At 36.9% G+C, this 72,089-nt stretch overlaps 3 protein-coding genes, 3 long non-coding RNA genes and 1 pseudogene across 7 annotated transcripts; 6 read left to right on the plus strand and 1 right to left on the minus strand.

Annotated features, from left to right (window-relative positions):
* Positions 1-18,393: 18,393 nt before the first annotated feature.
* Positions 18,394-20,522, plus strand: LOC110897937 (zinc finger CCCH domain-containing protein 56). 2 transcript variants are annotated; one of them, XM_022144669.2, is made up of 2 exons: positions 18,394-19,795; positions 20,109-20,522. In XM_022144669.2, the coding sequence occupies exons 1-2, from the start codon at positions 18,937-18,939 to the stop codon at positions 20,348-20,350; spliced, it is 1,101 nt and encodes a 366-aa protein (XP_022000361.1). In that variant the 5' UTR covers positions 18,394-18,936; the 3' UTR covers positions 20,351-20,522. The 2 variants fall into 2 exon arrangements, with proteins under 2 accessions (XP_022000361.1, XP_022000360.1); XM_022144668.2 differs by having other exon boundaries at positions 18,396-19,795; positions 20,073-20,522.
* Positions 20,523-22,001: 1,479 nt separating this feature from the next.
* On the plus strand, positions 22,002-22,925 carry LOC110897935 (RING-H2 finger protein ATL29-like). The gene has a single exon (XM_022144666.2). It carries the CDS (start codon positions 22,002-22,004, stop codon positions 22,923-22,925), a length of 924 nt encoding a protein of 307 aa, XP_022000358.1.
* A 22-nt stretch (positions 22,926-22,947) lies between these two features.
* On the minus strand, positions 22,948-25,782 carry LOC110897936 (28 kDa ribonucleoprotein, chloroplastic). Its single transcript, XM_022144667.2, has 4 exons — positions 25,375-25,782; positions 25,169-25,270; positions 23,619-23,897; positions 22,948-23,193 (listed from the first exon to the last, which is right to left on the minus strand). Exons 1-4 carry the CDS (start codon positions 25,762-25,764, stop codon positions 23,086-23,088), a joined length of 879 nt encoding a protein of 292 aa, XP_022000359.1. The 5' UTR covers positions 25,765-25,782; the 3' UTR covers positions 22,948-23,085.
* Positions 25,783-31,816: 6,034 nt separating this feature from the next.
* On the plus strand, positions 31,817-32,398 carry LOC110897934. The gene is made up of 2 exons (XR_002569094.2): positions 31,817-31,967; positions 32,115-32,398. It is a non-coding gene; the product is annotated as an uncharacterized LOC110897934 (long non-coding RNA).
* A 364-nt stretch (positions 32,399-32,762) lies between these two features.
* On the plus strand, positions 32,763-35,312 carry LOC110897933 (annotated as a pseudogene).
* A 21-nt stretch (positions 35,313-35,333) lies between these two features.
* On the plus strand, positions 35,334-36,924 carry LOC118479352. The gene is made up of 4 exons (XR_004877109.1): positions 35,334-35,548; positions 35,656-35,762; positions 36,032-36,104; positions 36,309-36,924. It is a non-coding gene; the product is annotated as an uncharacterized LOC118479352 (long non-coding RNA).
* Positions 36,925-48,841: 11,917 nt separating this feature from the next.
* LOC110897932 lies at positions 48,842-49,593 on the plus strand. Its single transcript, XR_002569093.2, has 2 exons — positions 48,842-49,008; positions 49,098-49,593. It is a non-coding gene; the product is annotated as an uncharacterized LOC110897932 (long non-coding RNA).
* Positions 49,594-72,089: the final 22,496 nt, after the last annotated feature.

A 72,089-nucleotide genomic window follows, 5' to 3' on the forward strand; every position in this document is an offset into this window, starting at 1 on the left:
GTTCTCATAAAATAACTGTAGTAATAATATCAGTGATGTAACCGTGACACAAATAAATTTTATAAAGTCGGGTACGTGAATCTATACAAGATCTATTTAGTTAAATACTTGAAAAATAAATCTCGAATATATACGAAGTAAAGTATTAATCTTAACATATTTTGAATATAAAATAAACATACTTTGATAGTATGAGATGAAGTAAGCTACAGAGAGCAAAATCATAAATTAATGTTATGTACCATATCTCATATATATATCCGCTATATTATTATAACTAAAGTTTTCAATTACAGAAAGTAATTTATGTATAATATATATATATATATATATATATATATATATATATATCTTGGTAACCCATAAATACAATGTCATGGGTCACATATGCACATATACTTCTAAATAATGTCTCTCAATCTTAAATATATATTATAATGGATTCTTATAAAGGAAAATGTACGAATGTGATAATTGAAATAAATATATAGATGGTTAATTGAGGAGAAATTATTAAGGTAATATAAATAGGGCGCCTGGTATATTTTAACCCATTAAAAATGAAATTGTTCTTATGAGTCCAGAAAATTTATATTTTGAGTAATTTATTTCCCTAAAATTTTAATTCCAAAATATTATATTTGATATACTACTTTTATAAAAGGATAAAATAAAGTCATGGAAATAATCTTGATGATTGGTATCATCGGATGTATAGTTATTATTTTATATATGTGTGTATATATTCCGTAAGTTTAATATTAACTAGAGATTTAAAATTTTATACACATATATGCATATATCCAATGGAATTTCTTGATGGTATACCCAATATAATATCTTCTGTAAGATAAACATAAGAGAGAATATCATTGGTGATTCATATGAAAACATGAAGTCATTATAAACCATGAAACCTACTATATTTTAAAATGCCATCTGTCTCAATAAAATATTCCTTGTGATGGAATCTAATAAAGTTAACTGTAAGTATACTCATTACATTGAACCAAATCATAGAGTCGATGGAGACAACGATATTTTGTCAAAACTCCATTTTTCCAAGCAAAAGAAAGCCACAACCATAATAATATATATGCTTAAATGAAAGAATTAGGATATTGATATTCACTGGTAACAACCAGGATAGTATTGAGACTTGAATCTAAGAAAAATGCCTTAGTATAAAGCTTTGAGATAAGCCAATTACTTGCGTAGATAAAGTGTGATGGTTATTGGTATCCCGTGAGGATGATGACTAGAACAGTGCCTATATGATAAATAAGCAATAACACTTGGCCACTATTATTTCTTGTTTATTAATACTACTCAGTTCTAGAGTATGATCCATCATGAGAATACTAATTTCCTAGTTTCTTGACATAAGTCATAATAAATGATGTCCTTTTAAAATCATGATTTGAGAAAAAATCTATTTAAGGGAAATACAATGATAATTACCTCTCCGGCAAGACTGGTAGATTCTCCAGCTTGTCCGGGTAAGATGGGGTACCTCTCCGGCAAGACCGGGTGAGATGAGGTATATGTTATGTTAATGGAATTCCCTAAATAGTACCAAGACTGGATGTCTAACTTATTTTTGGAAATATCAATCTGTTAAATACATTGACCTGATGAATGGTGTGTATATTATAGTATGTGAAATATATGAGTATATAGATATGTATATCTATGAGGAAATCCAAATACCATATTGATTGACAATTAGGGATAAATCACGAACAAGTGTGTCAATGATAATTTTAGACTTATTTACTAGGAATCTCTCGTATACGTCTCTAATTCCGACATCAATTTCGTTTGATCATCCTTCTTGAAATTCGTGCGACAAGATGAACGACGGGAACTCTTTAAGTTGGGACACCATCAAAGTATAAGAATTTCCTTTGCAATTATTAACGCACTAGGAAACCTGTAACTAAAAGCTGTGTTAAAATACAAAACATATTTCAGTCAAGGATAAGAATCTCATAGAAAATAGTTCTGGTCAATGTAAAGTAAAATTCAAAACAAAGACCAAAATATACCTTGAAACTAAACTAACCAAAAATATTCATCTATATTTCAGGGAATCTCGAGGACGAGATTTAAAACAAGGTGGGGAGGATGTAACATTCCCAAAATTTTTATTTATATATAAAATGTATAAAAACTTACGTTATTAAAAGGATGCATCGTGGGTAAGTTGACCAAGGAAAATATGAGGTATTTTGGGCAAGCGTAGGAACCATTTAATAATCATACATTATATTTGAACCTACTTTGTTTCTAATGAAACTTGGTTCAAAATGTAGATAAAATTATTTTCGTTCTAATGGCATATTTATTATTTTATAAAACGTCATATTTTAGAAGTTATAAGCACCAAATAAGTGAAGCAGTTAAATTAATTATAATATATAAATTAATAATATAATAATAATAATAAAAATCAACTCACATGGACAATATATAATTAAATATAATAATAATAATAATAATAATAATAATAATAATCACAACAACTTACGTATGACAATAATATAATAAAAGAATTCAAAATTTCATTTAAGTGAATAAAGAATAGAGTATACATGTAAATTAGAAGGAATCTAATTGAAAGCTTACGTGGACAATAAACCGTGCACTCCAAGTCCCATTTTCAAGTATAAATATGGGCTGAAGATGTTCATTCCTTTCAAAAGCTCGCCAAACTTCTTCACTCTCTATTCTTTTAATTCTATTTTTATTATTTAAAAATAATAATAAAGCCCTGCCCCGTTTTAAGTGTTTTAACCCCTGATCACTGATACCCTGTCCGACTGACGTAGGGCCCCGTAACGTATGTCAAGGCTCTGCCTAAATTCGTTGGGGTTCTGTCTCGTGACGTAGGGATAAAGTGGAATTGGATTACTATACTTAATGTGAGTGCATTATATATTTTATTAAATAATCCAGGAGTTGTACCCAAAATATAACAACCCTCCTAAAACATTCCTGACACCCTACACTTTCTAAAATACATCCCATATGTGAAAACCGAGCCCGAATTATAATATAGTATTAAAAATAAATGAAAAACAAGAAATAGTAAGTTGAGGCGGGCCGCGTAGACCCACCCCAATTCTTACGCGGGCGGTATGAGGGTTGAAACCTGATCTCGTTCATTTCTTTAGTTCAGGCGGGCCGCGTAAGGCCACACCGTTAGTTTACACGGGCCGCGAGTGTCCCAATTGGTGGCGCAGCCTGGTGATGACACGTGTCATCATCGTGGCGAGGCTAGATTATGACCAGGACAAGCTACGCGTTGACCCAGCATTGACGCGGGCCGCGTAAGCCTTGCCAGTTCTTTACGCGGGCCGCGTGGGAACCAATTTCAGCACCTATATAAAGAACGCATCGGATTTCATTTGAATTCGTTCATTCTTCATTTCTCAATCACAATTTCTGAATAGTAGAAATAATACTCGGGTATTATACCCCCCTAATTAGCGAAGCTCTGCCTCGTTGTAAGTATCATAACCCCTGGATACGTATTAGATACTCTGCCCGATTGATCTAGGGTTCCGTAACGGCTGTCGTGGTTCTGCCCGACGTAGTCGTTGGAATACCGTCTCGGGGAAGGTATTACTAATGTTAAAATGGGTTATTATACTAACACGTGTGCATTGTTTATTTAATTAGATTATAACCAGGAAGTCACAAAGGAAAGCCTTATAATAGCAATGTGAGTAATCCTCTTTTTGTTAAATGTTTTTACAAAACCTCACTTAATTAAATATATACAAAGCAGTTATTGAGTATTTGTAAGAATACAATTATAGTGGGTATGTTGGGGTTTTGTATACAAAATTGGTTACTGGCGTGGTAACATCCCATAAGTTGAGTATGACCGTACCACTGATGTTAATTGTGATGTCTTGAAAACAAATGTAATTGCGGATGCGCCCTCAATACTGTGAAATGATTGTTATTTTAAAACTTGATTAAACTGGGATTCACTCACCAGTATTTCCTGCTGATAAAATGTTTTAAACACGTGATTCAGGTAACTTACTGTGAAGCCAATAAAAGCCAGCTGGAGAGCACTGAAGGCTTGGAAAAGTGGCAATAAAGTTACCTAAAATAAAATAGATGTTTTTACTAAACAAAATAGGATTTATTCCTATGAAAATGTGTGTACTGAAAACTTGGGCTTTACCCATGTGTTTAATGTTATAAAATATGGTGGTTTACTCTGATTACATATTTCCTAACTACGGTCCTGATGAAAATTTCCGCTGCCAAATTAAACAATACCCGATACCACCGAAACTGGATCACGGCCGCCTGTTCCCGGGGATTAGGGATCGGGGGTTGTGACAATTTTGATGGCCTCTTTCATGATTTCAGCTTCTCTTTCTGCATCTTCTGCATCAATCTGCTTTTGGCTTTTTCTTTGATTCAAGGCAATGATGGAAGTGTCAGATGATGTGAACAATGTTTTTAAAGAGAGGGCCTGTTGTTTTGGCTCATCAGCTTTCTTAATCTTGTATGTTGGTTTCTTTGGAGCTGTAGGATCTGTCTCTCTTCGTTTTTCAAGCTTCTCATACACCATGTCAGTGTACTACCTAGACCACTTTGATATGGTCTTTGCTAACCCATACTTAGCTGCAACCAACTCTTGCTTCTTTCTTTTGTATTCCAAGGTAAGACCTGCAATTGTCTTTTTGTACTTATTCCAATCTGGTGCAGATCTTTTCAAACCTGGATCATTTCTTACCCTTTCAATTCTGTTTGCTTCAGCTTTGAGTGCAATGAGTGGCCATTTTTTAAGTTGATCAACCTTGGCAGGATAGAACTTGTCTCTCATGATTAGCTCTAAGAGGTCTTTTCTCATTTCCTTTTGTAGGTCAGCATTTGGTGGTAAGTTAGACATCTCTTTGCTTAAGTCTCTTGCATAATCTTCCAATTTCTTGACTTTGCTAAGCAAAAGCTGCATTCGACTTGAGATGCTACTATCATTCTCCCCCTGACCTTCATACTTGGCATGTAATTCAGCTTGCTTTGCTTTGAGCTTTAAATACTCATCCAAGTTCTTTGGAGCTCTAAAACCACAGAGAGAAGATTTTTTTTTTTTTTGCAGGATCATCCACTGTATAGAATTGCCTCATTTCATTTTTAACTGCATGCAATTCCAGAGGATAGTCTGCTGCTAATGGAACAACTCTTGAAGGATCATGTCCTTCAAGTGTTTTTGGGTCAGTGATTGGATTTGCTAATGATGGAGGAATGAATGGTTGAGGTTTGATTTGATTGAAGGGTGCAGATGATATAGGAATAGGTGCAGGAATGTCATCATCATTCACCTGGAACTTTCTTTTTCTTGTATAAACCTTTTTAGGAGAAGGAATTTTTGTTTGGGATTTTGGAATAGAAATGGTTATAGCTTGGGAAGGAATATTGGAAGTGGTGGATGGCTGACTAACAGCTGTTGAGACAACTGGTGTCTCAACCACTGTTGTCATAACAACTGTTGAAGTGTCAACTGTTGTCTTCTGCTTTTTGGCAGGTGGTTTTTGTGGTGAAGGTGTAGTTTTGGGTGTAGCAGTGGTTGGTTTTTCTAAACCATCAGTGGTTGGCTTTTTAGGTGTTTGTTTTTGTGGTTGTGGTTTTGAGATTTTGGCAAGTGGTGGTTTGTTGTGTTTAAAGGATTTCTTCCTGGTGGAAGTGCCAACATTCTGAGTTTTCATTTCCCATTCTTTTAATTCATTTTGTTCCTTTTTCCATTGCCTTTCCTTAGTTTCATTATGATTTTGAATTGTCTTTCTGTTTTTTTTTCCACTTCATCTGCTAGAATATTAAGGGTTTCATCAACTCCCTTTTTCTTTTCTTTGACAGGTGTTTCAGCAGTGGTTTCAGAAGACTTCTTTTCAGATTCTGCCTTTTGATTTGGCTTTTGCCTAGGAGTAGGTCTACCAAATTTCTTCATGTCATGTTTCTCCCCCTTTTTGGCATCATCTTAATCATCATCATCTTTGTAGATGGATGCAGGGGCAGTGCCATTAATTTTAACCAAGGCCTCTTTAATGGCTTTTATGTCAGCCTGAGTGTCCTTGTATCTTGCATCAACCATATTTCTGAGTATTGCCAGTTGATGGTTGTGCTGAGTTTCTGCCAATTCCCTTTGAGTTGTAATAATTGGTTGAACTGCATTCCAAAGCTCTTGAGAATACTGTTGTGGTGTAGGTTGACTTTTGGAAACTTCTACCAACTGTTTAATCATATCTTGCATGTTGTTAACAATGGTTTCAATTGTATCAAGTCTCTCCGTCAATTCCTGATATCTTAAACCATCACCCAAGTTAATGCGATCATCTGATTTCCCACCAGCAATGGTTGTATGAGCTGTTGGACCAGGAGAAGTCTCCAATGGTTCATCAACTGATGCCCCTTTTTCTTGGTACTGGGGACTTTTTTCTTCAGATGTGGTTACCTTATTAAGCTCACCAGTGGTTAACTGGAACACACCAGTGGATACTTGGTTCCCAAAGAAGAAATTGTCTTCAAGGGAGTCTGACTTATGAAACTACTGTCCAGGTGTAAATCAGTGGATTCAACACCTGTAGTAGCTGCTCCACTTGAACTATCAACAGGAATTTCATGAAACTCCTATGATGTAACCTCCTCAACTGTTTGTGGGATAACCAATTGAGGTATTTCAGACACAACCACTGTTGAGGTTGTACTCTCAGTAATGAGTTGGTGAGAGGGGTTGTTTTGTGTCTGAAGCTCAATGGCATCAAACAGAGGTATTATTGATGGTGGTAATTGTGATGAGGGGATAGGAGTTGAAAGAGAATTTGCCCAGGGAGAAAGGCTATTAAACATATCCTCAAGTGAGGTATATGCTTCATTTCGTGGTGTCCCTGTGGTTACAACCTGTTCCTTTTGTGAGGAAGCAGGAGGAGTTAAGGCTTTGGGTGGAGATCTTACCAACTGTTGTGAGGAAGTAGCAACAGTGGTTGTTGGTGACTTTTGTGTTGTCACTGGATTAACTTCTGGGATCTCATCTTCCAGAAGGTCCTTTTTAGAGGGTTTGGTGGGCTTTTTGGATATTTTCTTTTTGGTCTTTTTAGGAAGTGTTGGTGGGGGTTGCACAGCAGTGGTTGTGCTACTGTGGTCACCAAGAGCAGTGGGCTCAACAGCAGAAACCTGAGAAGCAGATGTGGACTCATCCAAAGTTTGCTCGGGCTCCTCTGTTTGTGTTTTTGAAAGTTTTGGCTCTGACAACCTTGTGAAAGTTTTAGCAGATAGACTATTTATTTGACAAGAAGCACCTTGGACAAGCACTTGTGCACTGTCTTTTGGTACTTTCTGCTGTAAATAGTAGCTTAAAAACCTTGGAAACAATAAAAATGGTTTCTTCTTTTCTTTTATATTATTTACATTTTTAACAAAATCATTGAAAATTTCTTGGGAGTAATTGAAATCAACTTCTGCCATTATAGCATATCCCAAGTATTGAATTTTCAATGGAATTTCATTGAAAGCTGTTGTTTTGTTTGAAACACACATGAGGAGGGTATGGAATAAAAATTTCATGGGAGGTGGGAAATCTCCCTTTTGCAAAGTGGCTTTTGTCATTTGTCCCACATACCATCTTTCGATCAAATCCGTTTGATACTCATCTTTAGGAAAAGAATTTTTACCTGTAAGATCGTTCATCTCAAAAACCTCAGATATGGATTGTGGTGTGATTGAAACAATAATTTCTCCTACTTTTGAAGTAATAGCCCAAGGTTTTTTTGTCTTGAACTTCAGATTTTGCATTTTTCCAAAAATCTCGTCGGGTTTCTTGATAGATTGGTGCGTTGCAGGTCAACAAAGTTTTGTACTTTGAAGATGAGAGAGCATCGATGATTGAATGAAAATCTCTATTTTTACTTGTTTTCTCAAGTGTGCAAAGATAGTTATGGGGGTTTTTGAGAGCAAGTGCCATGGTGATTTGAAGTAATTTTGCGAATGGAAGAAGATGAATGAATGAGATGGAAACCGCTTTTGAAGGAATTTTGAATTCGATACGGCAGGGAAACCTCTGATTGGGGTTTTAATCAGGGTTTTATAAAAGTGAAAAATGAATGCTGACGTGGCAGAGGTTACAAAGATCGGACGGCTAAGAACTGTCCACGTGACAACCTCTGATGAAAATGGATGACAGTTGTTTAGGAAACCACTGATGAACGATATCAGTGGTTTACAGTAGTGAAAATGAAAACAGTGGATGATTTTAACTATCAGTGGATAGCCATCAGTGAGTAAAACACTGATGTTTGATCAACAGTGATTAACAAGGGAAATGAAGAAATAGAGGTTGTCTTTCAGCAGTGGATAATTTTCAACAATCAGATGTTTGAACCAAACAGTGGTTATGACAGACTTTTAAGGATTAGTGAAAATTTTCATTTTAACTATTTTTAAGGATGAATTTTTGATTTTCTGAAAACATTTTAATGCTTTATTTATAGAAAAATAGGATTTTGCCTGTTATTCCATGTTTAGCATGCCAATTCTAAAGATCAAGCTTTCAAAGGTAGATGTGTCAAATGCTTTTGTTAGCACATCTGCCAGCTGATCCTTAGTTGGAACATGATGCAGAGAAATCAAACCTTTTCATAGCAATCCCTCACAAAGTGATGTCTGATGTCAATATGCTTGGTGGTTGAATGTGAAACTGGATTTTTTATGATATTTTCTGTTGCTTGACTACCCAACATGAGAGGTGTCTTTAAAGCAGTTATACCAAAATCCAGCAGTTGATTTTGAAGCCATAACAGTTGGGCTGTGCAGCTTGCAGCAGCAATATATTTTGCCTCAGCAGTGGATGTTGAAACAGCTGCTTGCTTTTTGCTTTGCCAAGATACCAAGAAATCACCTAGAAATTGGCACCCTCCTGATGTGGACTTCCTTGTTGCATTGCATCCAGCAAAGTCACTATCTGAAAATCCTGAAAGCTTAACATTCCCATTAGCAGGGTACCAGATACCAAGTGTGGGAGCACTTTTTATGTATCTGAGTATCCTTTTCACAACTATGAGGTTAGACTTCCTAGGGACTGATTGGGATCTTGCACAAACACATGTTGCAAACATAATGTCTGGCCTAGATGCAGTTAGGTACAATAAGGACCCAAACATGCTTCTATACAAGGTTTGATCAACCAAATCATCATTTTCATCAGTCATGACTAGCTTGGTGGTTGCCATAGGTGTACTACATGGTTTACAATCATTCATCTCAAATTTGTGTAAGAGTTCTTTAGCATATTTGCTTTGATGAATGAAAGTACCATTTTGCAGTTGTTTTACTTGGAGACCAAGAAAGCACTGTAGTTCACCCATTGCACTAATCTCAAACTCAGCTGTCATGAGTTTTCTGAATGCTTCACACATTTTGTTACATGTGCTTCCAAAAATGATGTCATCCACATAAATCTGGACAATCATCAGATCTTTCCCTCTCCATTTTAAAAACAATGTTTTGTCAATTTTTCCTCTTGTGAAGCCAATAGAGAGTAGAAAGGTGGAAAGAGTTTCATACCAGGCTCTAGGTGCTTATTTCAGGCCATACAAAGCTTTGTTTAGCTTGTAGACATGATCTGGATTAAATGGATCCTCAAAACCAGGAGGTTGACAAACATATACCTCTTCATGAATCTTACCATAGAGGAATGCACATTTGATATCCATTTGAAACACCTTTATGTTGTGGTTGACAGCAAAGGCCAAGAACAGTCTAATAGCTTCCAATCTTGCTACAGGGGCAAAAGTTTCATCATAATCAATGCCCTCTTCCTGTTTGAAACCTTGAACCACAAGCCTAGCTTTATTCTTGACAACAATGCCCCTTTCATCAGTTTATTTTTGAAGACCCACTTTGTGCCAATAGGACTCACACCCTCTAGCAGTGGTACAAGTTCCCACACTTGTTGTCTTTTAAACTGTTGGAGCTCTTCTTGCATAGCTTCTACCCAACTGTTGTCTTTCAGTGCCTCTTGGTACTTGACAGGTTACTGAAGTGATAGAAAGCCAGCAAAAAGACAGATGTTTTGGGATTGACTTCTAGTGAGAACCCTTTCACTGATGTTGCCAATAATTTGGTCTAGTGGATGAGACTTCAGGAAGATTAAATCTCCCTTGTATGGAACAATGGCATTAAAGGGTGAAGGCTGCAGATGTGAATCATCTAAGCTAACATCTGTTGGTGACTTTGATGATCCAACTTCTGTTTGAAATGGAAGTGGAGGAATAGGAGGAATGGGTGTGGCACAGTGTTGATTTTTATCCACTGTTGGTAGATCTTTATCAACAGTGGTTGAAGATATGGTGGCATAGGTTGAAGGGCTACTTTGGTCAATAACTGTTGATGTAGTAGTGTTTGAGCTTTGACAGGTGTTTTGAACATCTGCTGCTCTGGTTGAGGATGTGAATTTCTGTTGTGGAATTACAACTTCATATCCATTGTCTGGGGGTGGAGATTGTGGTGTAGCTGCATGGTTAGTCTTGACAGACACATCTTCAAAAGTGAATTTATCTCTAAATCAAATAATTCAGCAGGGTTTGCTAGGATTTTCAGAGATGAAAGTTCATTGAACTTAACATTCAAAGTCTCTTCCACACACCTAGTCCTTGTGTTAAACACTTTGTAGGCCTTGGCAGTGGTTGAGTATCCCATGTGATAATCACAATCTACTTTAGCTGCAAATTTTGAAATTGAGTCTTTTAAGCTTAAAATGAAGCATGGGCAACCAAAGACTTTGAAGTATGAGATCAGTGGTTTGATTTTATACAGAATTTCATAGGCAGTCTTTTGATGCCTGGGGTTGATCAAAGCTCTGTTCTGGACATAGCAGACAGTGTTTACAGCCTCTGCCCAGAAAGTTAATGGCAAACCTAAATCTGCAAGCATGGTTCTGGCTGCTTCTATCAAGGTTCTATTTTTCCTTTCAACAACCCCATTTTGTTCTGGTGTCCTTGGGATGTTGTATTGCCTTACAATCCCTTTTGACACACAAAACTCATTCAACTCCCTATTTCTGAATTCTCTGCCATTGTCACTCCTAAAGACTTTTACTGGCAAGTCAAATTGCTTTTCAACCTGTTTGACAAAGTCTTGCAAAATGCCTGCAGTCTCATCTTTAGAATGTAAGAAATAAGTCCATGTAAACCTAGAAAAATCATCTACAATTACCAAACAGTATCTTTTCTTTTTAAGGCTCATGATTTTTACTGGGCCAAATAAATCCATGTGCAGCATTTGCAAACACTTGGTTGTTTTGGACTCTTCAATGGACTTAAATGAGCTTTTATGTTGTTTGCCTTTTAAACAGGAAACACAATGCTCAGGATGGGTGAACAATTTTTGTGGAAGACCTCTTACAAGGCCTTGTTTTGACAAAGCAGTGATTGTCTTGAGATTTGTGTGCCCCAATCTTCTGTGCCATAATTCTATCTCTTTGTTAGAGGCAGCTGAGAACAGACAAGCATCAGTCATAGGGCTCTCTTTTGACAAATCAACTACATAAACATTGCCACTTCTTTGAGCAATAAGTTGAGTTTTTCCAGTTTTTATTATTTCTTCAATCTTTTTGACCATTTCTGGTCCAACAATCTTGCAACTCTCCTTAGTAAAGAATGACCCATAACCTTTGTCACTCATTTGTGAGACAATAAGGAGGTTGAATTTTAGATTGTCAATAAGATTGACAATTTCAAACTTGACTTTTCCAGACTGAACTGTTCCAGACCCCAACACCTTTCCCTTACTATTATTACCAAAGGATATATCATCCCCTCCATGAGTTTTGAATTCCTTGAGTATGGCTCTACATCCAGTCATGTGCCTGGAGCCTCCACTATCTACATACCAAAGACTATCTAAGCATGCAGAAGCTCCCTGCACATCAAGTAAATAATTAGTTCAGGAGGGTCTCCAAAGCCAATAAGGCTTTGGATGGGGTCACAACAGTGTCAGAGTCAAGTCCGGGAACATGGACAGTGGTTAGCTCAGGGGTTTGAATAGCTTTTGAAGCATTTCTCTCTAACCACTGTTGTGGGCCATTCCCTATCAGTTGTTGATATCCAAAGGGATGCCTGTTCACTTTTGGTTTAGAAGGCTTTTTGTAAACCTCAAAAACATGTGGGACCCTTTGGTATGGAGGTTGACTTTTTCCTCTTTGGAATTGGTTGGCAGGTGGTGCATCTGTCACTTGCACATCTCTTAGAGCAATGTTTTTGTTCAGCTGTTTTGTAACAGCTGTTTGGACAGACACAAATAGTGGTTGTTTCATGACAGGTTGTTTAGATGAGCTCATGGGTGTTTTTGCAGTGTATTCTTTTCTTTTAACCTTAAAGGTTTTGAGGTACACACACTCATGAGTGAGATGGTTTGTTTTTCCACAGATGGTGCAGCTTTTTGAAGGCTCAATGATACTTGTTTTGTTAATGTCATAGGCTTTTAAATGAAAACAATCTTTTGTTGACTGATTTTTCTTTTCACAAAAGTCACAAAATAAATTTTTAACTTTTTCTCTCTTTTTCTTCTTTTCAGACTCCTTTGCAACAGAGTTTTGAACCACTGTTGGGATGTCCTTAAGAGAAATTACCTTGGCCTTTGGTGCTTTCACACCATCCACTGTGGAAAAATCCATGGGTTTGAAATTGTCAAGGATGTCACACTCATCTGACCAAGTGAGTTTGAATTGGTACTTTTAACTCTCCTCAAAGGTTGAGGACCCCTCTGGTTTTTCAAGAGTGATTTTGTTACCATTTTTATCAGTTATCTTTATTTCTTGACCATCCTTGTTTGTTGGTATTATCTCAACAGTGTTTTGAACAGATTCTTTTACAGCAGTGTTTTCAACTTGGTCATTTTTCCTGAAACCTATGCCAAATTTTACATTGCTTTTGATCTATTTCTCTAGCATAACTTCATAACCTTTGCAGGATTCCGCCCATTTTTCACATGTGATTTGGGTGGATTCCAACTCCTTTTTACAGGTTTGATATTTTTCTATCATAGCCTGGAGTTGGTCCTTGGTTATGCTATGCTCATGCTTGAGGCTGCAAATTTCACTTTCTTTTTCAAACAATTTGTTTTTCAGTTCTTTAACAGATTTTTCAAATTGTATTTCATCTTTTAAAATCTTTTCTCTAAGGTTTTCATTCACCTCTTTAACATCTGCAAATGCTATGATGCATTTGTTTGAACACAAGTTTTTCAAGACTTGGGGTGATACCTTAGCTGCAGCCATCATGGCACAATCACAAACATTTTCACAAGCACTGTTGTTCTCTTTTTCTTTCTCTTTCTCTTCTTCCTTACACCATGGGTCAGCAAGAGGCTCTAACAGTGGTTTGACTTTCTTCTCCATCAGATGTTCACCAACAACAGCAGTAACCACTGCTTCAGTAATCTCATCCACTGTTTCAACACTGGATTCTCCTTCTTCAGTTTCCAACCCTTCAGCTATTAACTCTAATGCTACAAAACAGATTTCATCAACAGAAGCATCATTTTTAGCAAATAGAGCAAAGTTTTCATCAGTTAACTCATCAGGCATGCTACTCCAATCAACAAAGCCTTGGGTAAAGAAGCTTTGCTGACTGGCTTCTGCTGGAGCAGATGTTTGTGCAGCATGTTGTGCAGGTTATTGCACTTGGACCTGAGGAACTGGGGCTTGGACATACTGTATTTGAGGAACAATGGTTTGAACATATTGCACTGGAACAGGTGTTACAAGGTGTGCATAATGAGCAGTGTTTACATGAGCAGCAGGGGTATTTTGGTAATAGTGCACAGTGTTTTGTGTGTTTTGAGGTCTAGGGCTAGGGTGTGTTCTGATTGGTCCACTATTTTGGTTACTTCTACACTCTCTAGCAAAGTGTCCTAGCCTGTTACACTTGTAGCACTTTAACTTTGATTTATCCAACCCAACTTTTAAGTTCCCATGTAACCCTGGAAATTTTCTCCCTGTTCTTTTGTAAAACTTTCTGGTTCTTACACTCAGCAGTGCTAGTTGATGCAATATGTCCATTTCCTCTAAATCAGTGGGATCAAAATGATGAAGATCATTGAGTTCAAAGGATAGATTGTCAGAACTCTGGTTTTCACTACTAGCTGTGAAAGCATAGTTAGTTGAGTAAGATTCAGAGTTGTTAAAAGCTCCACCAGCAGTTATGTCAATGTAATGATCATAACTCTGATCCTTACTACTACCAGATTCCTCTTGACCAAGAAATGTTGTGCTACCAAATGTGTAGTCATCAGCAACCTTCCCTGACTCTTGTAACTTCTTTTTCTGGTTCACCTCTCTCTCATAAGTGAGGAGTCGACCATGAAGTTGAGTCAGTGTTAACTCTTTGAACCCAACTGAATTTCTGGTTACAAAAGCAATTGTGTCCCATTTTTCAGGAAGTGACCATAGAAACATACTATTTAGAGTTGATTTTGCAAATTCAACATTAACAAGTTTCAATTCACTAATGAGACAACTAAAACGTTCAAACTGCTGTGTTAGTGATTCTCATTTCACATGGCAAAATGTTTCATACTGTTGATTCAAAACCTCCCTGTTATTTTCTATCACCTCTTCTGTACCACCGAACTGTTCTTTTAGAGCATCCCACAGCTCTTTGGCACCGTTACAGTGTAACAGTCCAGCATAAATGTCATTTGGAAGAGCTGAGGCTACTATGCTAAAAGCCTTTGCATCTAATTCAATTTTTTGAAAATCTTATTCTGAGTAGTTTTCAGGGCTTTTAGGCACAAAGCCTTTGGGATCTTCAGTACTAGGCACCTGTGGAACATGTAGTCCATAGATGACTGACTTCCAACAGCCGGTATTTTGTTGTGTAAGGACATGACCCATCCGACGTTGCCAGATGTTGTACTCAGATCTGACAAGCATCGGTGGTTTAAAAAGAGTCCCTGTGTTGTGAGGGTCGTGTGATTGTGATGCCATCTTGGTTGATTTTCACAAAAGTTTTTAGAATAATCAACTTTGTACGTGATTATCTTTTTACTCTGTTTTTATCAACTGATACGAACAACTTGAGTATCAATAAATTTGAGCTGAACTTTTACGTCAAATTGATGATTAGATCGAATTTTGACTGTCCTCGCTCTGATATCAATTGTAGGATCTGAGTTTCTTAGATTGTGTAGTTTAATTAGAAATGAAGATGAAACAGAGAATTTAAAGTGCAGCGGAATTATGGAAATAAAATTTGATTACACAATCAAGGAAGAATAGTTTTGAGCAAACGTGTTTCCCATTGAATCGAATGATTGTATCAAATTACAATAATCAAAACAAATGCATGCATGCACTAGACTCCCCCTTAGCCTGAGCTCAGTGATTTGTTCGTACAGAATGACTTATGAAGAAAAAGCTAACCACTGAGCATCTTTGTTGACGTCACCATGAAAGTGACATCTAACCTCCTAACAAACTCTAAACACTGTTCTATATAAACACTGATTACATAAACCACTGATTCTTCATTCCATTGTTGTGGTCTAAGCACTGATGTTGAGCATCAGTGCTTTCTTCAAAGGATGATCAGTTCTTTGAATGGGCAGTGCTTTGGTCTTCAACAGTGCTTGGGAGACATCAGTAGATAGAGCTTTAGTCTTTATATCAGATCAGGTCTTTGGCTAACAGTTGTTGTGCTGATCAGTGCTGGTAGTCTATCAGGTGTTAGTAAACCATTGTCAAGGGGAAAGTCTTGTACAAGCTCTGCTTATAATGATCAACTGTTCTGAACCAGTTTTGGCTTTCCTTGTCATCTATTCTTTCTGGGTTTGAAAGCATGGATCTACACTCTATGTGTTGCTATTGAAATTCGGTTGTTTTTTTCTTTCGAAATTCGATTGGTATTGGTGCGGCTTGGTTTTGTTGGTACTCAGTAAACAAACCAGGTAAATTAGATTTTTAATAATCCTATCTAGAGGTGGTTTGCCAATAATAGTCTCACTTCAAATATTGTCACTGGCAGTCCCACCTTAAAAAAATAAAACGTAACTCTATTAAGTTTTTTTTTATTATTTCAAACTGATATTTTAGGACTTTTGATTAGAACGAGGATACGAGTCGACCGACGTAAAACTTACTCGTTCTGTTTTACATCAGTCGACTCGTATACTCGTTCTGATCAAAAGCCCAAAAACATCCGTTTGAAATTCGGAAAAAAACTTAACCCGTTCAGTCTATTTTACGAAGGTCCAATGAGAATTTTTTTTTAAAGATGATACTATAAGTGACAATGTTTAAATGTGAGTGTTGGCGAAGCTTGACCCACTGTTTTTTTCCGAAACCGGGGGGCGAAAACGTATATACCTAAAAAATTATATATGAAGTTACTGTTCATAACACTACGCATCGAAAAGTTCGGAGGGCGGGCGCCCCCTCCCGCCCCAAGTAAGCTGTGCCCCTAAATGTGTGACTATTATTGGCTAACCACAATATTAGATATGATTATTAAAGGTTCATGCTATTCTCACACGGTGAAAATTATTTTCACACCCCAAAGCGCCGCGGTATGGCCATAGCGGGGCACTTTGCTTGACAAAAGTTGATTTGACTGACATAAAGGTGATACGAGGTTGCAGAGACATAAAGGTGATACGAGGTTGCAGTGTCCCGTGAACCCTAAGCGCCGCGCTATGGCCAAAGCGCGGCGCTTCAACCCCAAATTTTCATTATTTAAACCTGCATAGACAGAACATTTAGCATTCGAGGGTATTCGAGTGTTTTGTTGTTTGTTGATTTCTTTGCTGTATTAGTTACGTGTCTTGAAAAAACGATGTCGTGGTTAAGCAACCATCTTTTCGGTCAATATTCTAACGAGTCAGTTGTTCCTGATTGTTACGAGGGGGCCGTTATTTCTGACTCGTATGAGAAACCGGTCTCGTCCAACTTGAGGGAGGCAGAGATTGTATCTGGCATTCATTATCGTGATAACACAGTGAAGCTGGATTTGAATACCCCTGTGGAGGACCCTTACGCACAATAAGGTTATTCGAATTTCGGTTACGGTGGCGAGTACAGCTTTGTATAGCAGGAGTGTTATCCAAACGACAGTTACGGTTGTCAACAGAGCTTACAAGGTTATTCGAATTTCGGTTACGGTGGCGAGCACAGCTTTGTACAGCAGGAGTGTTATCCAAACCACAGTTACGGTTGTCAACCGAGCTTTGAACATCAAGTATATTCGGACCTTGGTGACGATGGTGAGCCGGAGGATGTGTCTGTTGACGAGGAAGGCTGTTACCCGGTTACATTTTCGTTTGATACAACGCAGATATTTTCGTCACGTAAAGAGTTGGTGCGTTGGGTACAAGACACGGCAAAAGACAATGGTTACCTCATTGTGATTAAGAGGTCGAATAAAAGAGGAGAGAATTACAAGATTTGGTTTCAATGTACTTTTGGTGGGGAGCATAAAAGTATAGCTACGCAGAGGAAAACTGGTAGCAAGAAAATAGGCTGCCCGTTCGAGATGATCGGGTTTTCGGAATCATCCGGAAGTGTTTGGAGGATCGAGGTGACGAAGGTGAAGCATAACCACACTCCTATTGAAAACTTAAAGGGTCACGCGTACGCAAGAAGGCTTTCTTCGTAGGATAAAAAACTGGTTAAGGAGCTGGCAGAGCAAGATATTCCCAACCAAAGTATCTGGCGAACGCTGACAAAAAACAATCCGGCTAGAAAGCTTATTCCGAAAGATATACACAACGCTGTTCAGAAGATCAACGCCGAAAAAAATGTCGGTAAGTCTCCGATGCAAAAACTTGAAAACATTCTTCTCGAAAAAGATTACACTTATTACATGCGCACGAATGAGATATCGAACGAAGTTGAAGATGTCTTCTTTGTTCACAAAAAATCATTCACTATGTGGTGTGCCTTCCCGCATGTGCTAATGATTGACGCCACCTACAAAACGAACATGTACAACCTGCCATTTGTTCAGGTCGTAGGCATGACGTCGACAAACAAATCGTTTACGGCTGCTTGTGCGGTAATTTCCGCTGAGAAGTCAGAGAACTACCTATGGGTGTTGCAGAGGATCAAGTCTATGCTGGTAGGATGTATGGAACCGCGCGTGATTTTAACAGACAGGGATCAGTCCTTGTCTGTTGACTAAGACCAAAGCGCCCCGCTTTGGCCATAGCGCGGCGCTTTGGATGTGCAAAAAGACAAATGGCGTGTGCGAATAGACCAGGCCTTGTTAAAATCCAATTTCCCAACAAACAACCACTAAGTTTTCACTTTTCAGGTACCAAAGTACACAAAATCAAATCTTCAGGGCTCTTAACTGCACAACTATCAAACTTGGAACATAACTGTGGTACCTTCTGCTTCATAGATTGATGACACCCTCTCTTCTTTCTTTCTCCATCTCCCATCGAACAATGGCACTACCCTCACCAAAACCCATAAATTAAACCAACCCACTTCTCAAAATCAAATCTTTTTCGTGGGTTTAATTTATCTACTTCAATCACGTAACAAACGATTTCATCCAGTACTTCCCCTGTCGTAAGTTGTAACTTCTCATATAGTTCATTAATGATTATGTTATGTTCAAGATTCTATTATCTAGATCTGTTTCAGTGAAAAAGATTGTATCTTTATTGTAATCCCCCTTTTGGATTTGTTTGTAGTTTATCATATTGTTGTTTGTCAGGTTAATTCAATAGAAAATTAGGGTTTTATTTTAAGAAATCTTGAATTGATTATGGTAGAGAAAGTGAGAAAGATTGTATCTTTGTTATAATTCCCTTTTGGGTTTGTTTGTGGTTTATAGATTTTGTTGTTGGTTAGGTTAATTAGGGTTCAATCTTGTACCTTTAGGAAATTTAGGGATTTTAGGTTTAGTTAAGAATCTTGAAATGGATTATGGTAGAGAAAGTGGAAATGTTGTTCAGATAATCACCAGCGGGTCGCGAAATGGTGGGGATTATTGGGGGGATCAGCCCGTTTGGGCCACCGAGGATGAATACGGGGTTTGGGATAGAGAGGCGTCTGTCGATGCGAATTCCAACTCGAATTACGATGGGCGGCAATCGCAAACTAGATCGGGGAGTGAACCACCGAATAAGAAAAGAAACGGGCAGGGCGGTGATGCACAAGCCACTAGTCGGTCGAAGGCGATTGGGAAAATGTTTTTCAAGACGAAGCTATGTTGCAAGTTTCGGGCAGGTACGTGCCCGTATATTACGAACTGTAATTTCGCTCATAGTATTGAGGAACTGAGAAGACCGCCGCCGAATTGGCAAGAAATCGTGGCGGCTCATGAGGAGGATCGGGGGGTTTCGAGTGAACCTCGGGAAGAGTATCAAATTCCGTCACTTGGGTCTTCCAGTTTTACGGTTGATAGTCAGAGATCTTATAAAGGAAGGCATTGCAAGAAGTTTTATACCGAAGAGGGGTGTCCGTATGGTGATAGTTGCACTTTTCTTCACGATGAGCAATCGAAGGCGCGTGAAAGTGTTGTGATAAGTTTGGGTCCTGGTTCTGGTGGTGGGTATGGCGGCGGAGGCGGTGGTGGCGGTGGCGGAGGCGGTGGTGGTGGTGGAGGTGGTGTTGGTGGTGGTGGTGTTGTAGCAGGAGGTGGCGGTGGAGCAGACGCGGCAGGAGCCAATCCCATGTTGAAGCCTTCAAATTGGAAAACAAGAATTTGTAACAAGTGGGAACAAACGGGATATTGCCCGTTTGGTAGCAAGTGTCATTTCGCTCATGGTGCTGCAGGTATAGTTTCTTTTCATAAATAATAAAAAAAAATTATTGCCTTTTTGGTAGGGGTGTTCAGCATTCGATTTGGATTTCAAAATTTCGACTCGATTCGAATTCGATTATCAAGCTTCGAATTCGGTTTCTAAATATTGAGTTCTTCGAATCGAATACGGATTAATGATTTGAAAATTTGAAAATTCGTTATTCGATTCGTTGGACACCCCTACTAGCATTGGTACGGTGGTTATTTATTTTACTTGGTATATATGGATTATAATGCTTCTTTTGGCAGAACTGCATCGGTATGGTGGTGGGCTTGTTGATATAGATGCTAAAGATTCTCCAACTTCAATGGATCCAAACAAGCAAGGGCTGATGACGCCAAAGACACCTGTTGAACCGGTTGTAGCTGCGGGTCCAACAGCGGCTCATTTGGATGGTTATCATGTTGGAGCTCCTTCTCGGCTTCCAGGTGTTATTCCAAGGACTGGACAGAGACCCTTTCAAAAGTGGAAGGGCCCAGATAAAATTAGTCGTATTTACGGGGACTGGATTGATGACATTGAATAAGTTGTGGGCACGATTCGGTTTTGTAATTGTTGAAGTTGGTTTCTGCATTCTGGTTTAAGATTGTTATAGACTGGAACTGTTTGCTTGGGCTGGATGGTCTATAATACTTTATTACTTTGTTGTTACTACATCTTACTCCTTACTAGTGAATTAGATTCTAATGTTATGCATTTGTTTCGGACCAAAATATTTGTTACATATGTGATAAGAGTTGGTTCAAAACTTGGTGTACTCGTATTTGGATCGATTGTGAAGGAATGTGACAGAAAATGGACCAACTTTCGACGGGTATAGCTTTTTATCCGTTTGGAGGTAATATGCATAACGACTCAACTTCTTTCGTCTAGAGCCCGATTCGCATAGCCTGATTGTATTAGTTTATTTATTTGTATTTAGGAATCTAATTTGTTTGGAAGTAATAATGTATTTTGAAAATTATCATCTTTTTTTTCTTTCAAAAAGAGTTGTTTCTTTTTATATGAACAAAAATGTTATAAGGTACACAACTTCCATTGTTAAGATTCTCTGTTCGGAATCTGACTGATTTCCCATAAAATTCCAGAATTTAATTGTAAAATCACTTGAATTATGGAGATATTCATTCATGTGTTTATTTAGTTTGTCATATTTCAATTCTAGACTTTCAATTTTCTTTTGCTATGATGTTACAATAAATGAGTCGTCGTCATCATCATACTCAGTAAATCTCACCAATAGTAAAGCTAAGGTAACATCTGAGGAGGGTAAGATGTAGACAACCTTACTTCTATCCCGTAGGAATAGAAATGTTGCTTCCAGTGAGACCTCCAGCTCGGTTACAATAAATGAGTAAATGTCAAAATTAGAATTTCCCATGAGAAGGGTTTGATGCAACACTTATTCTCATTTAAAATTTATTTATCTTTCATCTTCAAGGTATCCATTTTTTAATATGACACATGCATGCTTTAATAGTTAAAATGTGTGATTACTTATGAAGTATTTAGAGTATTCGTAATAGTCGTTATTAGGGCTTTTTTTAGGAGAGAGAGTGCGGAAGAGAGAGGGCAAGGTGGAAAATCTTGTGGAAAACGCCTAAGAACATGTTTTGTGAGTGAACACAAAAAAGAAAGGGTGCGTTTTAAGGTGTTTTTAGAGAGGGGTAAAGCCCGGACACGAAGAACATTTGCTCAAGTGAAGTAAGGATTGTGTGATGGTTTTTAAATGTATTCTCATTTATATTTACTCAACATTTTAGAAATTTAGTTAGCAATAATCTAATTCAGATTTTAAAACACATGGGTGTCTATTATACTCACCAAGAACTTAGGTCCACAAATGGCAAATGATGATTACTTTTGTTACTTATGATGGTTATTTCACACAAGTTCCTAATAAGACTCATTCAATGGCTCTATATACACCCTATAATCAAAAGTGAAACCAACCCCACATCACCCTCTTACCAAATATATAATAATTTCACCTTCTCACTCTCCCATCCCCTTTTCTTTATCCCATAAACTATGCAACATGCAAACACAACATTTCACAGGATATTGCCACCTTCAACTTAGATCACATTGTTTTCAATCTTTTCATCATCCTGAATACTCCACCGGCCGGGATTTCAGATCTCCGGCCAACCTACAACCGCCACCTGACGCGGCCAATGACGACAGAACCCGCTACCCTTCCACCGCTACCAGAACCGCATTCCTCCCCTCACGTTACCATTGTTCTAACCACCGTCATCCTCGTGCTCTTCTTTATAGGATTCTTCATGATATATTTTTGCAGATGTTTCATGCAGAATGTGTTTCACACGTGGAATTCCCGTCGTAACCCTTCCAGGGCACATATAGCTGGGCTTGGGCCCAATTGTCAGCCCGGGCTTGATCCTTCGGTTATAAGTACTTTCCCTACGTTTACTTACTCGAATGTTAAAGATTTTCGTCGCGAGACGTATGGTTTAGAATGTGCTATATGTTTGTATGAGTTTGAGGATGATAACGTCCTTCGGCTTCTAACAAAGTGTTATCATGTGTTTCATCAAGAGTGTATCGATCTTTGGCTCGAGTCACATAAAACATGCCCATTTTGTCGACGAGGTCTTGAAACACCAATTAACTCACCAGAAAAGTCTCCTGTTCCGGCCCAAAACAGTCCACCGATGCATGAGATTCACGAAAACGAGGTGCTTGAAGACACGTTTACTATTAATATACGAGATGAAAACGAAGGGAGCAACAATACCGATCATATGAAGGAGGAAACGAGCAAGGGGAAGCATGTAACGATCGAAATGGAGAGACAAGATAGATCAGAAGAAGGTAAGAGTAAAGAAAGATTCTCGAGAAACCACTCAACGGGCCATTCGATTTCCAAAAGTACTAAAACGATTGAAGATCAAGATCGGTTTACTTTAAGATTGCCTGAAAACATACAGGCAAAACTCATCCATGGACATAACTTGACACGAAGTTGTACGGAGTTTGGAGATATCGAAACAAGAACTTCCACCAGAAACACTGGATTTGGAGAGGTGTCAACGTCTAGTGATACACGAGTAAAAGACTCCGAAACGGTTGGTTGATATCGTATGTTTGTAGTTTCGATGCAGGAAATTTTGTTTATTATACAGTTTTGTGTAGGATTAGTTAGGAACATGTAAGATGACCTTCAAAGTATATGATAATGAATTTATGTTTTTCAAAGGATCAACTAAATTCGAGTTCGGTTTGCTTAACGGGAGCTCAGATTTTAACAACAGGTTGCTCATCAGAGGTATTCTGTTCTTCGGTTCCACTTTTATCTGCACTTCTGTCACTTAACGCCAACGTAATTGGTCTTCCTAACAACTCCTGCATTATACAGGTGACCGTAGTTGTTAATGGCGAATGGCGACAAATAGCGATAAGGTACCTATATGAGTATATGCTACATAGCGAATAGTGATAAATAGCGAGCGCTATTTTATAAAAAGCGATACACTAGAAAAAAGATTAAAAAAGTTATATGTATATTATATCAAAATACCCTGGTATATACGATATTTTACATGTATATTTAACGAAAACCTAAAATCCAGCTATTTTATAGCTATATTTTATCGCTATTTATATTATAAAAAAAACTGAAATCCCGCTATTTATGGCTACATACCCTGTAGCGACCTTCGACCTATACGCTACGTTGTTCGCTATAGCGACCGCTATTGACAACTATGCAGGTGACAAAGTTACTGGAAACTGTTTATATTCAAACCTGTATTTCGCAAAAATATTACCTTCCCGTTCAATGCAGATATTGCAGATTCTGCTTCTTCTTTCGATGCAAAACTAACGAACCCGTATCCTGCGGATCTGCCATCTGGGCTTTCAAAAACAACTCTGGTAGATAATGGATTAAACTCAGCACCAAACAAGTCCCTAAGATTATTACTTCTTGCTCTCCATGCAAGATTTGACACGTAAACCTTATAACGCTTCTCCCCACTAGATTGCGGTGGTGGTGATTTCTTGTTTTCTTTTGCAAATTCTACGCGAATAATCCTACCCATTAATTCCTGCACCAAACAAACCGTTTATTTCTCCTATTCATAGTCTTAGAAAATTAACATAAGGTAATAAAAGCAGTATACGTTCCTTAAGATCATCTAACTTGAACATACGTCGAACAACAAGCTGTTTATGTTTGTCAATCATGTCAATAAACTTTAGCAATTTTTTTTTTTTTTTTTTTTTTTTTTTGTGAGTAAAATTTAATCTCATGAAAAATCACATATGATGAATAAGGCAAGCACTCTAAATATAAAGGCTATGAAAAGGAAATGGATACAAAGATGGTATATACATGTTCTAACAAACTATGTAACAGATAAGGTATGAAGGACCAAAATGCCCCTTGCATACATATATACATAATAATCTGTCTAAAATTAAGTAACCGCAGAGTTTGAATAAACAGTAACTTAGGGCTGCAAACAAACTGAATGAACACGAACAAGACCTTGTTTGTGCTTGTTTGTTAAGGAAATATATATTTGTTCATGAACACTTACCGAACGAGATTTTCTGTATGTGTTTGTTCGTTCGTTAAGGAAATGAACGTGTTCGTGTCCGTTTGTTAATTCTAGGTAACGAATGCAAATGAGCATTCATGAACACAAACTAATGTTTACGAACGAACACAAATAAAAACAACCGAACACACTGATACTTATTAAATATTTTAAGAGTTAATTGCCCGGATGGTCCCTGTGGTTTCACGTTTAGTCCCCACCTTTTGAAAATAGCAGGTATGCTCCCTATGGTTTATATTTCGTTACTCGGATAGTCCCCTGAGTAGATGTCAGTTAGTTTGGAAATAGCAGGTATGCTCCCTATGGTTTGTCATTTTGTTACTCGGATAGTCCCCTGAGTGTCAGGGGACTATCCGAGTAACAAAATGACAAACCACGGGGAGCGTGCCTGTTATTTCCAAAAGGTGGGGACTAAACGTGAAAAACGTGAAACCACAGGGACCATCCCGGCAATTAACTCATATTTTAATTTTCGGATATTTAAGTATTTAAACAAATTAAAAACACTAATAAACAAACATAAATAAACGAACGCGGCCTCTGTTTATGTTCGTTCATTTAACTAAACGAACAGAATTTCTTTGTTCGTGTTCGTTCATTTATTAAACAAACGAACTTCCCGCCGAATGGTTCACGAATTGTTTGCTGAACGTTTGCAGCCCTAAGTAACTAGGTCACTGAACTTAGTGACTGGTATGTTGAGCAAGTAACACATATAACCTAACAACAAAATGTGAATTTAGTGAGTGACATACATAAGAATCATATTTCTGAATCACAGAAAGTGCCTCTTCTGTAGAAGCCATTGTAACAAAGGCATATCCTCTGCTCTTCCCATCCTTCTTCCTCTTTATTATCTGTCACCAAAAACCAACATTCACATCAAGAAACCTAACATTTCTTCATCTGTAACCAAAACCAATAACAGATTAAAAGTTTCAATTTTGAAGTGGAATCAGACCTCAGCATCTTCAACAGTTCCACATTCACCAAAAAGATTCTTGAGATCATCAGAAGAGTAAGACCATGGAAGATTAAGAACAAAAAGCCTATTGTTTTGTGGTATTTCTTTCTGGGTATTCTCTGATTGTTCTGATGAAACATCCTCTTGAAGTGCTGCTGCTGCTGCTACTGATGATGATGTTTGAGATTTTCTTGAAATTGAAAGATGGGGATAAGATTTGATGGTGAATTTTGTGGTTGAAATGGGAATTGAAAGGTTTGATGTTGAGTGGGATATTAATGGTGGATTTGAAGAATGATGAAGACGGAAGAATGAGAGTGGGAGTGATTCAAGTGCCGCCATTTTTGTTTCTTTGGGAGCTTCGAACAAGATGTGGATAAAGAACATAAAAAATGGATTTTGTGAATTGTTATTGTGGGGTTCTGTTTTTATTGTATTGTCGCCGTAGATGAGATCTTTTAATTATTATTATTTTTTTTTTTTTTTTGAAACCGCACTCCTTAAATTAGAGAGTCTTGTTGTCCTACTCCGGCCAGACTATGTTATCTTAATCAGGACCATGCTGGTTTCAGAGTTTGTGACGTGTGCATATATATACACTAGGTTAATGCCCGCGTAATACGCGGGCTTCAACCAAAACCATATTAATATCCATATATAATCTCATATTCTATAACACGTCTGTAAAGTTTATTAATACGTAGTTTTATATTGTTGCATAAAAAATTCTGTTGATCAATATACACCGGTCGAGTAAAAAAGAAATTATCAAAATATGAACCAAATGTTATAAAATGCGAATGTATTATATGGTTGAAAATAAAGAACATTATATAAAAAAAGATAAAGTCATTTATTCATGTATAACAACTAATTATAGAAATTTTATCTTAAATATATTTTCAAATCAAGTAGTAAAAGGGACTAATCATTCATCACAAATTTGAATCAAGTAATTTTAGAGAATCAATACACAAATCATATTAAGTAATAATTGTTATAGAAAGTGTTTAAGAGCATGAATATCATCCAAACACTTGCTAGTTGCCTGAACATCTTAACAATTTGAGATCATGCGGCTTCTTCTTTGTACCTAATATGAACAAAATAAATGTCACAGATAATGAATCTAGTCATATAAAAGAATTGAATTTATAATCCTAAGAAATCTGTGAAATGAAAGGTAAATGAATAAAAAAAATTAAATGTTCCAAGGACTTACATATCATTTCCCAAAAATCGCAGCTGAAACCTAGATGTCGATTAAGATGGCTACACAACTGAATTAATCCTGAAAGTTAAAAGAAATAATAAAACGAAAAAATTTGATATTCAAGAGCAAGTAATCAATTCAGAAGAACAATAAATCAAACCCGAAAGTTCCAGCGTTATATAACCAACCCGACCCAGGTGACCACTTGTACACATCAAGCATCAACTTGAATGATCCAATCATATACCCGAGCCGACCCAAATGACCAGTTGTCCTCATCAACCATCAACCCGAAATATCCAGCGTGATATATAACCAACCCGACCAGGATGAACAGTTGTATCCATTAAGCATCAAACAGTCAATCTTGGCCCGTTTAGTACAAACATTTTTTAACAGAATAATCCAAACATAAAAACATATAAAAAAGACGCCAAAAAGAATATACCTTCTTTAATCTTCTTGTAAGGCTTCAAAATTTAGCAAATCATGTGAATTAGTCAAGGTATAAAATAAAGCATCTAAGGTGATCAAAACTGAACCAATCAATTTTCAAAATCAAAAAAATCCTAATTGATCTTAATGTAACAACACATACAGGGTCAGTCAACACATTTCAGATGATACAGGTTCAGTCAAAACATTTATATTGTCAGTCTGTCAGGCTCAGATTGTGCATAAAGATGACAACACCATGGTTGCAAGAGAGGTTGCATGAACAACTGCCATCCTACAACCTTGCCATGCCATAATGCTATCTTCATTCAATTTTTACTCTGATCTACAAAATCATCATAGCCTCATGTTGAAAGGACAAGAAAAATGCACTTTGAATTCACTTTTTTATTCATCTTCACAATCAACACTAAATGATTTGCTAAAGTAATTCAAACGATTTGAAAATGTCAGACCTCCCTTATTCGGGCAGACGTTTGCTTCATCATAGTTTTAGTCTCAGGTGAGAAGCATCTCATCAACATCATTGACTGAATATCCCTTAGGTGACATCGATCTAATTATCATCAACTAAACATCGATTACACCCAACGCTACCTAGAACAGCCGCGAACGGCAGCCAGCAACGATTAGGGCATGTTGCAACAACATGGCAGATCTTGATGTAACAACACATACAAGGTCAATCAACACAGTTGAGATGATACAGGTTCAGGTAATAAAATGTCAAAAAAGTACTAAGTACGCCTAATATGAGGAACAACCCTTTCAACAATCAAAACTTGTTCAAGTTCATCAAAACAAAAATAAACCGTGTCACCCACCTCAAGGCCAGCGGTATTCATGAATCTTGACCAGCTCCTTAAAGCATAACGATAACCTTTCTCTTTCATCTCTCGTCTAGTACCGTTAGGAAACTCTATTGGAGGACTAAGATGCATAAGTCTGATAGTGATACTTTTTAAACCCAAATGCAGTTTGGCCATTGCTGAAACATCATCAGGCAGCATCTGTATTGTTTTAAAAAATATCTGCTTAGAAAACTAATGTTAAAAAATCTATGTATTATGTCAATAAAAAGTATAAAATATTTAATATTTATTAATTACTAAAAACATATTAACACTTACAAAATCTTCAGCAACCATACGAATAAAACGAATATAACGTCCAACTTCTTGTTCAGCCAAAACAGTCGAATCATCTGAAATCGGATTACCATCTTTTACACAATCAACAGGTGCAACTTCAACCTGAAAACATTACATATAAAAATTATTAAACGTATTAAATATAAATATAGTAACATATAATTAATATTATATAAAGAATCAACGAAATGTATAGTTACCTCATCGACATTTACATCATCAAAATTCATTTCAACGCCATTTTTACCAAAATTGTTAGATGGAAAGAATAACCAAACCATTTTGTAAAATAAAAATAACATCCGGCCTCCAATTGATATAGACTAACAATAACATCAATACCGTTGGTAAAGCAAACTTTACCACCAACAGTTTCTATCTTAACATGAAACGTCTTGTTGCTTAGATAGATAGTTGAAATTAAATCACTAAGTGTATAATCATGGGACTTCGGCAGGATACACTCAGGTATGACCTGTAGGAATGATACGAAAAACAAAGTAAAAATATTAGAATTCTAAACTGTTATGAAAAAGTAATATAATAAGAAAAATTAACAGAAATTTAATAATAATCTTACAGTAAAATAAGAAGATGTAGATAAGAGAGATGTCCAGAAACCCGTATGACTCACACCATTAACACAATATGTTAGTTTGAATCTGGTACACTCTAAAGGATTCAAAATTACCAAGCAGCCTGATGTAAGTCGTAAATGTGTAACGACATCTGACCAACCATTGAAAAGGAAGAACTTTCCTTTTGATACACTTATGAAAACAACAAATGTTCGCCCATCATTTGTTTCTATAAGAACATTAGTAGGCCCTTTATCGACACCCCACATTTTAGCCGCAGCGTCAGATGGAATCGGCTTACAAAAACAACAAATAAAAATAAATTAGAATTATATTATTATATTATAATTAAAACAAAACAAAAAACACAATAATAATAAATAGAATTTCATGACAGCAACAAAATAAAATTTATAATTCATGTTAGAATTTATGAATTACCATAAGAAGTTCATTAGATCGATTTATAACTCTACATAAAGAAGGCTGCCTCATAGTGATTCAAATTCAAAAAAGTATAAATGATAAGATGAAATCGAATAAAGAATATAGATATAAAAATAAAAAACAAATATTAAAACTTATAACCTACTGAACCTAATAAATTACCTTGATGAACTTTCCATCGTCTTGAAAACCTACAAAAAACAGTTATAAAAAAAACAATAAGATCCAGCGTGATATATAACCAACCCGACCAGGATGACCAGTTGTATCCATTAAGCATCAAACAGTCAATCTTGGCCCGTTTAGTACAAACAATTTTTAACAGAATAATCCAAACATAAAAACATATAAAAAATGCCAAAAAGAATATGCCTTCTTTAATCTTCTTGTAAGGCTTCAAAATTTAGCAAATCATGTGAATTAGTCAAGGTATAAAATAAAGCATCTAAGGTGATCAAAACTGAACCGATCAATTTTCAAAATAAAAAAAATCCTAATTGAATCTTAATTTAACAACACATACAGGGTCAGTCAACACATTAAGCATCAAACAGTCAATCTTGGCCCGTTTAATTATTAAAAGATAACAATCCATATGAATATAGTTTTCAAATAAGATTCCAACTGTAAACAAAAAACAACATAAATCGAGATTTAATTCCCAACAATAACTTCAAACAGGGGGTGTGTTAATCAAAATTTAGTGGCCATTTGAAAAACTTTTGTTTCTGCATCCCTACATTATCAGTTTTGTTCAAATCAAAACTGGAAGATGCTTGAATGCTTTTAAAAACAATTAAACAAATGAACCCTGTTCCTTCAACCATAACTAAAAACATGTGGAAACATGTAGTATTTCATCATAGCTTCAAAATCCTAAAACTGAAACACACTAATATCAAAATTCAAATAAAATAAACACAAAATCGAGAATCTCAAATAAAACCGAACCCCTAAATTGAGAATCTCGCTAAAAATGTAAACAGACAAAACCCTAAAAGTTCAAATCAAGGGTTAAGAGCTGACAATCTTACCTTGAATATATGATGTTGAAGTGAGACGATTATAATAACCTTCAGCTTGAATATATGAACAGAGGACGTCGGCGAAAACTTCAAACCAATCGAAAACTGTTGCCAAAAAACAATACCAAACAGAGAATCAAACATGGATCTTTAACTAACATTCAGTGCCTAAGTCAATAAATAACGAAACCAACGATTATTCTTTAAATCAATCAGAAAAGAAGAGCATATCGGAATCCTTACCGTCGATTATCACTGATGAAGGTGAGGAGATTGATAAACGCCGTGGAACAGGATCGATTGAAACGGTGAGAAGAAAAATCGCCGTGGAAGAAGATCGATTGAAGAGGCGATAATCAAAATCGCCGTTTAGGGTTTTAGGGGTAAACGGTTGATGTGAATGATTGAATGAGAGAGAGAATATCAAAGAAACGTACCAAAGAAGCTTGCCCAATCCTTCAATTCTAGTTATGCCACATGTACTGCCACATATGCAGCTGAGTTGTCTTAAACCATAGGGTGACAAGTGTCCCCCAATGGTTTTGTTTATTATATATATATAGATATTTTTGTAATAAATTTTACACACGAACTTGGTTTTAATATTAATAAAAATGATTTATACCTTAACATTAAAACAACTACAAAAGGACAAGTGTACCATATCATATATGTAGTAAAGTATAGGTAAGAACCAGATGTCGATCCATGGACGCGGACGGACGCATAAGTACTAAATCGTTGTCATTGGTTTACCGGTAAAAAGATAGGTGAATGAGTTTTTAATTAAAATTATCTAAAACTATATTTTTAAAACATAGAAGACTCCAAATACAAAAATATATATTATCTTGTTTCGCAAACAACCTAAGTATGTTAACTAAACCGGGCATATCACGAAAGCATTTGATCAATCTTCCAATTATATAGACAATTAGTATCCCTTTCGGAAATCCTGCCATGATAATCCTTCGAAAAGTTAACACGATAAACACACTTGAGCCATCTAAATCATTCATTAGCGCTCTATTGATATATTTTCCTGCAAATCTTCTAAAGATAAGTTAGTCATCCATTAAGAGTTTTCTAAGCTCACTTAATCAAGGAAAGTAATATCGATAACACAATACAACCACCAAGACAAGCATAAAGTAGATCATATCACAAAATATTCCATTTTACAAACCTTGAACACAAATCTACCAAGATAGTAATTTCAACCAAAACCACTAAACAAATATCATAAATCATGTCAAGAACTTGTAACAACACCATCTAACCCGTTAGGGTCCTTACGTGCAAGAAAGTACTCTTGATTAACATTTGATTTAACTTTTATCAAACCAATACCCATTTCTAGTTTCATGGTGTAAACATATCTATACTATATATAATATACATATCCAAAGGACTTCTTAAGGTCATTAAAATTTTCTTAAAACGCCCCTAAAGCATGATGTACAAGTCTTTTAAGCATCAGAAAACATCCATTTCCAGTTGTACCCTTGAACTAAAAAAACACGGATACATCAGGTTTCACTCTTCCATTCCATTCCAAAACATTTCAAAATGCCCGCTTCCTGCTCCTCCTCTCCCTCTCTCTCTCTCTCCGGCGAATTTAGATCTGGATCTAGGGTTTTTCTCCATCCGTTTCTACTACTCCAATTCCTCATGGAAATCATTGGAATCAAACTCAAGTCTAGGTTTTGAACTTCACGGAGTAAGTGCTTTTATGGATTTTGTCCAAATTCATTGGAATTTTATATTGTAGATCTAGGTTTTAAACTTTTGATATGAACCGATTTCGGTGAGGTAATTATTGTTTGGATCTGTAAATATGAAACCCCTACCATTTGTTTTGTTACAGGAGTTGAAGATGATGCAAGGTGTTGTTTTAATTGGTGGTGGTTAGCAACGATAGAGATGGTGGTGGTCTGCGGCTTGTGGTGGTAATGGTTAGCGTCAACAGATTCTGGTGACCCAACCTAGGGTTTAGAGTTTCGACCAGATTCTGGTAGCCCTATCTAGGGTTCTGACCATAACCCTAATTCGGTGAAAGTTGTAGATCTGGTCAGTAAGGGAATGACAAAGAATTTCGTGTTGTGTGGTACTGTATCTCTCATTTCACCATTTTTAAAAATTTTTAAGTTATAGCAAAAGATGAGGCTTTAATTTTAGCTAAGGTTCATAAAAACTTCATTAGAGATGATAGGGTTTTTGTTTTTGAAATGAGGGGGTGGGGGGTTTGGGTTTAATGGGGTTTTAGTTTTTGAAATGGGGGGTTCTGGGTTTAATGGGGTTTTAGTTTTTGAAATGGGGGGTTTTGGGTTTAATGGGGTTTCGAAGGGATAGCTCAAAGGTAAATATTTGGGTCCTGTCAAAACGGGTTAGGTTGACCTGGAATTTACCTGGAACTTCAAAGAAAATGAAGAGGTTCTGACCATAACCCTATCTGTGTGATTTACCTGTGAAAGCTGTGTAATTTGTTCCGAAAGCCACGGGGTGATGCTCGAAAATGGCAGTGGTGATGATGGTCATAGGTGGTGAGACAGTGGTTCGTTTACAGCCCTACCTATTACAAAGGTGTAAAATTACCCGTTGCTCCAAGGGTCATCGTTTGTTTTGATGGTTACTTTTATATAATATATTACAGATGGACTACATAAACACCTCGCACCCAAATTTTGTTGGTGGGAGTAAAGCGGTTGAGATAGCGTTGCAGCAAGTCAAATCCTCTAAGATTGCATCAACAATACCAAAGCAAAAGGTATGCATATAATCTACTTTCAGTTGCAAACTCTGTAGTCTCATTGGATAACATCTTTCCTTACATTCTTTTGATTTTCATATGTTTACATTACATTGATAATTGAAGATGAATCAAGCGGTTTATAATTATAGTTACATGATCTGTTGATTTTCACGCGTTTACGTTTGATTGAAGTTGAATCAGACGATTAATAACATATATGATTTCTGGAATTGATAGGGAAAGGCATGGACTTGTTAGCTTTGTTTGTTTGTTGGTTCATCTGGTAGAGGTAACAATCCGTCAACAAGGCGATCTACTTTGCGAAACAAGCTGTGAAGGCTACACTACTTAATTCTATATATTTTGGTAATCATTGTATTTTCCTGAAATTGTGATCTATGCTATCAGATTTTGGTGGAGTCTTATGGTTGGAGTTGATTGATGGGATGCTATTGGTTGTACACAGAGTGCTGCTGAGGATGGCATTGGTAAGATTGTGAATGGTTATTTTGATGTTATATAATTGATACAGTTTACTCTGAATAAGTGTTGATATTTTTGTTTGTGTGGTTTTACTCACTTTCACTAAACAATGTGATCACGGTTCTAGGTGCTGATTTTCATTCTCTCCCTTCCACTCAGCACAGGCAACAATTTGGCCCAGTATGTCACTTTAACCTCTTTTCAACTGTTTCATTCTCAATATTGTTTCATTACCTGTGTTATTAATGTTCAAATAATCATAATGGGGGTTTTGATTTGTGCAGAGATTGGGCAGGATAAAATGCAGACAATTAGAAGGTATAAATGCCCAGGAGGTGAGAGCAATGGTGTTGGATATGCAAGCAAGACTATTACTGGATATGCTGGGAAAAGGAAAAGGAAAAGAATCAGCTCTCGTTAATCCTTCAGCTTTAGTAGTTGAGCCATGGCTGGCATCCAGTGAGACATTAAACAGCCTTGACCCTGAATCAATGGCTATTGACCCTGCACTTGTATTAAACATCCAGGTTTAGCGCGCCTCATTTGCGCTTCTTGTACACCCTGCGCCTTATGTCACACAAGGCGATCTACTTTGTGGCGCGATTACATTTTTTAAAAAAGCAAATCAAACATTGTTACAATTTTTTCAAAAAGCGCACCCGCGACACGATTTATTGGCAAAATTTTGACCATGAGGGGCGCGTCTAAGATCATAGTTCAGTATAGACACTCATGGGATAGTTCTTTTTAAGATTGGGATTTTGTCATTTTGATAAGGTGGTTAGTTTATTATGTTGAAATGTTTATTTGTGGTGATTGCTGGCCAATAGCAAGAGTCCATTTTATTTCATTTCATTGTTAAGTTAAGAGTCCATTTTATTTCATTTCAATGTTGAGTTAAGAGTTTGGTCTGGTGGTTAAGCACGTAGTTAAATGTTGAGCTGAAAAGTAGATCGCCAGCATTTTTAAATTCTACTGTAAACTGATGTTTTTTCTTTTATGTTTGTAGATCGAGAGCAAGTGTGCTCTTGTGTACGGTCAAATGAACGAATCTCCAGGTGCCCGTGCTCATGTCAGTCTTACCGGTTCGACTGTTGCTGAACACTTCAGAGACGAGACGCTGAAGGACAAGATGTGCTTCTTTCGTCGACAACATTTTCCATTTCACTCAGGTACTTTTTACTTGTGTCTAAATCTATTTTACGTCACAAGTTTAAATATAATGTGTGTGTGATTAAACGATAATGATAGTTTTAATCTGCAGGCTAACTCTGAGGTGTCTGCTTTACTTGGTCGTATTCCATCTGCACGCTAATTTTGTGGTTAGCGTATAGTGATTTTATATATTTGCAGATTTTTGAACTTGGTATCTACCCTGCTATGGACCCACTTGATTCTACATCCCGTATGCTTTCACCACACATTTTGGGAGAGGACAACTTGTGGTGTACAAAAGGTTCTTCAAAATTACAAGAATCTTCAAGATATTATTGCTATTCTTGTAATGGATGAGCTCAGTGAAGACGACAAGTTGACTGTCGCACGTACCCATAAAATTCAAAGGTTTTTGAGTCAGCCGTTCCATGTTGCTGAAGTTTTCACTGGTGCCCCTGGTAAATATGTGGAACTCGAAGAGAGCATTGGCAGTATACTCCATATATGCCTTTACAAAGTAGATAAAATATCAAATATACCCAGTTTATTAAAAACAATCTAATAAATGATCATTTTGTCATTAGTTTTTTAACTTCATATATGCTCATATTTTAATTTCATATTTTTATATAACACATTTTTAGCTTAAGTTTATTTTTACCCATTCTTTTATTTTTTTTATTTTTACCCGTAATCAATAGTATATTCCATATACTATATTTAAGCTAAATAAGTTAAGCTAGAAATGAGTAAATATAATATTTGAAGTAAAAGGTCTTTTTACAGGATTTCAAAGTTTTAGAAAAATAAGCGTAAAATTGCCATTTATTAAATTGTTTTTAATAAATTGGGTATTTATGTTACTTCAACAACTTTGCAAGGGTATATATGATATTAATAATTTTGCAAGGGTATATATATGATATTTTGCAATTTTGTAGGGGTATATATATGAAGTTTCCTAAAAAATGTTTGATGTTGCGAATTGGGCCCAGTTGACACGTGTTTAATATGACAGGGAGTGTTGGATGAAGTACGATAACTTACCGAATTGCTCTCTCGTATCGATCTGCAAAGGCGCTACTTGAAATGCAAAACTGGAGAGCATTGTTGGAGAAAGATCAGGTACAAAATTTCAACCCGTGTACTTATTAATGTGTTGATTTAAGTTAGTGTTTTATCTCAAACAAGTTATATAAAAAAGTCTTAATGAAATGTGAACGGGTCAAACAGTTTGAAAGTTTGGCCTAAAGGCTAAAGTTTATTTTTTAAAGCATACAACCCCCTAACTCGTTTTATTCAAAAAAAAATTACTTACATTGATAATACTTTGTTTTTATAACACAAATTATTTATAAAAGAATTATCGGGCTAAATTTAGTTTCGGGTCACAGCTGCGAGTCAAGCAAAGAAGGGGCCGCGTATTCCGAGGATGGAATGAAGGGAAGATATACTTTCCGCCAACGTGTAAGTACCTCACTAATTCAGATAGATATACAGGAGACAGTTTGCACCATAAAGAGAAAAAACGAACTCATGCGTGGTATAAGATCTGCTTACAAAATATATGGTTCTTACAGTTCTCTACTTAATATATACGCTTGAATGAATGAGATTTTTTCAAGAATATCGCGTTACTGATACGAGTAATAATGGTATTTGGAAATGCAGGTGTGACCGGATACTATGACATGGTCGAGGTCTTCATCAGTTATCATACGTGCGTGGCGAATCAAGATTTTCGGATCATAGGCCCGTGTACAGCATATTTTGGGTTGAGGTTCAATCGGCCCAAAGCCGTTTTAGAATAAGCATGAGCTCTAGACTCGACTATGGCGAGGCATTGTTGCCATACTCGCATGGCTATACCGAACTATGCTTTTTTAACCGCCAACAAAACAAATGGAACACACAAAGGCCGATTTTCATTCGTTAGGTTCGCGCCACAAATCATGTGTCATCATATCTAACCATCAGCTTCTGATTGCGGCCCGCCAGCTCTCGCCACTAAACACGAGGTTACAATGGCTTTGCCATATGCTGGTGCATCATATCCTCATCACACCACCAAATGGGAGATCAAGATGATGATTTCTGTCATTTTATAAATTTTATTCATGATTCTTTGTAGATTTGCCTCTAATGAGTAATAAAGTATTTTTTATCTCAATGAGCGTGTTGTGAAGCGGCATAAATGAAAGTAAATGTTTTGAGTTAGCTTAAATTATTGAAACCCAAATATTGTAGATATCGTTCTGTTTAACTCTGTGTATGGAATTGGTCAATACCTTAACTATTTACTTGCACTTTTGGCTGGTTCAAATAAAATGACTATATTCCTCTCCTGTCCCTATTATTGAATTTTGCCATAAATTTTCTCTTACATAAAATTCAAAACAAAAACATAAATAAAAAATTTACCATCAAACTCATGATTATAAATGAAATCGATTAAAAATGTTTGAATTCGAGTTGATTCGTATTCAAGCCTGGTAATCGAATTAGAATCGAATACGAATTTATGATTTTCAATTCGATTTGATTCGAACTGAACTGAACCTTCTCATGCACACCCTTAGAATACTAACAAGTGTTGTGTTTTCCGTTGCGTCGCGAATTTGGTTTTGGTTATGGCTCGAAACCGAACCGCCCCGTACATAGCCCTAAACTCACCAACCTAAGTGATATGTTTCCCGCTGCATCGCGCGGGTAAACGACTAGTTAACAAGTTAATAGCTTACTAATAAGTGCTTAATCAAGGGGTTTTTCAACATATCTCAACTAAACATTCATTAATCATCCAACATAACCAAATACAATCAAGAATCCAACATCAACCAAACGTGTTTGCCATATGATCATCAAGATTTAAACATGAAAAGTACCAAAGTTTCATACAAACAAGATTAACATACTAATGTGTGTTCATAAGATAAGTAAACTGTTAAACGAATAGCATTATCAAAGGCAAAATTATAGGATCAGATCTGGTCATCATTTCCAATCAAAGATTTGCTAGCTATTCGCCAGCATGTTTCCAGCACCAACCATTCAATATGTTTCTGTGTATAGTTTATTGTTTGGTGTATAAATAGGCCTCTTGTTTTTCTTTGTAAAACATAACAACCAATACAAGCTTTTTTCAATAAAGTCTTTATGGTATCAGAGCGGTGTTTCTGATCCTTGAAAACACTTTGCTCATCATCTACCTATCTCAAACCAAAAATCCCAACCAAAATCAAAACCCCAAAACAAAACAAACCTCTTCAAAAAAACTTCACGAATTCCGACATATAACATTGTCGGAGTCACCACGAATTCCCGCACCAACACTGTAGTTCCGCTATAACCTACAACTCGTTGACAAACCCATCTCCAACGAACCATCGGAAAACTCCGCTGCAACCAATCTCACCTCCATCTCTGGTCACCCTAACAACACCCCATAAATCTCCACCTTTAAATCCTAATCTCTGACATTAAACCACCATCCTCCGCTGTCACTAAACCACAACATCAAAGTTTTTCCCCAAACCCACCATCCTCTGATCACGCACTCTGGCAATCACCACCAGGTCCGCCACCTCCCAAACCAGCAAACCTGCGCGACCACCACTCTCACCGTGCGTGACCACCACACACCGTCGAACCACCCTTGGTGCTTTCACTTCTGTACGAATTCCGATGTATTAGGACCAGTAGGGTTGAGTTTGAGAGGAAGAAGAAGAAAGAGAGAGCGTTTTGTAGGAGGCGGCTGTTGAACAAGTTTGATATTTAGGGTTTGATTTTTGATTCACAGAGAAAGAGAAAGAGAAAGAGACAGAGATAAGCTAGTTGGCGGCTGCTGAACTTTTTTGAGTATTAGGGTTGCTCTTAGTGTTTATAGAGAGAGGGACATCTTGTTGTCTTGGAAAGAGTAAAAATAAAGAAATGAAAAGGTGGGGAGCACGGGTAGAAACAGAGAAAGAAAAAAAGGAAATGGGAAAGGCAAATGCAGTACAAAATTGTTATAAAAAAATAAATCTTGGATTTTCGATTGTGGGGCAACCGACACCATGACATATGAAATTTCTGATTTGGTGTCAACATCCAAACCGGGAAAAACTCATATTCAAACTGCGAACGGAGAGGTCATGCGTGCAGAAGGGGGGGGGGGGGGAACAATTGAAATATCCCCAACGTTAAAACTCTCAAATTGCCTTTATGTTCCATCATTGTCACATAAATTACTATCAATCAGTGATGTGATAAAAGAACTAAATTGTATAGTGCTAATGCATCCCACTTTTTGTATCTTACAGGATATCAGGACGGGGACGATTATTGGACGTGGCACAGAGCGTCAGGGGTTGTACTATGTGGATGAGGTGGCTCAACAAGGTACTGTGATGCTGGCTCATGGAACTACAAACCGGGAATCATGGTTATGGCATAGGCGTCTCGGACATCCATCTTCTGGGTATCTACATCTTTTATTCCCTAAACTTTTTTCTCCTCATGATAAAATAAATTGTGAAACTTGTTTTCTTGCTAAAAGCCATCGACAACCTTTCAAGCCAAATAATACAAGAGTTAATGTGCCTTTCTCATTAATTCATTCTGATGTATGGGGTCCGTCCCCTATTACGGGGGGGGGGGGGGCAAGGCTTTCGTTATTTCTTGCTATTCATAGATGATTGTACCCGTATGACGTGGGTTTATTTCTTGAAACGCAAGTCTGAAGTTTTTGAAAAATTTACTATATTCCATACTATGATTCACACTCAATTTCAAAAAGAAATTCAAATTCTTCGATCCGACAATGGGGAGAATTCGTTAATGCATCCATAAAACAGTTTTGCTAAACCAAAGGAATAATTCACCAAACCACCTGTCCACATACTCCTGAACAAAATGGAGTCGCCGAGCGCAAAAACCGTATAATTCTTGAGATGACTCGGGCCTTCCTAATCGAATCCAAAGTCCCTAAATTTTTTTGGCCCGAAGCAGTTGCTTCTTCTGTATACCTCATAAATCAACTTCCTACAAAAATTCTTGAACTAAAAACCCACATACAAGCCCTAGAAATTTTTTTCGAGATCCCTCCTCCTCTTACTCTTGAACCACGAATTTTTGGCTGCTCAACCTTTGTTCACATACCCAAAAACAATCGAACAAAACTTGACCCGTGTGCCAAGAAATGTGTGTTTGTGGGTTATGGAGTTAATCAAAAAGGTTATCGTTGTTATAACCCAAAAACACGTCACACACACACTACTATGAACCTTGACTTTCTTGGAACAGAATACTTCTATAACACCCAACCCAATGATCACGGGGAGAACGAACACATAGACACACTAGGTTGGCTGACTCGATTCCCATCGTCTGAGTAAGTCATAACCAGAGGAGATCACAGTACCAAAGGAGAATCACCATCTGACACAAACACACAACCAACTGAGCACATTGTCACTGAAGAACCCTCCAACCTGATGCCTGAGGTAAGTAATAATGAGATTCCTGAAAATTCTGATGTTTCCCCTAATCATTATGAATGTGAGCACACAGAACAGGAGCAAGCTGAACGAAGTTCTCCTCCTTTCCCTAATCATAGTGATGGTGAACACATAGAACCGGTGATAACAGAAGAGCACATTGAACCAAGGGAAGCACCAGAACGGTATGTGTTGCCACCAAGGGCAAATAGGGGAGTTCCTCCCAAGCGATATTCCCCACAGAAGGAATCTCGAAACTCAAATTATCCGGTAGCCAACATAGTCAGGGGGAGCCTGTCTCAGGAAGCTAAAGCGTTTGTTTCCTCATTATATTCTGAACATACTCCAACAAATGTAAAACAATCCTTAGAATCTGAGAACTGGAAAAAAGCAATGAGAACAGAAATGGAGGCCCTGATGAAAAATGATACATGGGAAAAGTGTACTCTTCCTCCAGGAAAGAACCCCGTGGGATATCGCTGGGTTTTTACAGTGAAGTACAAGTCAGATGGAACCATTGAGAGGTACAAAGTCCGACTGGTAGCTAAAGGATATACTCAAACATACGGGATCGACTACTTGGAAATCTTCTCACCAGTGGCCAAAATTAACACTATCAGAGTCCTCTTCTCAATAGCTGCAAACGAAAATTGGCCACTTCATCAGCTTGACGTAAAGAACGCTTTTCTGCATGGAGAATTAACAGAAGAAGTTTACATGGAAGCTCCTCCTGGTTTTGCAACAGATTTCAAGACAGGTGAAGTATGTCGGTTAAAAAAAATCCCTTTATGGTCTAAAGCAATCTCCTCGAGCGTGGTTTGGTAGATTTACATTCGCAATGAAAGGGTATGGATTCAAACAAAGCAACTCGGACCACACTTTGTTCATCAAACAAAGAGGAAGACTTGTAACATGTCTAATTGTATATATTGATGATATGATCATTACGGGGAATGACAAAGAAGAGATGACAAAATTAAAAGAGAGCTTGTTCCGAGAATTCGAAATGAAAGATTTGGGAAGACTTAAGTATTTTCTTGGAATTGAAGTTCTAAGATCCAAACGAGGAATCTTTATTTGCCAGAAAAAATACATCCTAGATATGTTAGCCGAAACGGAAATGATCAATTGCAAACCAGCAGATACACCAATGATGGTGAATCATAAACTTCAAATGGAGGAAGGAGCAAAACTAGTCGAAAAAGAGAGATATCAACGGCTAGTAGGAAAGCTGATATACCTGTCACACACACGACCTGACATAGCTTATGCAGTAAGTGTTGTTAGCCAGTTTATGCACCAGCCTCAAATAGCACACATGGAAGCAGTATGTAGAATCATGAGATATCTCAAAGGTACAATTAGCCATGGAGTCCTCTTTAAATCAAACGGACATCTGAAAATTCAAGGGTACACTGATGCAGACTGGGCTGTAGATAAAGGGGATCGAAGATCAACATCAGGGCACTTCACCCTAGTCGGAGGAAATCTAGTTACATGGAGAAGCAAGAAGCAAAAGGTGGTTGCTCTATCCAGTGCCGAAGCTGAATTTCGAGGAATAGCACGAGGCTTGACAGAAATACTATGGATACGGAAGCTTCTAACTGAAGTTGGTTTTCCTCCGACAGAACCAACTAGAATCATGTGTGACAACAAAGCAGCTATTTAAATCTCAGAAAATCCTGTTCAGCATGATCGTACAAAGCATGTAGAAGTAGATAGACACTTCATTAAAGAAAAACTAGAATTAGGGATACTTGAACTACCTTTTGTGTGGTCTGAAGATCGATTAGCAGATATCCTAACAAAGGCGGTTAATGAAAGGAATTCAGCAAATGCCTAAACAAGTTAAGTATTGGAGATCCCACTACTCAACTTGAGGGGGAGTGTTAAACAGAAAGGATTATCAAAGGCAAAATTATAGGATCAGATCTGGTCATCATTTCCAATCAAAGATTTGCTAGCTATTCTCCAGCCTGTTTCCAGCACCAACCATTCAATATGTTTCCGTGTATAGTCTATTGTTTGGTGTATAAATAGGCCTCTTGTTTTTCTTTGTAAAACATAACAACCAATACAAGCTTTTTCAATAAAGTCTTCATGAACTAGTGTTTTTGCCCTAAGACTACAATAATACATAATACATCAAATTAGTGCTTGACATGTAACCAAAATTATGGTAAGAACAAGGATTCAAACCATAATAAAGCAAGGATTAGATGGATTGGATGATAAATAGGCTTCTTTGCAACTTGTAGGCTTGAATCCAACCAAAACAGACTGTTTTCGGAGTCCCAACATCGCCCAAAAGCTTGCAAAAATATCCAACCAATTGACTAGAATGCGTCTACTCTGTTTTATAGGATTTTGAAAAGTGCACAACAAATATCATAATCTATTGCTTTTAAGAAATATTGAAATAATTTCTAGAATCTAGATTTTAAGACATTATAATCTATGAACATAGGTATCATGGTTACATAAATTCAGCAACTAGAAAAGAAACCCCACTTACAAAAGAGCTTGAAATAATATTACAATGATGACACCATTTTTTCTTTTCTGCTTCTATTGGATCTTCAATCTGGATATGGTAACTTAAGAGATCAATCAATATCCATTATAAATATGAGAATTTTTCTCACTCAGTTTCTTTAAACAGACGTTTGAGAGAATCTTATAAAATTAGCAGACAACATTAGATGGATGGACGATTGAGTTGTGCATTAAATGTGCTCCTTTTTAGAACATTTTTTTAATAAATTTCTTGAAGTTATGTTTAGTTTAAGTTTGGTTTCAATATTTTCTTTTTAAAAAGAAGAAAAAATTACACCGTTGATCCTTGTGGTTTCTGTAAAATTTTAATTTCGGGTACTAATAATTTTTTGTTGCAAAATCAGGTATTAACGTTCGACTTTGTCACAATGTTGAGTACTAAGGCCAAACCTTGTTAACTTTTTTTGTTAAATCTTACTAAAATGACGAAAATTGCCTTTATTAACTAAAGGGTCTATTTTTAATTAATTATATTTGACTAATATAATTTAAAGTAATTTTTTATAAAATCAAATGGATTTGAAGTTTATAATTTAAAAACTTTGAGTTTATTATTTAGATTAAATTAAAAAGTGTATTTCACTAGCATATTATTTATAAGCTCAAAGTTTATAAATAATAAACTTCAAATCTACTTAATTTTATAAAAAATATAAAATATTACTTTAGATTATATTAGTCGTTTATAGTTAATTAAAAAATAGATCCTCTAGTTTTTAAAGGACATTTTAGTCATGTTAGTAATATTTAACAAAAAAGTTAATAATGTTTGGCTTTAGTACTCAATATTGTGACACGGTTTGGTCTTAGTACTCAACATTGTGACAAATTAGAACGTTAATACCTGATGTTGCAACCAGTGACGGACCCAGGAATTTTTCCATGGGGGTGCGGAACATTTTTAAAAATTTTAGGCCCCTAGGTATATAAGTAAAAAAATCGGTTCGTATCGAGTCGGGTTGGGTTATGTAAAACAAACGAACATCAAACTAAATTTATATAATCATCAAAAACATGTCAAACCTTGTTACAAACATAATTAAAACGTCAACGCCCTACGGATTTTCATTTTTTGAAATCTATCCAAAATATCATCTAAAACTAATTTCTTAAGCAATTCTTTCTCTATATAACAATTTTCAACTATTTAAGCCCTAGAAATCATAATGTAAGTTGTAATCACCCTAAAAATATATAAACAACATAATCACCCTAAAAATCATCTAAACAACCATAAACAACGTCAAAACACACAAAATTTCAAACATATTTAACAACTTTATTACCCTTTTTTCTCCTATAATGTCAACCAAAATCATCAAAATAACAAAGAAACTTACCCGTGTTCGGATTCCGGTTAGATTTGGTGTCAAACGACGGTGGTATGGGGGCTGATTACGGTGGTCACCGGCTGCTGGACTGTTGTCGCTGGGTGATGTTATTCGTTGGCAGTGCAAGGGCGCAAGAGAGAGAGAGAGAGAGAGAGAGGGAAATAATTTTTAAAGGTTTTGGCTTTAATTTGAAATATTGTTGAGTTTGATTAATGGGCTAAGACTTAGTGGGCTAGCTAGTTAGGAATTATAAATGGGTAAAGGTATGGGTATTTGGGTTTAGTTGGTTAGGTATTAAAAGTTATATAATTTAGGTAGTATTTTTTTTAAATAAGAGTTTACTAAAAAAAATTAAAATATAAATTAATAACACTTTTTACCTAAGGGGTACGGACGAAAAATTTCAAGGGTGCGGTCGAAAAATTCCAAGGGGTGCGGACGAAAAATTCCAAGGGGTGCGGACGGGAATTTCGACGGAACTTAGCACTAAATTTTTTTTCGCCGGGGGTGCGCCCGCCCACCTTGGGCTGGGCTTGAGTCCCCCTTTGGTTGCAACAAAAAACTATTAGTACCCGACACTGAAATTTGGCAGAAACCATAAGAACCAACGGTGTAATTTTTTCTAAAAAGAAAAGACTAAAATACAAAACCAAAAGTTATTCTAAAGATTTTGATTGATCAACTCATCCTCTAAAAGGCCCGAGCTTACTTAGAAAGAGCTCCAACATTTCTAAAAGTGTTTGCTATTTCTCAAATAGGCCAACACTCATTACATTGTTCAGTTTTATATTTCAAAACATCTTTATGAGTAAAGTTCTATTCGAACAGTTTATTCTCTTTAAAATTTTGAGTTATTATTATTATAAAAGTTAGATAAAACAAATATCTTGGTTTCTATAAACCAACTTATCAACTGTTTAAATATCATGCATATCCTTGGGTGTGAGTCACTACATATTGTTCATGCATATGTTCACGGACTTATGTTCTTGATTTTTTTTAAATGAAAGTTTTTCCTGAACGAAACATTCGTAACACGGTCAATCGGTTGGGCCATGAATATGTCGAATAATTTAAAATTTGCTTGATGATAAGTTAAGAATCTATCTACTATAAAAAAGAAGCCAACTTTTGGACACATGCCATTCATTGAAGCTATCATTAAATCTATAATTATCTTATATTAACTAAATAAATAATAAATTAATATTAAATCTTATCATACTCTAATAAAATATTATCCTTAAATATATAAATAATAAATTAATATTAAATGTTATCCTAATTTATTAAAAATATAACTTTTTTATTATTTGGTATACAAAATTATATTTATTCAACTCGTGTAAAACGCGAGATTTTTAAAAATATAATTTTTTTTTATTATTTACTATATAAAGTTACATTTATATAACTCGTGTAATACACAAAGTTTTTAAAGATAAAACTTTTTTATCATTTGCTATGTAAAATTAGATTTATTCGTGTAATGCACGAGGTTTTTTAAATTCAACCCGACTATACACGAGTTTTTAAATATACGGCGTTTTTAGCATTTAATATACAAAATTACATTTATTTAATCTATGTGATACACATGGTTTTTAAAGATATAACTCTTTTTTAGATTTATTCAACACGTGTAATATACAGGGTTTATTATTTGGTAGATTTATTCAGCCCGATTATACAAGAGTTTTTTAAAGATACGAAGTTTTTAGTATTTAGTATACAAAATTACATTTATTTAATCTGTGTAATACACATGGTTTTTAAAGATATAACTTTTTATTATTTGATATATAAAATTATATTTATTTAACCCGTACAATATACGGGGTTCATAAAGAAACAATTTTTTTATTATTTAATATATAAAATTACATTTATTCAACCCGTGTAATACACGGAGTTCTAACCTAGTATGATATAAAAGATTACAAATAATAATATTTAAAAGTTGTATTGCATGTCGAAATTTTTATTGTTATGTATTTGAGGGAACCGTTAAAAAAAAAAAAAAAAAAAAAAGAATTATTTGAAAGTTTCAGCTTCAGAAAAGAAGTGGACGTAAGTCGATCTTCAATATATAGTGGGCCGATATACATGAACATGAACATATACGTAAACAAAATATGCTTAGCCCAAAATATATAGTAAATCAAATACGTAAACAAAATATGCCTAGCACAAAATATATAGTAAATCAAATATTTAGAAGGAACTTGTTGCAATTTAGCGCATCAATCCCCTGGCAGCGATATTTGATCGGTATCGGTTCAGTTCGTTACACTAATAGTAAGATACCAGTACTTCGCATAACAACCGAAAGAGATATGGTCAATATGATATCAACACGTGCTTTCAATTGATAAAAATCAATAAAAACGAATGCCAATACCAACAAAATACTTTATTTTAACTACAACCCTGTTTTTAATAAAATTAATATTGGAACATTAAGAATTTTTTTTAACACAACTAAATATAAAGTTTTTTTTTTTAAATAAAGCTAAGATCATAAGTTATTTGAGAATAAAATTATTAACGAGTTAAATGGTGTAAAGGAGCGAAGTTAAAATTTATAAGACTATCTTCAATGTTAAAGGCGTCCTTAGACGCCCTTAGCTGGCACGTCATCTGCCACATGATATCCTTACAAATTCTTAAAAACCACTATTTCATCTCCAACCTTATAAATATCCTTACATTCTTTAATTTCCACCTCATCAACTACCCATTACACACAATATTTCAATAAATTTTTTTTTTTTACTTTGGGCCCACCTCATCACATAAACCAAGACAAACACATGCCCTTGTGCAAGGGCATCTCCTTTTCAATTAAATAATATTTTTATACCTTTATTATTATATTTTTCTCTTCCTTCACTCACAACCACTTTCAATATATATTCAAAAATTATAGTGGGTGAACAGTGTCCCCCCAAATATACAGATGAACAGTAACATTTTCTCTCTCCTCCACTCACAACCATTTTTTATACTCTTTATATTTTAAAAACCCCACACTCACAATTTAGTTCTTTGGATGTGAATGCTCTAAAGATGCATGAGCTCCAATGGTAAGGGCATTCAAGGGCCTCTAAGAGCATGGTCTCCAAGAGCCCATTGAAGATAGTCTAAATAGTGTTATTATATAATGCGTCTAAGAAGACGAGCAACATGGTAATTTACACTTCATTTGAGAATGACATCATTGTAATTTGCCTAAAAGCTTGAGACCAATTAATATATTATTTATTAAACTTCTAATTAAATGCACTAAATGTCATTTCTTAACAATCACTATTGCACTCATATAAATAAAAAAAAACATACGGTGAAATACATATATATAACTAGAACAAAACAAAATTAAAGAAAATTATAAAACACAATAACTAACACTACTATGTTATTATAAAGGGCTAATCAAGAGAATAGCCAAGACTTTGTCAAAGTTTCAAAAATAGCCAGTTGACACATCATAAAATGGGCTTTCATGAATTCCCACGTGGCTTGAATTAAAAGTTAAGAACTTTCATCACGACCAATCACCTTTTGCCACGTGTGCAACGGCAGACAAAATTCTTGAAGCATATGTGCAATCCTTGTCTTCTGCCCCTCTGTTCAGTCCCTGTCCTTTTCTTCTTTTTCTTCTTCACCGAGCACCACCACCCTGCAACCAACCACCACCCTCACCGAGCACCACCACCCTCACCGAGCACCACCACCCTCCACCCACACAACCACCACCGTAAACCACCACCACCCTCACCGAGCACCACCACCCTGCAACCAACCACCACCCTCACCGAGCACCACCACCCTCCACTCACCACAACCACCACCGTAAACCACCACGGTCCATGGTCACGTACCAACCAACCACCACCATCACCTACCAACAATCGCCACTCTCCTCCCACCACAACCACCACCCACCATAAAAACTGTCACTAACCACAACCCCCACAAAGATTTTGATATCGGGTTTTGTTGCTGAAGTGAAGAAGAAGAAGATGTGCAGAGCATCATTATAGAAGAAATAAGATGTGCATACAAAATTCTTGAAGCATATGTGCAGATCGAAGTTCAAGTCTTTATGCTGGCAAATGTGGTGTAGCTCCCCTGTATCATGTTTTGTTTGATTTGTTGTTCTGTTTATTACCTTCCAAAAAAATGTATATAAACGAGATAGAGAGAGAAAGAGGAACAATTGGTGATGACAGAGAGAGAGACTGAGGGGACAGCAGCAAATGTGGCAAAAGGTGATTGGTCGTGAGGAAAGTTTTTAACTTTCAATTTGAACCGCGTGAGAATTCGTGAAAGCCCATTTTATGGGGTGTCAACTGGCTATTTTTGAAACTTTGACAAAAACTTGGCTATTCTCGTGATTAGCCCTATTATAAATAACTAAGTAGTAAATAAACAGACTTAAAGTTGCCTATTTCTAAATATCATATTAATTTTGATATGACACATAAAATTGAAAAATATTATATTCTTCAAATTAAAATAACAATATTTAATGATACGTAATAGTAGTAAGTTATTTAACTGTTTAAAATATGTAAAACTTGTCGAGAAAATCCAACAAATATACTTCTTTTTATATTAACGATGTCAAAAAACATTGCACTACTTATTAGAACATTATATAAAAAATTACCTTACATTATATACTTCTTTAGGTCTGATGGGCTTGACATAGTCCAAGTCCTTCATATGTCTACTTGTGGGCCACCTTAAACCTAATGAGCTAGTCATAGTCCACGTTTTTCTTATGTATAGCTGGCTTTAAAGGAAGAGGAGGCCTCACTTATTTCTTCTCCGAGCAGGGGAGGGAGCTCTGTTGCTTGCTGCTCTTGGGAAGGAGAGGAAGTGCATCTCCTTACCCTGTCATCAATTTGATAAGGGATTATTACATATTTCCCCCTATTAAAAGCCGTTATTACATATTTACCCACTCTTTAAAATCAATTACATATTTCCCCTTTTCTTGTAAGATTACCTATTTACCCTTTTGTAATTCTTTTTTTATTAATCAGTTAGATGTTGAGACCTAAGGTTGTGCTCGACAACATCTACAGGCAACCGTACCGTAGATGTGCTGGACAACATCTACATACAACATCTGATGAAGGCGGTTCTACCTGTTCTAGCCACTCATTGCAACCATCGTGCCGTCGTCGGGTGCGACGATCCTACTTGTTCTAGCCACTCATCACAACCGTCGCCGGAATCGGGTGGCCGGCCGGAGGCCATGGCTGGTCCCCTTTCTCTCTCAGACACAATTCTCTTTCTCTCTCTAATTCTGTGTTCTCCGACTCTCTCTCGTGTAGTACGTGGGCCTGCGTATCTTTAATTGAAAGAAAAGAAAAAGGAACATTGGATTTGGGGATATCTCAGTCGAATGTCTTTGGGGGGATAGCAATAGAAGTTCTGGATCTTTGATAAAATGGTGTTTGTGCTAATCCTTTACTCAAGTCTTATTCGTATTCGATTTTTTGGAAAAACATAAACTGATGGATATTGTTTTTGGGTTAATGTTGATCCATATTGATAAAAGATTGTTGTTGTGTTATCTTTTTTTGTTGTTTTTGTTTTGACTGATTTCGATTGATATTAAAACTTAAAATGGTAATTTTAATTTTAATTAAATATTAGAACTTAGAATGAGTTTTATTAAGGGTATAAAAGTAATTTGATAAGAGTAATTTTAGTGAAATGGATAAATATGTAATATATATAGATTAAGAAGGGGAAATATGTAATATATATATGTTAGGGAGGGGAAATATGTAATTGATTTTAAGGATTGGGTAAATATGTAATAAGTGACTTTAATAAGGGGATATATGTAAATGACCCATTTGATAATTATTAACAAGCATTGTGCATTTAGTAGACGTTTTATATATACGGGAAGCACATTTCTTCTTCTACCCCCTCACGTTAAGGGATATAAATAGTAAGGGGAAGGTTCATTGGGAACAGTAAAAAAGTGGGGAACAGCGGGGAACCGACTCAAACGAACTACGATTGGACTCATTCAAGCGGCGTTAGAACCGGCTCGTCGAACCCTAACTAGGATCTTTTAACCCTAAACCCTAAATTCTAACTCCTAAACTCTAAACCCTAAAGCTAAAAAATAAGGCTAAAACCTAAGCTAAACCGTAAAATTTAAACTATAAACCCTAAAAGCTAAACCTTAAACCCTAAAGCTAAATCCTAAACCCTAAAGGTAAACCCTAAAGCTAAACCCTAAAAGCCAAACCCTAATATATTTAGGGTTTAGGGGTTACGATTTTGGGTTTAGGGTTAAGAGATCCTAGTTAGAGTTCGACGAGCCGGTTCCAACGCCACTGGAATGAGTCCAATCGGAGTTCATTTGAGTCGATTCCCCACTTTTTTAGTGTTCCCCAATAAACCTCAGAATAAATACTAATACCTAAACATCACAAATATCTAAATTCTATATGAAAAAGGTACAGGTAGAAAAAGTGTAACAGTTGGGAAGATGTCAACAAAAGATACTTTGCACTGCATCGACATTATACCCGTGATCATCCTTTCTCCTCTAGGCATTTTCTTCAAGTTCGGCTGCTATGTAAGTCTCGGTCAATTCTTAGAAGGACATTGCGTAAGATATTTTGGGAACATGTTGAGTGATATATATATATAGGGTAAGGTTCATGCGAGAACCACCTTTATTGCGAGAACCGCGAGAACCAATGTGAACACAAACTAAAATAGCTAAAAAAACCTAAAAAAACCCTAAAAAAACCTAACCCCCACACCCCCCCACCCCCCAAAAACCTAAACCCCCCACCCCCCAAAAACCTAAACCCCCCACCCCCCCCCCCCCCCAAAAAAAACCTAACCCCCCCCCCCCCCCAAGCTAAATGCTAAAAACTAAAACCCTCAAAAAACCTAAAAAAAACCTAACCCCCACCCCCCCACCCCCCAAAAACCTAAACCCCCCACCCCCCCCCCCCCCCCCCCAAGAAAAAACCTAACCCCCCCCCCCCCAAAAAAAAACCTAACCCCCCCCCACCCCACCCCCCCCCCCCCCAAAAAAAAAAACCTAAACCCCCCTCCCCCACCCCCCAAAAACCTAAACCCCCACCCCCACCCCCCCAAGCTAAAATGCTAAAAACTAAACCCCCAAAAAACCTAAAAAATCTAAAAAAATCAAAAAAAATCAAAAAAAATTCTAAAAAAATCAAAAAAAAAATCTAAAATTTTTTTTTATTTTTTTACTATTTTTTATGTTCAAATCGCTACTTTTTGTAGCCCAAAAAAAAAATTTTTTTTAAAAAAAAAAAAAAATTTTAAAAAAAAATTTTTTTTTTTGGATACTAAAAGTAGCGATTTTTATATAAAAAATAGTAAAAAAATAAAAAAAAAATTTTTTGGGTGTTTTTTAGATTTTTTTAGCTATTACTGTTTGTGTTCACACTGGTTCTCGCGGTTCTCGCAATAAAGGGTGGTTCCTAACGGATCTTTGTCCTATATATATATATATATATATATATATATATATATATATATATATATATATATATATATATATATATATATATATATATATATATAGCTAGGGTAAGGATAGTGTAAGTGTGAGAATTGTATTATAACACTATATATAATACAATATAACACCATATAAACACCGTATAACAATATGTACCACCATATAATACCATATAACACTATGTAACATTATATAACATTATATAACAAATATAACACTATACATCTATCATAGACATGCTATCAGGCAAACTATAGTGTTATATTTGTTATATAATGATATATAATGTTACATAGTGATATATGGTATTATATGGTGTTACATATTGTTATACGGTGTTTATATGGTGTTATATAGTATTATATATAGTGTTATAATACACTTCTCACACTTTAATAGTGTTATAATACACTTCTCACACTTTAAGCACTTTTTACAGGATCTTATATATATATATATATGGTGAATCTTGGTTGTAGGTAAAGTTCTGGATATGCATGTTGTTAACTCTATTTAGATGGATCCCTGGTTTTGTTTATGCCATTTATGCCATCACCTAGTGGTAAGTCGATCATACTTTTTTTGGTTTTCTTATTATTATTAGGGATAATTTAATTTTTATTAATCCATGATTATTTTATTGTACACAGATAATGATTTTGAGGCGTGTGACGAGATGGGCTCGTTGTAGTTATTACTGGATATTTGTGTTTGTTCAAGTTCTCTATTCATGTTTACGAATCCAAGTGTTGGCTAATGTTTTTTTTTTTAATAATTCATTTCTGTTTTGTTTGTATTTAAATTTTAGAGTAGATTTGTCCTATATTATTAGTATTTTTTTTAATGTAAAATAGAATGTTTTATGTCATTGTTGAGACTAAACTAATGTTGAAGTGATGCGTTAGGGTGAGCAGGGTGCATGGATGAAGTGGGGGAGGTGAGTGGAGTTACCGCACAGTAACACCACCACTGACCCCCTTGTCTACGCGGTTGTAACACTCTATCATGTTACTACCGGATAAGTTGTCACACCCTGACTTTTGCGGAAGCGTGGTTATTTGGTGTGACTTCTTAATACCATAGCATTCAATCATAACAATGCTATACGATAAAACATGAGATGTTCATCCATTAATTAAGTTTAGAAAATTACCACAACATACTAGTCTTGAAAACATCGACACCAAATTAAGTTACAAACCATGACATGTCTAACTGAGTTCATAAAGACTCCACAAAAGACTTTAAATAAAACTGGAGTTTAGAAACATGTATCCCGTCCAGGAGTAGGATACATCCCCTAAACTCTATGACCACGGATGACATCTTTTATTTAAACGCAGCTTGACCACACATGCATACGCCTGTCAGATCCATTAGTTCCCTGAAATACATGTAGTTTGAAAAACATCAACAAAAGTTGAGCGGGTTCATGTGTATGTGTATGAGTAAACCTTTAAAGTATGTCTGTATTTATGTATGTCCCTGGTATGTAGCAATAAGGAAAACAGATCACCAATGGGTTGCAAAGCCAATGGTATGTGTGAAATGGTGCAGGAAGACCCAAACCTATCAAATTTGTACTGGGCCTCCGGCTGGAAGACATAGTCACCCTATGGGCCACCCTGGTCCCCATGGGTATGGGCTCGCTACACCCAAATAGATCTATCACTCATGTCCCTCGGTTCTACAACGAGGATTAATGGCCTTAAGTGTTATACCCACCTTTCACATGATCAAGCAGTAAACCCTCCTTAAGCTAATCACACCATGTATAAAATGTTTGTAATAATTGTAACATGTATTTCACCCCGAAGTATAAAACTGAAAACAGTTAAAATAAAAGGGGGACATGAACTCACAGTATTGCGTCTTCAGAACTAGCAACTCAAATCTCCGCAGCAAACACGACTACCTACAGTGTTCTAACGTGTATTAGACGAACGGGCCGTGCCTTGGCTTAGAGTTTAAAGTTTTTGAGTTGCGTTTCTTATGTTATTCCAAGTTATAATCACTTGTTAAAATAATAATTATTTTAACTTTAAATTATATAAATTTTGGAATAATTGCTAAACAATATTTCTGTATTAATATTTTTCAAGTATTTAACTCCGTATTTCCTTCCCAAGGGTGGGAGTATTTTATACATCTACTTTCGTAGTCTCGTATTTTGTATTCTCTAAATAATATATTTCTAAAACAATATATTTTCAAGTCTCACTTTAGAAAATATATATAACCTATTTGTCAAAAATAACGTATTCCCAAGAAAATATATATTTTTCCCAAAAATCATATATCTTCTAAATATACTAGGAAAATATATTTTTATCTCCCAAAAATAATATATCTTCTTTTTATTGGAAATATGATATAACTTAGTAATATTTACAAAAATCATATTTTCACTTCTTGTATCCAAAATAATATTTACCAAAAATATATTTATAAGAGTATTTTCCGGAATGTTTTATAAGTTACGTTTTTGCGTTCGGTTTCACAATATCAAGTGTGTAACTTATATATTTATTCCTTGTGATTTTTGGTATTATTTTGGTGTTGTAAATTCTTGATATTATGTTAAGTTATATTATTTTACCCTAAAATAATATAACTATTTCACAAAGTATTAAAATATTCACACAAGTGTCTTAATATAAATATATATTCTAAATATATATTTATCCATTTTTATTTATAAAAATCAACCTCCGATATTTGTATTTTTGTTACAAAAATTATGGCAAAGTTTATATCGAAAACATAGTTAAAATATACTAGTAAATACTTATTTAGAAAATATTTCTAAGTGTTTGTATTTTTAGAAAATTTTGCCATAGTTTCCTTTGAAAATGGAGGTATCCATGCTAGTTAGCATATCATTTTCTTTTCTAAATCAACACACAATGATCAACAATCAACCCTAAACAATATTATACTTACCAAGTGCAAAAACTATACAATTTACATAACAACATGAACTTGATCTTTTCACAAAAACTTGTAGTAACTAGGTAAAGTGTTTAGTGGGTTTAGTTACCCTTTAATGTGTATTTATTCCTTTAAAAATCTCATTCTTAAAGAAACTAGGTGTTTACAACTTGTAACCACACTTTACAAAAATGTTTATTTATAATATCTTCTTGTTTCTCTAGTATTTCTACACTTGTTTTTCCACTAAAAAATAGTGTAGGTTTAAGTAAAAACCATGATCTTCTAAAAATCATATTTTGAACTTGGTTTTCTTGGAAAATCATTTGTAAATCTTGAATCTATAAGTTTACTAGCTTACTTTGTTTATTATTTTTCAAGAAACCATTTCATTTATCAAGTTCATGTTTTCACAAGAAGATGATCATCCTATGTTGTTACATAATCATCCTCCCACTTGCTAGATTATGTGTTTAATCACCATCTAGCAAGCTTTATGTGATGATTAACATCATCATCTCAAGAAATCAACAAGCAAGCATCATACATATACTAAACAAAATCATTTCATCCATATTTCATCTTATGTTAAGCTTTATGTTCAAGATTCAAGTGTATGTCTTTTAGTGATCTTATGATTTTCAACATAATGCATCTTTCAACCAATCAAAATAGAAGTAAACAAAGGTCAAGATCTTACTACTAGCTTTAAGCTAGGGAAGAACAATGATGAAAATGGAGTGGATAAAAGCAAACGGAAGAGGTCCTTGATGATCCACAAGCTCCAAGCTTCGTTAGTGACCTTCTTACACCTCAAGATAACCTTGGAATGGAGGATGGATGATCGAAAAAAAATGGTGATGGTGGGGAGGGGGTACACGGCCGAGAGCAAGGAGGAGGAGAAAGGAGAGTGAGTTGTGGTGATGGTGAAGATGCTTATGTTCTTATAATCCTCTAATCCCTATTACCCAATGGTTAGTATGTCTTAAGAAGTACAAACATGATCCTATCACAATCTAAGCAAGATCATAGGAGATTTAGAAAGATTAGAAAAATCTTGAGTGTGGGGGCCACTCTTGGGCCGTAAACATCCAAGGGGGAGGGGGTTTAAATGTAACTTGTAATGATAAGTGGGTAATTAGCTAGGGTGTTAAGTGTAATGTCTAGTGTTTCAACTTTCAAGTGTATCACGCATTATATAGTATGTTAGAGTGTTCGGGAACCATAACTAGCTCAGAAAAATAAAAACAATGCTTTTAGCAATATTTTGGTGTTTCGGGTAATGTCCGGTTGTTCGGTTAGATACCGGTTCGTTAAAGTGTCAAGTTATTCCGTTTAGTGTTCATTAAGTACCCTTTTGTGACACTTTTAATTCCCAACACTTAGGAAAGCATACAGGACCATTTTGCCATATTTTTGCATGTTTCTAGCATGTTAAAATGCCGATTTTTGCTGATTAATGCAGAATTCTGCACTTTGAGTGGGTTTTAGGCACTTTCCGGCACTTAAACTATCACCTAGTGACGCAGTTTTATGGTCCTTACATCCCTACACACCATACTAGTGTAGTACCTTGTCTCTGGCCCTTACGGGGTCTCAAAACATTGTTTGTCTATGTACTGACATTGTCAGCATGTTTCTGAATTATCCGCTAATGGTGCTAACTGTGCTTTGTGCATCATGTATGTCAATAAAGTCTGTATGTGATAATGAGATGACATCATGTAATATGTGATGCACATGTATGTATGATGTAGTAATCAGAAAGCAGTTTAAGTTATCAGTTGTAATTAAGCACCTTCATTAAGTACAAATTAATATTAATTAATTGTACGGATACCTGTAATTATGAGGGTTGTCACATTCTCCCCCTGTTAAGAAAATTTCGTCCCGAAATTTTAGTTCTGCTACTAGATGCAGGGGTCTTGGGGAACAAATGTGGGTATTTGGCTTTCATGCGATCTTCACGCTCCCAAGTGAATTCTGGGCCATGTCGCGCGTTCCAACGAACTTTGACGAGTTTGACACTACTCCGGCGTGTCTTGTTAACCTTCCAATCAGTAACCTCAACAGGTTCTTTAGTAAAGTGGAGTGTGTCGTCAATATGAACTTCGTCGGCAGGAATGACAACTGTTTCTTGAGTTGGACTCTTTTTCAAATTTGATACATGGAATGTATCATGAACGCCATTCGGCTCTGCGGGTAGATCCAACTTGTAAGCTACCAGACCAATCCTTTTCAGGATTTTGAATGGTCCAATGTATCTGGGGTTCAACTTCCCACGCTTCCCAAAGCATGCTACACCCTTCCAGGGTGAAACCTTTAACAAAACCATATCTCCTACTTGAAATTTCAAAGGTTTCCTCCTCCGGTCCGCATACCTCTTTTGTCGATCACGAGGCGCCTTAATGCGTTCTCGGATCTGGAAAATCTTGTCAGTCGTTTCTTGGACCAATTCGGGACCAACAAGCTGTCTATCTCCCGCGTCTGCCCAGCATAACGGTGATCGACACTTGTGTCCATAGAGAGCTTCGAACGGTGCGGCTTGAATGCTTGCATGATAACTGTTGTTGTATGAAAATTCAACCAATGGTAAGTGTGTGACAACCAGAACTGATGCATGTAAGTGTGTATATGTTTTAGATATATATTTTAAGCCCTTTTTACACTTTAGCCAAGTTTTAAATTTATAAAACACGATATTTACTAACACTAAACACACATATGGGCAAGCGCACCCATCGTGGACGTAGTATAGTGTTGGTAAGATACCGAGGTCGTCCAAGGACACAAGAGCTTTTAGTACCGGTTTATCCTCAACTCTAATCAAATCAAAATGTTAGAAAAAGATTTTTTTTAAACTAAGAAAAATAAAACTAACTAAATGCTGACAAATAAAATAAAAATAAAAACAGATAGATAAGCTGAATCACTTGGATCCGACTCGTGTGTTAGTACAACCTTTGATTATTTTCGCACTTTTGCACTTGTTTAAGAGATTATCTTAGTTATTGTAGTAGGCCCCTCTTTTGAAGGCGACGTTACCCTCAACCCAGTAGTTTGAGTCAGCAAGGATACAATCCTAAAGGGTCGGATTATTGAAAGATAATTAATTAAGTTATTAATGCAAATTATGGTAGGCCCCTCTTTTGGAGGTGACGTTACCCTCGACTAAGTAGTCTGAGTCAGCAGGGATACAGTCCTAAATAGCCGGGTTATAATATTAATAGTAGTTAACTTATGAGGGGATCAAAGAGTTTGGGCCCCCGCCATCCAATACCTTTGGGTATTGAAGGAGGTCCTACTAAATTTGACCCAGGTCCCTTGCAGGACCTCTAAACGCTGAACAAGGGCAAGACCCTTACCAAACCGTTCCCTTAACCCCCGACCAGGTAGCCAACATACCTCCATATAGACCGTGGAGATATGAATGGTGAAAATCTTTTATTTTATATAGACAGTAAAATAATGCCAAGACACCACGGACAAACGATAAGGAAGAATCACCTTCAACATAAGAAACTAGTTATTAAAGTCATTAATACAAAACCAATTAAGAAGTGCAAAAGATTAAAAATAAAAAGTATTATACTAAACACTTGTCTTCACCAAGTGATGTAAGAGACTTAGGCAAACATAGCCTTGATTGTCAAGAACTCTTACGATCAATCTTGGATCCCGAGACGACTCACACACTCTATGATGGACAATGGATGACGGTGGTGGATGATGGTGTTGTGATGGTGGTGGGTGGTGGATGAAGTGTGAGAGAGGTGGTGTGCCAAGGGGATGAGTTGCAATGGATCTAAGCACTCCTATTTATAGGCTGAACAGAAGCCTGGGCACGGCCCCGTGCCCGTCTGACACTATCTCTCCTCATTAATTGTAATTCGCAATTACAATTAATGCGCCTGCAGTACTTTGGGCACGCCTTCGTGTTCACTGGGCACGGCCCCGTGGTGAGCAATAGAAGCTTCTACAGGTTTGTCTTTTCTGTTGCTTCTTGGGCACAGCCCCGTGCTCGCTGAGCATGGGGCGTGTTCAGTCTTCTGTCTTCTCTGTTTTTCTTGGGAGGATGCTGTCGAGGGGTCGGGCAGTCCACTTTTGTTCCCTTTCTTGTATTTATGTTAGATTTAGCTATCTTTTTGCTTCTTTTGTTAATTTGAGCTCATTTAATCCTGAAAATACAAAAGGAAGACAAAAATACACTTTTTCCAACATTAGTACTTAAAAAGGGTTAGTTTTATGCCTTATTTGATGTAATTTATATGTTGCATTTTACACACATCAAATATCCCTACACTTGAATTTTTGCTTGTCCTCAAGCAAAACTCTTTAATATGTGGCTTACACTCCCAAATGGAATGGGTAGAAGAGAAGGTTTTGGGCTTGTCATAGAGTGTCGGGAATTTCCAAGATTGTTTAGGTTTTATTTTTACTTATTTACAATTCTATTCGTCATGATTTATTAAAAACTTTTCATAAGGTAAATTATTTATTAAGGCATACCATTCCTTTTTAAAATTTCATTTATATACAGGTTCACATACCTCAAGGGGGAAATCACTCACACACGGCCGAAGGTGTATTTTTAGTGAATCACTCGAGAGCGGCATGGAACTTATTCCTACCATAAGCTTGCCAAGCAATCAATCCTCCTCCTTTTTAACTTTATACCTTTGTAAATATCAAGAGGACTTTTTGGGTGAAGGGTTAGGCTTGGGCTAAAGGTGGGTAGTTGGGTTAGTGGTTAGCGGAAAAGGGCGAAAGGCGTAAGAAGCGTCGGTTTTCGTAAAACATTTTGTTTTTGTGACTTTTTATTTTTTTAATGAAGTATTTATTCAAACAAGCTTTTGTTTGAGGAGCTTTGTTTGTTTATTTCCAGCTTCATTGTAAAATATCATATATTTTTTTTAGGATAGTCACACGAAAACCAAGCTTGTTACTAAAATAAAAGGTAAAAACAAAAAGGGTTTTTTTTTGTGGGTAAAAAGGGTTTTGGGTTAAGAAATGAAAAAGTTTAGGCTCAAAGGGGTTAACTAGGGGGAATTTTTGGGTAGGTGAGAAGAAAAATAAAAATAATGGTGTTGAAAGAAAAAGGGTCAGTCCTAATGCCTCCATCATTTACTTACTTGGGTTTAAGTTGGTAAGGACCGGGAATGTATTGTCGTGGCAAGTTCTAGAGTCGTAAGAACCAGGCGGCTATTCACACAAGAAACGAAAAATGAGCATTTAGCGTAAAGATGTATATTTGTATGCTCAATAAAGGCTCAAAACTCACTTTTGTGGGAATGAGTTTTTATGTGATCAAGTATATATAATCAATTTTAACTAAGCTTGTCATGCCGTTTCATAATTTTCTTATGTTGGTTCTTTTTATCACGACGCTATCGGTTGTAAACTTATAAAAATATAACCTTGTTAGACTTAGAATTCCCAACTTAAACTTAGACAAGTAAAAAAAATGAAAATTTTTGAAAAAATTTGGGGTGATTAGCGATTCCAATAGAGTTTTGTGTAAGACTTGTTATTAGGACTTGCAAAATTCAAGGTTTTAGCATCCCCCCACACTTAAATTACACATTGTCCTCAATGTGTCCCAAAAATAATTTTTTAGGTTGATTGAATGTGTAAATTGGTGTTAAAAGAAAAATTTTAGGTTACTGGCAGTCTGGACACGGCCCCGTGTCCGTTGGACACGACCCCGTGTTTAACTGCCAGTAATGAAAACTTACAGAAAACGGACACGGGGGCGTGTTAGCTAGGCACGACCCCGTGTCTGGCAAAAATCTGCAGAAAAACAAACAAACAACAGATCTGGGAGGTGGGCACGGGGGCGTGTCGGCTGGACACGTTCCCGTGTGGACTGTCTGCAAGGCTGAAAAACAGGTTTCTTCTTCCGGTTTTCCTGTCCTGGCTTTATTAGTGCTAATGATTAGCATTCTAAGCCTCAATTGTACCTGTTTTATCACTGAATACCACACCAAGCAATACCAAACGTCCTAAATTACCGTAGTTAATCATCCAAACCATAAAGTAAAGGAAAAATAAAGCAGAAAGTAAAAAAGAAGTTAACGAAAGTAAATTGTCTAACACTCGGCACGCAGGCCGTCAATTGTTTTGATAGATAAAAGGGGACTGTAACCTGTGGGCTTGCCATTGACCCGCTCCTGCTCCTTCTTCAACCTCCTAGTCCATATCCTCATCGCTGTCATCACCTCCGTCCCCATGACCCGCCATATACTCCCGAATGCTACCGATGTCGTCTTGGATATTGTTGATGTTTCGCTCGATAACCCCGATCCGGTGGTATGTGTTGTTGGCAAGGTTGTAGGTGTTCCTGGTGCACATGAGGTTTTCCTGCAAAAGATCATGTAAACTTTGAAGGTTAGGAAAACCGCCTCCTTGGGAGGAGGATTGGCCCGGATCACCATGGGGTTGATACTGGTAGTGGGGAGGTGGAGCGTGAAGGACTAGGGCCTCCTGTGGGTTCCATGCATAGCCTTGCATCCTTTGAAAGCTCACTGATCCGTCTTCCGCCTCATAAATTAGATTCATGGCGCGGCAAATGTGTATATCAACTCGTCCCGACCATGGGCTCCTTTCAAAGGACCTAGGAATGCGCGTGAAGTGCTTGAAGAGGCGGTACACCATCCTCCAAAGAAGATAGGGGTTGGTGCACGAGCAAGACGGTTCGGATGCATGTTTCGAAGCAGGAGATATGGAACATCGAGGGCCCTCCGGTTGTGGATGCAGTGAAGGACTACCAAATCTTTTAACCCAACAACACCGCTACTGTCATGTCTTTGGCTAAGAGAGTAAGTGAGGAGCCTATGAATGTAGCGATAAAGCGGATCCCTTAGCTTAGTACTCTTTGTGCTGCTCGGGTTGTAGTGTCCTTCACCAATTTGGGCCCATGCGGCTTGGCGCTCATTTTCATCCAGATCTCGCAATCCCCCGGTGTTTTCCTCATTTCCCGAATCTTCTTCCATATACAGTCCCATTATTGCCCCAAACTGCGCCATAGAGATCGAGTACCTTGTCCCACCACATCGAAATGCAACCCCCTCATTGTCAAACGGGTCACACCTTGAAGTGAAGGTGAAAGTACTGTAGAACTCCTTAGTGCATTGATGTATTGAACGAAGTCGAGTGGTCAAGGCAATCCTTAGTGGTCCGGTAACCAGGTTGTTGAATCGGTCGAGCTGGTTCACCAAGGTTAATAGGTCCGTGCACGCTTGCCTTGGGTATTCTTCGGGTCTAGTTTGAAGTATCTCGTATCTTGCCCTAGCATCGAGCTCATTCGCGTTAAATCTTGTGAACTTCGACATCTGAAAGAATACACCAAAAGTTAGCACGAAACAGTGAGATTTTCGAAAAAAACTGCAAACAGTGAGCTGGACACGGCCCCATGCTCAGCGGGCACGACCCCGTGTCCAGGTGTCTGTTACTCAAAAATTTCATTTTTCGACCCGGTCCCGAAAATCAGAAAATTTTTGGCCAAGTAGGTGCGGTTTCCCCCGAAAATGAAACCCCAAGTGCCGTTTTTCTCAAAACAAACCGTTTACCCCTTCAATTTTATCTTTTTTGGTTCAAAAACAAGGGTTTGAGGTTTTTGTGAGAAATCGGGCAAATCTATCAACAATACAAGTGTATTTACTTCCCATTACACTAATCTAAACTAATGCTAACTAATTATTTCAAAAATTTGAGGTTCGATCCGGATGAACTTTAAGAACCCTAGATTTTTCCCCAAATTTTTGATGTTTAACTACATGCAAGTAACTAATCTAACTACTAATGATGATAGAATCGTACCTTGATGTTGTCAGATCTAGAGGTAACGTCGAAAATCTGCAGAAAATCGCCTCGGACCAGAGCTTTTTCGGGGAAACGGGGCGTGTGGAATGATGTAACTATTATAAAAATAGGGTTTTATCCCGACAGTTGCGCCGACACGGCCCCGTGCCGAGCAAAGTTTTTTTTTGTGTGCTCGTGTGAGTGCCCGTTTTTCCCAATAAGCATGGTTAAAAGACTTACCGCTTTCGATGTATACATACTTGTTCGTAACATACCGGGTATGATGTGAATGCTTTTTATTCGTTGACCGTTTGAAGCGAGATCTCTTCTTCCTCATCCTCAATGGATCCTCGATAGAGTTTTAGCCGTTGGCCATTGACTTTGAATGGAATCCCATTTCGAGCTTTAATTTCTACTGCACCGTGAGGAAAAATATGGGTGATGGAAAAAGGTCCTGACCACCTAGATTTTAGTTTACCCGGAAATAGTCGAAGTCGTGAATTAAACAACAGAACTTGGTCTCCTACTCGAAATTCATTAGGTTTAATATATTTGTCATGTAAATTTTTCATTCTTTCCTTATAAATTTCAGAGTTAGAGTATGCATAATTCCTTAGTTCGTCTAATTCATTCATTTGACAAAATTGATTTTTACCTGCAGTTTCTAAGTCTAGGTTTACACTTTTTATTGCCCAGTAGGCTTTGTGAGCTATTTCTACTGGCAAATGACAACTTTTTCCATAGACAAGCTTATACGGGGTTGTGCCTATAGTGGTTTTATAAGCAGTTCGAAAGGCCCATAAAGCATCATCTAGTTTATCAGCCCATTCCTTTTTATTTAAACCTACGGTTTTTTAAGTATTCGTTTTAAACCTCTGTTAGTCACTTCGGGTTGTCCATTTGTTTGAGGGTGATATGCCGTCGAGACCCGGTGATAGACCCCATATCTTGTTAAGATTTTTTTCGAGTTGGTGGTTACAAAAATGGGTACCTCTATCACTTATTAATGCTTTGGGTGTTCCAAAACGAGAGATAAATTTTTTAGAAATCTTACCACTACTCTTCCATCGTTTGTTGGAAGAGCTTCGGCCTCGGCCCATTTAGACAAGTAATCAACCGCCACAAGTATATATTTGTTTCCTTTTGACGGTGGGAAGGGTCCCATGAAATCGAGTCCCCACACATCAAAAATTTCACAAACGAGAATGCCATTTTGAGGCATTTCGTTTTTGGAAGAAATATTGCCTGATCTTTGGCAAGCATCACATGTCTTTACAAGATCTTGCGCATCTTTGTAAATAGTTGGCCAATAAAATCCTGAATCAAATACCTTTCGTGCGGTACTAGCAGCACCAAGATGTCCTCCATATGGACTTTCATGACAATGGCGGAGAACTCTTCGTGCTTCGCCACCATGGACACACCTTCGGATGAGTTGGTCAGCACACATTTTGAAAAGATAAGGGTCTTCCCAAAAGTAATGCTTTACATCGGCAAAGAACTTCTTTCTTTGATGATGTGGCCATCCTTTGGTGACTATACCGCTAGCTAAGTAATTAGCGTAGTCGGCATACCATGGTTCTTGTCTGCTTTCCACCATTTCCAAGGATTCTGTTGGAAATTTTTCATTGATTTGTTCGTCCCTGGTTGCCTCCAAAGCTGGGTCTTCTAGGCGTGAAAGATGATCTGCAGCAGTGTTTTCTGCTCCTCTTTTGTCTTTGATTTCAATATCAAATTCTTGGAGGAGTAGAATCCATCTGATCAAACGTGCTTTTGCGTCTTGTTTCTTGAAAAGGTATCGGATAGCTGCATGATCTGTATAGACTACAGTTTTAGAAAGAACAAGGTAAGAACATAATTTATCAAAAGCAAATACCACGGCTAGTAACTCTTTTTCAGTAGTTGTGTAATTTTCTTGTGCATCATTAAGTGTTTTACTAGCATAATAAATTGGGTGGAAATGCTTGTCTTTTCTTTGTCCCAAGACTGCTCCAACAGCAAAGTCACTTGCATCACACATGATTTCGAAAGGTAATTTCCAATTAGGTGCTATCATGATAGGTGCATTGACTAGCATTTCCTTGAGGGTTAGAAATGCTTGATTGCAATCCTTGTCAAAGATGAAAGGTGCATCTTTTACAAGTAATTTTGTTAGAGGCCTTGAAATTTTTGAAAAGTCCTTGATAAACCTTCTATAAAATCCGGCATGCCCTAGGAAACTTCTTATTGCTCTCACGGAGGAGGGTGGAGGTAATCGAGAAGTAGTGTCTACTTTTGCTCGATCAACTTCCATTCCTTCGCTCGAGATTTTGTGACCGAGTACTATTCCCTCTGTTACCATGAAATGGCATTTTTCCCAGTTAAGGGCGAGGTTAATTTCCTCACATCGGGATAGCATTCATTCGAGGTTATCGAGGCATTGGCCATATGAATCTCCAAAGATAGAAAATTCGTCCATGAAGACTTCCATTGTTTTTTCTATCATATCATGGAAAATGGCCACCATACAACGTTGGAATGTTGCAGGTGCATTAATAGACCGAACGGCATGCGTCGATAGGCGAAAGTTCCGTAGGGGCATGTGAAAGTCGTCTTTTCTTGGTCTTCAAGTGCAATTGGAATTTGAAAGTAACCTGAAAAACCATCCAAGAAACAGTAAAATTTATGACCGGATAGTCGTTCTAACATTTGATCAATGAAGGGCAAAGGAAAGTGATCTTTCTTTGTTGCTTCATTTAATCGTCTATAGTCTATACAAACTCTCCATCCTATGACGGTTCTTGTTGGTATTAATTCATTCTTTTCATTAGTTATTACCGTCATACCTCCTTTCTTCGGGACTACTTGGACGGGACTTACCCATGGACTATCGGAGATAGGATAGATTAGTCCGGCGTCAAGTAGTTGATGACCTCATTTTTAACCACTTCTTGCACATTTGGATTTACTCTACGTTGTGGTTGTATTACCGTTTTGTAGTCATCATTCATTAAAATTTTGTGCGTGCACATGGAAGGACTTATTCCTTTGATATCTACAAGCTTCCAAGCGATCGCATTTTTGTGTTTTCTAAGAAGATTGATTAATTTTTCTTTTTCTATACTACTTAATTTAGATGAAATAATTACAGGTAAATTACCATCTTTGTCTAGAAAAGCATATTCCAAACCTTTCGGAAGTTCTTTGAGCTCAATGGGTGGGTCTTTAGGAGACACCTTGTTTTGTGGCTCATCTAGATCAAGAACTTTAAAGGTTTGTTCTATGGCGACCTCTTCTTCAACAAAGTGGTCAACTTCTTCACTTGTATCGGGTGGCTCATCTTCATCTTCAATTAGGGGGTCATTATTTCCAAAAGGATATTTCATTGAACGCTCAAGATCTATGCTCCTTTTGAATGCCCCCAATTGAAGAGGTAGATTGTTAAATTTACGGTTTTTCAAAGCTTCATGAGTTTTTACAAAAGGTTTCCCAAGACTAGAGGAGCGTCATCGAGGATGACAAAGTCGGTTGGAATAACCATTTGATTTGTTTGAACCAAAACATCCTCAACCACACCGATTGATTTCATTACTTTCCGATTAGATAGAAAAATGGGTATTTGAAGTGAAGAAAAATCACTAATACTTAATTTTTCAAAAATGTAGTTAGGCATTATGTTAACACAAAGATCTTTATCAATGGTGACATTACTAATAAATGAATTTTGAAAAAAAAACATGGAACCGGTGTAATGTTAATTTCAAAAGGATCTTCTTTTATTAGTGAAGTTTGATCATTAGTTAACTTAACACTTACCATTTCCTCAATTTTAGTGTTAGTGTTTAACTCTTTTAAAAATTTAGCATGAGTGGTTACTAAACAATGATTTTCAAAAGAAGGTGACAAGAGATTAATTTTTTCAAAATTAGACCCTTCTTGGATTTTAACGTTATCGGCCTCACCTCTTTCGTTGTTTAACTTATGTGTCGGTTTTTCACTTGTTTGTTCTTCCATTTTTAATTCCACATTTATCGTTTCTTCTTTTTTTAATTCTTCTCTTGCGCGGGACTCCTCTTCCCTTGCGCGAGATTCTTTTATGCAACGTTCGATAAATTTAAGGTTTTCTATTATCCTATCGGCTATGTCGGTGATAGAGTAAGGATCGGGATCCTCATGGCTTGAATCCGGTTGTTCGATCCTTGGTTCCTCATAGTACCCATATGAAGTAGATGGTTCACACCATTGTTCTTCATTGTAAGCATATGATGGATAAGGGTCGAAATTTTGTTCTTCATAGTACTCATATGAGGTGGGTTGTTCACGCCATGGTTCCTCATAATAAGCGTATGAAGGTGGTGGCTCACATCTTGAATCCTCAAAGTATGAGTATGAAGGTTCATACCTTGGTTCATCAAAATATGAGTATGAGGGAGAAGGTTCATACCTTTGGTCTTCATAAGATGTGTATGAAGTTGATGGCTCGTACCTAGGCTCCTCATAATAGTTGTATGAAGTGGATGGTTGAAATAAGTTACAATATTGTGCCGAGTGCGGGTTACCACAATTAGTGCAATAGTCTCTCATATAATCATCCTCCTCATAGGTGTAGTTGTAACCTCCTGAGTATTGATCCATAAGAATCACTCAGCAGACCACAACTGAGTCTCGGGACCAGAAAACAAAAACAAAGACGGAAACAAAGGCTGGACACGGCCCCGTGTTCAGGGTCTGTATTTGGGCGTTTTAATAAAAGTCACTGGTCTCGTTGAGCACGGGGGTGTGTTCAGTGAGCACGGCCCCGTGTTCAGACTCTGTATCTAGGTATCTAACTAAAAATGTGCAGCACGGGGGCGTGTTCGGCGAGCACGGCCCCGTGTTCAGGCTACTGTAAATGCAAACTAAACTAAAATGCAGAAAAATGTGTGCGCGTTTTAAAAAGGTTTTGAAGAACTGATTAGGCCGTCGATTTTAAGCTTTCTTAAAATCCTTGTGTCCCCCGGCAACGGCGCCAAAAACTTGATGCGTGTAAGTGTGTATATGTTTTAGATATATATTTTAAGCCCTTTTTACACTTTAGCCAAGTTTTAAATTTATAAAACATGATATTTACTAACACTAAACACACATATGGTCAAGTGCACCCATCGTGGACGTAGTATTGTGTTGGTAAGATACTGAGGTCGTCCAAGGACACAAGAGCTTTTAGTACCGGTTTATCCTCAACGTCTAATCAAATCAAAATGTTAGAAAAAGATTTTTTTTTAAACAAAGAAAAATAAAACTAACTAAATGCTGAAAAATAAAATAAAAATAAAAACAGATAGACAAGATGAATCACTTGGATCCGACTCGTGTGTTAGTATAACCTTTGATTATTTTCTCACTTTTGCACTTGTTTAAGAGATTATCTTAGTTATTGTAGTAGGCCCCTCTTTTGAAGGCGACGTTACCCTCAACCCAGTAGTTTGAGTCAGCAAGGATACAATCCTAAAGGGTCGGATTATTGAAAGATAATTAATTAAGTTATTAATGCAAATTATGGTAGGCCCCTCTTTTGGAGGTGACGTTACCCTCGACTAAGTAGTCTGAGTCAGCAGGGATACAGTCCTAAATAGCCGGGTTATAGTATTAATAATAGTTAACTTATGAGGGGATCAAAGAGTTTGGGCCCCCGCCATCCAATACCTTTGGGTATTGAAGGAGGTCCTACTAAATTTGACCCAGGTCCCTTGCAGGACCTCTAAACGCTGAACAAGGGCAAGACCCTTACCAAACCGTTCCCTTAACCCCCGACCAGGTAGCCAACATACCTCCATATAGACCGTGGAGATATGAATGGCGAAAATCTTTTATTTTATATAGACAGTAAAATAATGCCAAGACACCACGGACAAACGATAAGGAAGAATCACCTTCAACATAAGAAACTAGTTATTAAAGTCATTAATACAAAACCAATTAAGAAGTGCAAAAGATTAAAAATAAAAAGTATTATACTAAACACTTGTCTTCACCAAGTGATGTAAGAGACTTAGGCAAACATGGCCTTGATTGTCAAGAACTCTTACGATCAATCTTGGATCCCGAGACGACTCACACACTCTATGATGGACAATGGATGACGGTGGTGGATGATGGTGTTGTGATGGTGGTGGGTGGTGGATGAAGTGTGAGAGAGGTGGTGTGCCAAGGGGATGAGTTGCAATGGATCCAAGCACTCCTATTTATAGGCTGTACAGAAGCTACCCTAGTTACCACCATCCTACTCCTATTGATAGGTATGATTGCTTTGTCATTTATGTATTTCACATGATTGAATTAATTTAGAGAATGTGGTGTGAACTTGTATGTAATTAAGAAGAGTTTTGGTGATCACGTGGAGTGTTATTGCTACGTATTATTAGCACACGATTTGAGGTTTAGTCCATAGATGGATCGATGTTGGTTGAATAAGCAAGGGTTTAATCATTTACCATTGATGATTGTAAAAGAATGATATGAATCGGCTGGGGTCGGGAATAGTCCAACACTTGTGATAATGGATCTCGGATCTAAATCTTGGGCCCAGAGTGAAGCCCAAAGTTGGGTTCGGTTCATTTGTTTGAGCGCATACACACATACGACATCGTGTGTGTGTGTGTGTTCTTTTTATAGATTGCTTGGCACAAAAAAATAATAAAATATATATCAACCCTAATTCTCTATCTTTGTTTGACGACAACCCTCTTTATCGAAACCCCCACCCTCCTCGACTCCTGTGTCCTTGTAGCTCATAATCAGGTTAGTGGGTATCTTATGATTCAAGAATATAGATTACTAGGTTACATGTGGATATGAATATTAGTTGAGAATCAATGAATTAAATATTTGGCATATATGATTGCAAACATATTTGATCAGTGTGTCACTAGATTAATAATTATTATGGTTGTGAGGGTATGTTATTTGATCAATGTGTCACAAACAATTATTGATGATGATCATGATATCAGATTAATTGGGGACATTAATTTAGATGATTGCTAGTTTTAGTATAGTGCTTGACCCGATTCAACTAGCGAAAGTGAATGCATGAACTATTATTTGACTCTTAGAGGTATTGTGTTGATTGATCCGTGTTGAGACCTGTGATGATGATATTTGATGTTTGCAAGTAACGAGGGAAGTATTTGATACTAAACCACACACCTTGTAGATTGATTTTTCAAAGAAAACTGGGCCGCGAATCTAGATCCATCGCACAGCCCCAATCGGACTTAGGGTTGGGCTACACAGAATATTGAATAAATAATGGGCCGCACACTTACAAGACTTATGTGTTAGACTGTTAATTGGCTATGCAAACAATTGGCCGCACCCTTATAGTGAACTCGTGTGAGGCCCAGATACCTGTTAGATAATTACATGAAGATAATCGGATAAATTACGATGCATGATTGCTTGTCACAATTAGCGTGTGTACTTGAATGTAAACCGAACCACTCGTGATATAGTGTGATATGAACTTGTATTGTTTTTAGACCCAACTGCTTGCTATGATCTACGTAATAATATACGTGCTGTTTATTTGTAATCTGTGTAATAAATGCAAAGAACACATGTTTTACGTGTACATGAAACTGACTAACTCTGATAACCACGGTAGGGCTTGGTTGACCACTTTACTTAAACGAGTAGCTAATTCTACCGAGCAATCGAAGGTGAGTTCATTACTTTTGAGCATGCGTCCCGGTGGTTGGGACAGTCAGTGGATATCCCGGGGAGGGATAAGTCTTTTGGGTAAAACTGGGATGTTGGATAATATTCTCACTCTCTATCTCTTAAGTCCCATCTATTGCTATCGTGGGTGGTAACGGGGTATTAGTTGGTAGCGCTACTTAGGTTTGGCACCCTCACACTGTACCGGGGAGGACGGTTGTGAACTAATTACCCAGTCGGGCCCAGTGCTTTGATAGGAGCACTGGGGAAAGGGCAAAACATATATCAGGAGCCGTCTTGTTTAGTATCGAGATATTATCAACATTACTTTCGGATTTAAATTCAATGGATTAACTAAACACTTGGTAACCAACGTTTTCGTAAAACTATGAACTCACCAGCGTTGTCTGATACACTTGTTGCATGCTCGCAGGTCCTTAGATTATATGGATTTGGAACTTGCTGTCTGAAGTAGCTGGAGTGGTCATGGGTTGTGCTGATTGGATACGAATGATGGGTTTATTGATTACATACATATGATTTGAAACAGTTAAACTATGATTTCTTTTAATTGCTTCCGCTGAACGTGTTGGTTTTCATTTAAACTTATTGATGGCACTTTTCACTAATAATTGATGATTTTACTCAACAACTTGTGATTGGTTCAATATGATTAGTGGCTCGTTATTGGTTTGTCACACGCCTAGTAGGGTTTCCCATGGGTTGTATTTTGGGGGTGTGACAGTTTGGTATCAGAGCCACTGGTTATAGTGAACTTGGTTTTAAAAACGCTTTCATATAACCAGACTATAACCGAACAGTTCTGAAAACGGGAATACGAACATGACACTCAGCTCCAGATTGCAAGGTTCATCTCTTTCATTGGTTGTATACATTACATGGCTAGTGTACACTTGTTTTTGATGTGGCATACGAACACACACTTGTCACTATAGCATAATTTCATGAAATACTTGCTTACTTTATGATGCGTAGTTGGTGTTGTAGTCCTTAGATTGTTGTGATCTTATCGTTTGATAACCTCTGTTTGACACTCGAGTTTGAGGAACCATTTGACATGAGTTAGGAGGAACTGAGATGAGCATGTAAATTGCAATATTATTGTGGGTGCACACATAATAATAATGTGGGGTGCATGCGAGTCCCAGTGAGGCTTAACAAGTGAAGAAGGGGTTCCGTTCCGTTATTTGATTGATATGAAACACAATAGTCTATAGGAGTCGTAGCAGTGATTGTCTCCTACTCGAACATGATCTTTTCACTTCTCACTGAATCTTTGCGAATCTCGATGATATCGAGTATCACCTGATCACACATCTGAACGCCTAGCGAACCGTGTAGAATGTTAGGTGCTAGTATGAACGTCCCTGAGTTGGATGGCTCAGCGTCAAATGATTGGACTATACTTTCCTCACTTATCTTTGTTTGCTGGAACTTAGCGTGTTGACGCCTTAGATCCCGAAGTGCAATCACTTCTGCAACCCTCTCGCGACATACCGTGTATTATTCAGTCAACTTGCAAGAACGATGGATAAGAGGGTAAAAGTAGTACCTTACCGACTTCAGCATTTGAACGACCCTAGTTACCGGCAACGAACAACAATGATTTGACTCCAATCGAATCCTTAACTCCAGCCAGCGACTCATGGGAGTCGACTCTTACAAACAAATCGGGACAAAATCGATGGCGATTGACTGTAGACCAGACTGTGTAACCGCCCGCACCATGAGTAGTGCCTTAGGACGTGGCACGGAATGTGAAAAGATGGGCCTTGTTGGTGAAAGGACACAGGACACCATTACAGGCAACGATATTAGAGGCAACATTCGCGGCAACATCAAGGTAATCGTGATCGTAGCTTACAGTATGGAAACGAAGGTGACCTCGACAAGGATTGACTGTGTTAAGTCAAGGTGACGGCAACCAAGGGAACGACGGCAGTACTGGAATTTCTCGTGACGAAAACAACACTGGAAATGAAGCTCATGGAAGGACATTTAGCATTGGCATAGGCTATACCAGGCGTAATAGCAACACGATAGCTTGGATGGGTAGCTATTCGCTTCGTCTATGTTCTGTTTAACCCTGATGCTTCTTGAAACCGAACCTGTTGTG

Source organism: Helianthus annuus, chromosome 13 (genome assembly GCF_002127325.2).
Source record: "Helianthus annuus cultivar XRQ/B chromosome 13, HanXRQr2.0-SUNRISE, whole genome shotgun sequence".
NCBI lineage: Eukaryota > Viridiplantae > Streptophyta > Magnoliopsida > Asterales > Asteraceae > Helianthus > Helianthus annuus.

Coding starts and splice junctions, on each gene's coding strand:
- LOC110897937 (XM_022144668.2), top strand. CDS start 18,937: ATGGATTATGGTAGAGAAAGTGGAAATGTTGTTCAGATAATCACCAGC. Junction 19,796..20,072: donor TTTCGCTCATGGTGCTGCAG/GTATAGTTTCTT, acceptor TTCTTTTGGCAG/AACTGCATCGGTATGGTGGT.
- LOC110897936 (XM_022144667.2), bottom strand. CDS start 25,764: ATGTTCTTTATCCACATCTTGTTCGAAGCTCCCAAAGAAACAAAAATG. Junction 23,898..25,168: donor TTCAGAAATATGATTCTTAT/GTATGTCACTCA, acceptor TGTTTGGTGCAG/GAATTAATGGGTAGGATTAT. Junction 23,194..23,618: donor TATCTGCATTGAACGGGAAG/GTAATATTTTTG, acceptor TGTATAATGCAG/GAGTTGTTAGGAAGACCAAT.
- LOC110897935 (XM_022144666.2), top strand. CDS start 22,002: ATGACGACAGAACCCGCTACCCTTCCACCGCTACCAGAACCGCATTCC.